General features: G+C 42.7%; 3 protein-coding genes, 1 non-coding gene and 1 pseudogene across 8 annotated transcripts; 3 read left to right on the top strand and 2 right to left on the bottom strand.

Moving 5' to 3' along the window:
• The first annotated feature begins 15418 nt into the window (after positions 1–15418).
• Positions 15419–20425, top strand: LOC127316758 (ranBP2-type zinc finger protein At1g67325). 4 transcript variants are annotated; one of them, XM_051347227.2, is made up of 10 exons: positions 15419–15681; positions 15803–15848; positions 15941–16053; positions 16172–16442; positions 16863–16933; positions 17067–17118; positions 17195–17304; positions 18030–18060; positions 18254–18405; positions 19920–20425. In XM_051347227.2, the coding sequence occupies exons 1-10, from the start codon at positions 15439–15441 to the stop codon at positions 20100–20102; spliced, it is 1272 nt and encodes a 423-aa protein (XP_051203187.1). In that variant the 5' UTR covers positions 15419–15438; the 3' UTR covers positions 20103–20425. The 4 variants fall into 4 exon arrangements, with proteins under 4 accessions (XP_051203187.1, XP_051203186.1, XP_051203188.1 ...); XM_051347226.2 differs by having other exon boundaries at positions 16863–16945; XM_051347228.2 differs by having other exon boundaries at positions 16863–16945; positions 19800–20062.
• A 4751-nt stretch (positions 20426–25176) lies between these two features.
• LOC127315861 (uncharacterized) lies at positions 25177–25916 on the top strand. The gene has a single exon (XM_051346305.1). It carries the CDS (start codon positions 25177–25179, stop codon positions 25840–25842), a length of 666 nt encoding a protein of 221 aa, XP_051202265.1. The 3' UTR covers positions 25843–25916.
• A 1410-nt stretch (positions 25917–27326) lies between these two features.
• TRNAE-CUC (transfer RNA glutamic acid (anticodon CUC)) lies at positions 27327–27399 on the top strand. The gene has a single exon. It is a non-coding gene; the product is annotated as a tRNA-Glu (tRNA).
• A 238-nt stretch (positions 27400–27637) lies between these two features.
• On the bottom strand, positions 27638–29699 carry LOC127316759 (uncharacterized). 2 transcript variants are annotated; one of them, XR_007860609.2, is made up of 5 exons: positions 29012–29699; positions 28874–28919; positions 28485–28573; positions 28111–28247; positions 27638–27948 (listed from the first exon to the last, which is right to left on the bottom strand). XR_007860609.2 is itself a non-coding variant. In XM_051347230.2 (5 exons), exons 1-5 carry the CDS (start codon positions 29561–29563, stop codon positions 27846–27848), a joined length of 849 nt encoding a protein of 282 aa, XP_051203190.1. In that variant the 5' UTR covers positions 29564–29698; the 3' UTR covers positions 27638–27845. The 2 variants fall into 2 exon arrangements, 1 of the variants encoding a protein (XP_051203190.1); XM_051347230.2 differs by having other exon boundaries at positions 28189–28247; positions 29012–29698.
• A 339-nt stretch (positions 29700–30038) lies between these two features.
• Positions 30039–35527, bottom strand: LOC127316760 (uncharacterized; annotated as a pseudogene).
• Between the last annotated feature and the right edge of the window lie 27929 nt (positions 35528–63456).

The raw sequence follows: 63456 nt of genomic DNA, 5'->3' as shown, positions 1-63456 counted from the left end.
TTGTATTTAAGATTTATGTCTTTGACGGTAATTTACAATTGATTTAAAAGTATTAATCATTGTGATTCACACAAAGTACAACAATTCAAAGTAAAATGATTTTACTTGATGGTTACCTTAGTCATTCCAAAATAATTTGAAATTATAGAGTGAACTCTATAGTTTTTGGAATAAAAAGGAGTATAGTATTTTTTTCTGGGAAAAATACCCTCTTTCAAAAGAAATGACTTGGATTAGTAGAATTTCATTTTGAAATGTTTGAAAATAAGTATTTGAACTTATTTGAGATTTTTCCTTGAATTTTAATTACAAGGAAATAATAATTCTAAATTCCAAGTTATTATTTAAATTCTGAAAATTCATAATTTTGAATTTGTTTCATAAATTCCATTTCATATTTTATTCTTGTTAAGATTTATTTTTCATTCATAAATCCAATTTTTATTGGATTTTTTAGAGTTGTTTATGATTTATTAAAATTTGGTAAAGTTTTGATCTTTTATTAAATGTAAAAAGACCAAAATACCCCTCTGGACCCCTATTGGGCCCAGCCCAATAACTTAACCCAGGGACGGCCCAATAAGGCTGGCCCCCTTTTGGGTTCGGTGGCGCCGAAGCGGCCCACCTCACTCTCCTCACTCGGCCCTCTCACTCGCTCGTCTAACCCTAACCGTCTGGCGACTCCCGTGGCGATGGCGTCGCCGCCATGGCCGCCGCCCTGCTCCGGCCATCGCCGGGCTCCCCCGCCGTAGCCACCTACCGAACCTGAACCGCCACGAGCAGATCTATCGATCTGTCCGTGCAATTTCTCCCTTCTCGTCCTCTCCTGGCGAATCGCCTCCGATCTGGATCCACTAGAGAATCGCCTCGGACGATTTGGTGGTCTCCGGTGAACTCTCGTCCTCGCCGTCGACGTACGCGCCCCCTGAGACCGACCTGGTGCGGTGCTGCTTGCGGTGCAGTCTGCCGTCGTCTCCGTGCCGTGTCTTCTTTGTGGTGATGTTCGTGCTCGTTGGTGTAACGCCGGCGCCTACCCTGGATTTGTAGCTGTTAGGGCCGCGCGAGCACTGCCTCGCCATGCCCTAGCCTCTGCTTCCAGGCGCAAGTAAGTGTTGTCTCTCCTCTACCTCTTCTGTGCGCCTCCCATGCTTCTGTTCTTCTACCTCCTCATGCTCTGCTGCTCTCTGGTGATCCCGTGATCACACGTAGCTATGCTATTCCTATGCAATTTGCCTGTGCTTCTGTTAATTGCAAGCTCATGGCCCAATTACCATTTACTGGTACTGGCACATGCTGCTTTGCTTGTTGTTCATGCTGTGCTTGCTTCTCTGCTACTCCTAGCATGCTCTACACTAGCCATGCTCTACTGTGCTTGCTCAATAGCTAACTATGCCATGCTATGCTTGGTTACGACTTGCTTATGCTTACTGGTCTATCATGCTTGCTTGTCTAGGTGTACTTGTGTTGCATCTGTGACACTTGTGTGTGTGCCAGAGGTGCCTGTGATATGATTCAGTACTACCTCTGCAAGCCAATGATCCATTGGATCATTCCTTGCTTGTTGGCTAACTTCCCTGTGTAGCTTGGCTTGCTATAATTGATCCATTTGATCAATTGATTGTCAGTGATTGCTTATCAAGCTAATCTGTGGCTATATGAGTTAATTATCCTGGTGATGCTGATGCTCAAGCATCACTGTGCTGTTGCTTACTTGTGCTGTTGCTTATCTTAGCTACCTAGACTTGTTCTAGTGGCTAGAGATTAACTGTGTTGCTTAACAGTGTGCTACTGTCATGCTTAGCATGGATCTGTGATAAATTCATGCTTGTATTACTTAAATTATGATGAACTGCTTAGGCAGTGATGATTTAAATGACTTGCTTGTATATGAATTTGCTGTCCATGATTCTTTTACAAGCAATTAGAGTCTGAATCCATTACTGGATCGTGATGTGATCTATTTGGCTTTCTTTTAATTGGTGCTAAGTGTGATGTGACCTCAGTAGCCATGCTACTGACTGGTTGCTCACATGATTGGTTGGATCTTGTTGGCTACTCAACTTTGCTTGCATATTTGGGGATCATACTAACTATGAATGCCAATATACTTGCCTGTGAAGAAATCTAGGGTTTTACTGATGGTTATGTGCCTAGGATTTTCTGTGTAGTCTATACTAGCTGCTATTTATTGCAATACATCTACTGGTGCTATCTGTGCATCAGATCTTGCTTCTGTGCACAAGATCTGTATCTGGATGGTTTCTATTTTGGTGGCTTTTTAGACTAGCAGTGATCCTTGGTGAAAACCAAGTGATGATTCACCCTGTTGAGCATCTGCTCAACCCCATGACTATGTCATGCATATGATGGATTAGATCCATTGGATCTTTTCCAGGAACTAGGTATACCTTGTTCCAGCTCCTAGAAAGAAATGTTTTGTTGATGCAGACTTGGGTTTGTTCACAGCCCTTCACCTCCAGATCTTGGATGATCTTCTAGGTCACCATGATTTCTGGTGGCTTAAGTGGTTGTGTGTGTTGGTTCTGTTCTTGCTCAAGAACTGGATGAACTGAGCTTGTTCTTGCTTCACCCTTACCTGGTGAATCTTATCTGGTCGACTGGTTATGATTTCTAGGGTTTGTGCTCCTTTTATATGAACCCTGCTTCTATCCTTGCTTTGACACACAAGCCTGGCTTGCTTTGGTGACTAAGCTGATGCATGGCTTTGCTGTTGCTGCCTAGCACACTTGAGCTGTGTGCTCTCATATTCTGAAACTTGAGCCCCCTGGTGTGCTCAGGTTTGGTCTGCTGCTGCCCTTATCTTGTGCTGTCCTTGGTTTTGGACAAGCACAAGTGTGCTGTGACAGTTTGCACTGTCCAAACTGAATCTTGTGTTATTTGCTAACTGTCCAAACTGAATCTTTGGCTAACACTAACATTCTGGCTAGTGTTGATTCTTTGTTTTGCAGGTTTGAAGATGGACATGACCATGAAGAAATACTTCAAGTCATTTAGTCTAAGTTTTTAGTTTAGGAATAATATTGTAATCTTCATTTTTATTTCTGTTTATTATTCATCCATTCTTGTATCAAGAATATTGTAAAAACAATGTAATTTGTGTTGTGATATCAATAAAGTCCAAGTTTTTGTTTATGAGCTTTTGTTTTATATTCTGGAATAAATATTGTATTTATTATTCACTTTGAAATTCAAAGTTGTTTGATTTCATAAGTTGTGTTAAAATTATGAATTCCATTTTTATATTGTTCAATGCTTATTGTCAAATGTATTAGCACTTGTCAAATGAAATCAATTCCCCAAATCAACAAGATACAAAAGAGATCATGTCGAAATTGCCCTAACTCACATTGCCTAACCCTAAGTGCAAAATGAGAGAGAACCTCGATCCCTCTTAGGTTTAGTTGCAATAAGGCGCGAAAATTTCCCCCATTTTGCGATGAAATGCACATCCCATTTCTAAATCTACCCTTCGTTGTTCCTATGTTCTGGGTTATTACACCGGTCCATTCTTTTACATCTGAAATATAACCTAATGCAATCATTGTTCTCTGTTGTTCTTTGTAAACAAACATCATTCTCCACACCATACGTTTAATCCTTTGTTTACAGCAAGCCGGTGAGATTGACAACCTCACTGTTAAGTTGGGGCAAAGTATTTTGATTGTGTTGTGCAGGTTCCACGTTGGCGTCGGAATCCCTGGTGTTGCGCCGCACTACACTCCTTCACCAACAACCTTCACGTGGCCTTCATCTCAAACTGGTTCGACAACCTTGGTTTCTTACTGAGGAAAAACTTGCTGCTGTACGCATCACACCTTCCTCTTGGGGTTCCCAACGGACGTGTGCTTCACGCGTCATCAAGCATATTTTCTGGCGCCGTTGTCGGGGAGATCAAGACACGCTGCAAGGGGAGTCTCTCACATCCAACCTCTTTACTTTGTTTATTGTCTTGCTTTATTTTATTTTCTATTTTGTTTGCTTTCTTTATATCAAAAACACAAAAAATTAGTTACTTGCATTTAATTTATTTATTAGTTTACCTTTGTTTATTTCATCATGCTTCTCCCTAAGTTTACTTTGAAAGATATATCGGTAGGGCATGGGTCTATCATTGGAAGAGATAATATAGAAGAATTTTTCACTCATGTTAGTACGGTTGAAGATTTTGAAGATAGATCCTTGGTGGAACTTGCTCCTAATTATGAAATTGCTACCGCCTCTTTAGTGCATATGTTGGAAGCTAGATTTGTTAATCTTAATCCTATAATGCAACATATGTTTCTTACACTCTGTGATATGGAAGAAGGAGAAAAGAAAGATTTTGTTTTAGAAACCCTTCTTAGAGAATTTGGTGATGTAGCTAGAGAAGCTAGGAAAGTCTTTATTAAACATAAGATGCTTGGCTTTTATACCAATTTTGCAAATACCCTTGAAAAGATGGAAAAAGATAGGCTAAAATACTAATAAAGCCAATTGTGAGGGGGAGATTAAAATATCAATACCTTATAAACTCATAGGAATGCATGAGGCACTAGAAAAGAATTTTGATTGGATTGTTCCTGAAAATTTGTTTGAGGAGGATAGTAAGCCTAAGAGTAAAGAAAGAGGAGTTTCTTACATAGATAAGATACAACGCATAGTTGAGAAAACTCCAAACTCCTTTGTTGATGCTTCTTCTCTTGATAATACTTGATTTGCACTTTCTGCGCCTAGCTGAAAGACGTTAAAGAAAAGCTCTTATGGGAGACAATCCATTATTTTATTTCTGCAATTTTTGTTTTATATTTGAGTCAAGGTGCTTGTTACTGCTATAGCAATACCTTTGTATCTTTATTTTATTGCATTGTTGTGCCAAGTAAAATCTTTGATAGTAAAGTTGATACTAGATTTGGATTCCTGCGCCGAAACAGATTTTTAGCTGTCACGAATTTGAGTTGATCTCTCTTTAGGAAGCTCGTAAAATCCTGAAAAAATTCATGCGTGATCCTCAGATATGTACACAACTTTCATTCAATTTGAGCTTTTTCATCTGAGCCTGTTAAGTGCCTCGAAAAAATTCGTCTTTACGGACTGTTCTGTTTTGACAGATTCTGCCTTTTATTTCGCATTGCCTCTTTTACTGTGTTGAGTGGATTTCTATGTTCCATTAACTTTCAGTAGCATTGGGTAATGTCCAGAAGTGTTGGGAATGATTGTGTCCTCGCTGAACATGTGAATTTTTGATTATGCACTAACCCTCTAATGAGATTGTTTTGAGTTTGGTGTGAAGGAAGTTTTCAAGGATCAAGAGAGGAGGATGATATGATATGATCAAGAGGAGTGAAAAGTCTAAGCTTGGGGATGCCCCCGTGGTTCATCCCTGCATATTTCAAGAAGACTCAAGCATCTAAGCTTGGGGATGCCCAAGGCATCCCCTTCTTCATCAACAACTTATCAGGTCACCTCTAGTGAAACTATATTTTTATTCCGTCACATCTTATGTGCTTTACTTGGAGCGTCTGTTTTTTTTTATGTTTGAATAAAATCAGATCCTAGCATTCATTGTGTGGGAGAAAGACACGCTCCGCTTTTTCATATTGAACACTGGTGTTCTTAGCTTTACTTTTAATGTTCATGGCGAAAGTTGAAAGTCGCTTCATTTATTGCTATTTGGTTGGAAACAGAAAATGCTTCATGTGGTAATTGGTATATTGTCTTGAATAATTTGATACTTGGCAATTGTTTTGAGCTCTCAAGTAGATCATGTTTAAGCTTTTGCATCATGTAGTTTAAATCTATTAGTGGAGAACTACTGTAGACCTTGTTGAAATTTGGTTTGCATGATTGGTCTCTCTAAAGTCTAGATATTTTCTGGTAAAGTGTTTGAGCAACAAGGAAGACAGTGTAGAGTCTTATAATGCTTGCAATATGTTCTTATGTAAGTTTTGTCAGTCTGGTTCATACTTGTGTTTGCTTCAAACAACCTTGCTAGCCAAAGCCTTGTACTGAGAGGGAATGCTTCTCGTGCATCCAAAATCTTGAGCCAAAACTTATGCCATTTGTGTCCACCATAACTACCTACTATGTGGTATTTCTCTGCCATTCCAAAGTAAAATGCTTGCGTGCTACCTTTAAAAATTTCATTCCTTGTCTTTGCAATACATAGCTCATGGGAAAGTAGCCTAAAAACTATTGTGGTAATGAATATGTCGCTTATGTATCTTAGTTCTTATAAGTTGCTTGTTGAGCGGTAACCATGTTTCTGGGGACGCCATCAACCTGTCACACCTTTGTTGAATATCATGTGAGTTGCTATGCATGTTCGTCTTGTCTGAAGTAAGGGAGATTTCTCATGATTAAATGGTTTGAGTATGCATATTGTTAGAGAAGAACATTCGGCCGTCAACCAAAGCCATGTATCATGGTGGAAGTTTCAGCTTGGACATTAATCCTCAAATCTCTTATGAGAATATTATCTGTTGTTGAATGCTTAAAGCATAAAAGAGGAGTCCATTATCTGTTTTCTATGTTGTCCCGGTATGGATGTCCTCAAGTTGAGATCTATCAAAATTGAGAAATCAAATGCGATCTATCCCCTTGGACCTTTGTACAGGTGGCATAGAGGTACCCCTTTGTGACACTTGGTTGAAACATATGTAATGCAATGATAATCCATGGAAGTCCGAGCTAATTAGGACAAGGAGCGGGCACTATTGGTATTCGATGCATGAGGCTTGCAACTTATAGGAGGTTTTATGCATAACACATATGAATTATTACTACCGTTGACAAAATTGTTTCCATGTTTTCAAAATAAAAGGCTCTAGCACATGAGTAATCCCTGCTTCCCTCTGTGAAGGGCCTTTGTTTTACTTTATGTTGAGTCAGTTTACCTACTTCTTTCTATCTTAGAAGCAAACACTTGTGTCAACTATGTGCACTGATTCTTACATGTTTACTTATTGCACTTGTTATATTACTTTGTGTTGACAACTATCCATGAGATATACATGTTACAAGTTGAAAGAAATTGCTGAAACTTAAATCAACCTTTGTGTTGCTTCAAAACCTTCTATTAAGAATCTATTGCTTTATGAGTTAACTCTTATGCAAGACTTGTTGATGCTTGTCTTGAAAGTACTATTCATGAAAAGTCTTTGCTATATGATTCAGTTGTTTAGTCATTACCTATTTGTTAACAAACTATAGACCATTGCTTCGAATCACTTCATTCATCTCATATGCTTTACAATAGTATTGATCAAGATTATGATAGTAGCATGTCACTTCAGAAATTATCATTGTTATCGTTTACCTACTCAAGGGCGAGTAGGAACTAAGCTTGGGGATGCTTGATACGTCTCAAACGTATCTATAATTTCTTATGTTCCATGCTAGTTTTATGACAATACTCACATGTTTTATATACACTTTACATCATTTTGATGCATTTTCCGGTACTAACCTATTAACAAGATGCCGAAGCGCCAGTTCCTGTTTTCTGCTGTTTTTGGTTTCAGAAATCCTACACAGGAAATATTCTCGGAATTGGACGAAACAAAAGCCCACGGTCTTATTTTCCACGGAGCCTTCCAGAACACCGAAGAGGAGACGAAGAGGGGCCACGAGACGGCCACCCCACAAGACGGCGCGGTGGGGCCCCTGGCCGGGCCGGTCTATGGGGTGGGCCCCTCGGGCGCCCCCCGACTCTGCCCCTTCGCCTATTTATTCCTTCCGTCGCGAAAACCCTAGTATCGAGAGCCACGATATGAGAAAAGTTCCAGAGACGCCGCCGCCGTCAACCCTACCTCGGGGGTTTCTGAAGATCGCCTTCGGCACCCTGCCGGAGAGGGGAATCATCACCGGAGGGCTCTACATCACCATGCCCGCCTCCGGACTGATGCGTGAGTAGTTCATCCTTGGACTATGGGTCTATAGCAGTAGCTAGATGGTTGTCTTCTCCTCTTGTGCTATCATGTTTAGATCTTGTGAGCTGCCTATCATGATCAAGATCATCTATTTGTAATGCTACATGTTGTGTTTGTTGGGATCCGATGAATATGGAATACTATGTCAAGTTGATTATCGATCTATCATATATGTGTTGTTTATGATCTTGCATGCTCTCCGTTCCTAGTAGAGGCTCTGGCCAAGTTGATACTTGTGACTCCAAGAGGGAGTATTTATGCTCGATAGTGGGTTCATGCCTCCATTGAATCTGGGACAGTGACAGAAAGTTCTAAGGTTGTGGATGTGTTGTTGCCACTAGGGGTAAAACATCAATGCTTTGTCTAATGATATTTATATTGTTTACATTACGCACAGTACTTAATGCAATTGTCGGTTGTTTGCAACTTAATACTGGAAGGGGTGCGGATGCTAACCCGAAGGTGGACTTTTTAGGCATAGATGCATGCTGGATAGCGGTCTATGTTCTTTGTCGTAATGCCCTAAGTAAATCTCATAGTAGTCATCATGATATGTATGTGCATTGTTATGCCCTCTCTATTTGTCAATTGCCCAACTGTAATTTGTTCACCCAACATGCTATTTATCTTATTGGAGAGACACCACTAGTGAACTGTGGAGCCCGGTCCATTCTTTTACATCTGAAATACAACCTACTGCAATCATTGTTCTTTGTTGTTCTTGGCAAACAAACATCATTCTCCACACCATACGTTTAATCCTTTATTTACAGCAAGCCGGTGAGATTGACAACCTCACTGTTAAGTTGGGGCAAAATATTTTCATTGTGTTGTGCAGGTTCCACGTTGGCGCCGGAATCCCTGGTGTTGCGCCGCACTACACTCCTTCACCAACAACCTTCACGTGACCTTCATCTACTACTGGTTCGATAACCTTGGTTTCTTACTGAGGGAAAACTTGCTGCTGTACGCATCACACCTTTCTCTTGGGGTTCCCAACGGACGTGTGCTTCACGCGTCATCACACAACATGTAGCATTACATAAGGATGACCTTGATCATGTAGGGCAGCTCACAAAATATAAACATGAGGCACAAATTAGAGAAGACAACCATCTAGCAACTGCTATGGACTCATAGTCCAGTGATGAACTACTCACGCATCACTTCGAAGGTGGGTATGACGATGTAGAGGCCTCCGGCGATGATCTACCCCTCCGGCAGGATGCCGGGAAGAGCTTCAGAACCCTCCCGAGCTAGGGTATGCGATGGCGACCGCGACGAAACTTTTCGTGGATGGAGGCTCGTGTGTTTAGGTTTTTCCAAGGATCGTGAATAAATAGGCAGAAGGGCGAGGTCGGTGGAGGCCAGGGGGCCCACACCACCCCTTGGCGCGGGCCCAAGCCAGGCCGCGCCAAGGCATGGTCTGGCCGCCCTGCGCCTCCTCTCCGTCCCTCCCTCTGGAGTCTGTCTTCATTACGGATTGACTTCAACTTTTGTTTCGTCCAATTCCAAGAATATTTCATGTACAACTTTCCTGAAATATAAAACAGCAGAAAACAGGGAACTGACACTGTGGCATCTTGTTAATAGGTTAGTGCCGGAAAATGTATAAAAGTGCAATGAAGTGTAAGTAAAACATATACTAATTGGTGTAAAACAAGCACGAACATAAAAAATTATAGATACATTTGCGACGTAGCAATTGGCTGAGGCATCCGATGTGGATTGAAAATTCTAATTATCTAAAAATTATATTTGGATTGACAAATTCGTTGTTACTAGATTATTTGATCGCTCTTAAAGGTGATAGATTTTTTTTCGTCGAGAGAGAACATAGTTCATCTAAGACATAGCACATCAAAAATAAATCATAGAATGAAAATGCATTGCATGCCAAATAAATCAATATTTAGTACTCAGGGTGAGGTCGTTCACGGCATGTGGGGTTAGAGAACTTATGGGAGTTACTTAGTGGGCAAGGCCCTTAGTTTTTTCTTCTATGAGTTACAATCTGTATGACGTACAATGATATGGACTACAACACATAGATGCGTATCTATGATAAAATTTTGCAACGAAAGTTTAGAGGGTTGCCAAGTATGTGTTGTTGTAGAGGGTTTCTTCTTGTAGTGATCGAAAACTGACATGTCCCATGATGGCAACAACTAGCGAAGCTTTGTGTCACTCCCTTCTAAAGCCGCATGACGAGAAATATGGATGCACACGACCTAATCTCGTCTTATCTAGCAATGTACAAGCATCACGAGCTCAATTGAGATCACCGGTGGAGACTTTCAAAACTTGTGCCCGACCAGATCTGAGGGGCGACATCAAACAGAATACCGTCTTGGCACGAGAAGTACCTAAGGACCGCCTACTTCATTAAGTTGATCGGCGCACATAGGCCGGTCGAGGATGAAGAGCATTTCTCCCACAACGGTATTTTGTGTATTTGTTAACAAATCACTGATATTCTAACCATGTGATGATGTGTTTAGAGTTTAATATGTTAAGCATGTCATGGTGATCGACCCCTCAAAAGTGAAAAGACAAAGACGACGCCCGATGATTTTTGGTTGTGTCTCTGTTGGTGCTTAGTTTTCTTGTAGGGGTGTTCAGAATAATTTTGGAGGGTGTCTCGAGAATTGTTGCTATTGTGGAGATCCTTCCCGGATACTCCGGTGAAAGATTATGGTCCCCCATTTTTGAGCGAGCGCGATGTGTGCCTTGCTCTCCGTATATGGGTTCGGAGACTTTTTAGGTAGGCCAGATTCTTTGGCTCGAGACTCCGGTGTGGGATATTTCTTGGCTTTCTACGGCAGGAGACTCCGACCTAAGTAGCTCAAAAATTTCACACACGAGAGACTCTAGTGTTCACGCACTGGAGACTCCGGTCCAAGTGAACCACCAACGGCTCTAAATCTTGAGGAGGTATAAATATCACACCCTTCTTCTCCAAATGAAGCATTATTTCAAAGCACAAAACTCATAGATCACTCTCCCTAGCCACTCAATCTTGTTGACCTCTTGGGAATCAAGGGAGAAACCCTAGATCTACAGTTCCACCAAAGGGATTTGACTCTCCCACCGATTTCAAGAAGAATCAAGTTGTGAAACCCTAGCTTTGTGAGAAGTCGCCCTCGAAGCTTGCTTTGGGTTGTAAAAGCTTCGTGGTCGGTTGTTGGGAGCCTTCGATTAAGTTGTGGAGGTGTACCCCAACCTTTGTGTAAAAGTGTCGGTTTCCACCCTGAAGGCTACCACTTAGTAGAGCGTGAGCGGACCTTTGTGATTTGCTCACCGGAGAATAGGGTGAGGCCTTTTCTGGCGTTGGTTGTCCTTTGTGCGACCACACCCCTCCAACGTAATCAGAGGACATCGACATTCGCATGACCCAGTATGAATCCTACAAGTACATCACCACATTGATGAGAATCAACATGTCCTTATGCGCCAAGTTGTCCAGCTTCTCCCTCTAGTAGAGCGCCCACCTCCTTCCCAAGAGCGTACCATTGAGTTAGAGGGCACTTTGTCTTTCAATGCATGGAACCAAGATGGCCTTGTCAATTGGAAGGACCTTGAGGAGATCACTTTCGGACCATCCACCTCAAGGAACACTCACAAGCAACCCATGGAAGATGATGAGGACAAGGAGTCTGACTCCGACTGAGCTCCTACGGGTTGCGTAACAGCGCTCTTTTCCCCTTTTGGTATCTCGATGCCAAAGGGGGAGAAGTAATTCTATTTAGGATTGTCGCTGGATTTGCTTAGGTTGGGCACAAGCTTCGTTGACTACGTTTGCTTCTTATGCTTGTGCCCTTTATCTAATCTTAGCGTTGATTTTTTTTGGATTTATTTCCTTTATGTTGAACTTCGTTCGATATGGTGTGCTATGAGACATAATAGCTATCTATGTGGTAAAGACTTAGTTATTCATATGTGTGGTATGATACCTATATCATGCTAGTCTTTACTCTTTTATTTCTATGTCTCGTTTTTGTGCAAGCTGTATATGCTATTGCTTATCTTGTTTATCTTGCACATAGCGCTGGTGAATAAAACTGAGGGGGGGGGTATTGATCCTAGTTGTTGTGTACGTGTATTCAAATGAAAATTTAAGTGTGCACACATCTAGGGGAGCCTGTCTCTATTTTATTTACCTAGTTGCTATATCATAATATATTTGCAAATCCTTGTGTCGTCATCAAACACCAACAATAGGGAGATTGAAAGAGCATTTCTCACATAACGGTGTTTTGTGTGTTTGTTAACAACACAATGATATTCTAACTGTGTGCTCACGTGTTTGGAGTTTATGTTAAGCATATCACGGTGATCGGCCCCTCAAAAGTGAAAAGACAGAGATGGACCCGTAGATTTTAGGTTGTGTGTCTCTTGGTGCTTAATTATTGTTCTTCTAGGGGTGCTCGAAATAATTTGTAGAGTCTCTCAGGAATTGTTGCTATTGTGGAGCTCATGTCCAGAGACTCCGGTGTGCCCAGATCGGAGACTCCGGCCCTCAAGGTCGGAGCCTCTAGTGAAAGATTCTGGTCCTTTGTTTTTGAGCGAGCGTGTCGTGTGCCTTTCTCTTAGTATAGGGGCATGAAGAGTTTTTGGGCAGGCCAGATTGTTTGGCCGGAGACTCCGGTGTGGGATATTTCCTGACTTTCTAGGGTGAGAGACTCCAGTCCTGCCAGGCCAGAGACTCCAGCCTAAGTGTCTAAAAAATTTCACACACCGGAGACTCCGGTCCAACAACTGTAAATCTTGAGGAGGTATAAATAGCACCCTTCTCCAAATGAAGGTTGCGGTTTCTACTCTCTCTCCTCCATTGTTCCAAAGCTCAAAACTCTAGATTTCCCTTCCTAACCACTGAATCTTGTTGCCCTCTTAGGAATCAAGGTAGGAACCCTAGATCTATACTTCCACCAAAGGGATTTGACTATCCCACCTGTTTCAAGAAGAATCAAGTTGTGAAACCCTAGCTTTGTGAGAAGTCACCCTCGATGCTTGATTTGTGTTGTAAAAGCTCTATGGTCGGTTGTTGGGATCCTCCGATTGAAATGCGGATGCATGCCCCAACCTTTGTGTAAAGGTGTCAGTTGCCACCTTGAAGGCTACCGCTTAGTGGAGCGTGAGCTAACCTTTATGGTTTGCTCACCGGAGAATAGGGTCAGACCTTTGTGGCGTTGGTTAGTCTTCGTGGCACCAAACCCCTCCAACATAGATGTACTTCTCCTTAAAAAGAAAGGATCTACGAGAATCATACCCTTGTGTCTCCGCGTGCTTCACCTTGGTTACTTCTATCCTTTACCGTAATTTACTACTTGTATCCTGTGTAGTTTGCTTGCACCTTGTCATATAGGTAAATTCACCTAGTTGCATATCTAGAGAATTTACCTTTTATGTCAAGTCTAAATTGGAAAATAATTAAAATTTTGTTAGCACCTATTCACCCCCCTCTAGGTGCCCATACGATCCTTTCGAGGAGAAGCGGCTGCAACAACCAACTCGAACTAGAAGGGATCCATGGCGGGAACATCTCCTCTTCAACAAGCTCTACCCCCTCCCCTGACTACATATGCACCACCGTACGTTCGAGTTCCGTTTACTCGTAGTTAGCCCACGTCATTGTACACTAATGTAGCAGAACATAACCCATCCTTTGTGCTATGTAAGGGCACACAAGGGGATGTGTATTCTAAATATGTTGGTCCTCGCAACGATTATGTTTATCGTTGGTATTCAATTTGGGTTATTTGTTGCTGTGTTGGGTGTATTTAAAATTCGAAGGGAAGAGGTTGCAAGGATATTGCACAAGTACAAAAAATATGGTGTAGTTGTGGGAGATATATATATCACAATTGTTGGAAAGTCTAGGTCTCACAACCTTTTTTGCGTCTGTGCTGCAGAAATTGAGATATAGGAGTGTTTTTTTAGGGAAGCAACAAGACTCTACTGCGGGATTTTATTAATTGGCAATAATAGTTACATCCTTCAAGAGTTTAGCTAGAATAAAACTAGGAGGTTCATCGACCCAATTACAAGAATTATTATCAAAAAAAAACTTTAGCTAGTTCATGGGCTACTTCATTTGCTTTTCTCGAACAATGTTTAAAAGAGACCGTGCCAACCAGAGTTGCCAAATCCACACAATCTGCATAAGTTGTCGATGATTCATTCCACCATCTAGTCACACCTGTGCATCCTTCAATAGTTTCCATAGAATCAGATTCTGCCACTATATTGTTGCAACCCACACGAACATCAAGGGAGAGCCGCTCTCGCATAGCAATCACCTCGGTTGTTGATGTTGATGAAACGTTCGGAAGAACAAGGGTAGATGCACAAGTTTAGACCGACATGCTGTCAATTATCTCTCCCATGAGATTATATTAATAATCCGGTGTGGAAGAGTTTATGGCACCTAATATTCTAAGCAAGGTTAAAATATTCGCTTGGTGTTCCCTATATGGAATAATACCTCTAAAATCCATCTTGGTGAACCGTCATATAGTCTTATATAGTCTTGAGTAGTCAATGCCCCATATGCACTCAAGGTCTCAACATATCGGCCATTTATTGTTTCAATGTCCACCAGCACAAGAATTGTGCTGATCTTTGGGCCTTGCAACAATGATATAGGAAGGCTCTACCTATTGACCTTTCTTACGGTGCAGTTCTAGAACACCTTCTACGACAGGAAAGCAATGTGATGCCAGGCTTGTAGGATATTACTCTAAAGGGAGCTATTTCTGTAGCATGCTGGTACTTGCGGTGGATCTGGCGACGTCGAACTCATGATGAGAATGTACCACCGATGTTCAAGTGTTTGATGTCAATCCTTGCGATCACAACAGATTCATCATATTCTGTAGTGGCTAAATGGAATAGACCAAATCCTCGACAGGTAAAACTTAATGTCGATGGTTCCTTTAATGCCGAAAATAATGCTAGGTTTGTAGGTACTATGAAAATTTTATAGGAGTTATTTTTTTAACTGGGAGAAATTTGAGACGAACACGAGACCGGATAAACACCGCGTCCCCGCCGCGTCTATCTATATAAGCTAATCCCTCGACCTCAACCGACTCCCAAATCTCAATTGCTTTGGCTCTCTCCCCCCCCCCCCTTTCGTCGCGTGCACCCTCCAATCCAAACCAATCCCAATTCCCAATTCGTGTGTTCCCCACCCGCTCTCGGCGAGCAAAATGATTTCCCCGGCCGCGGCCCGCAACGTCGTCGGCAATGTCAGCTCCTTCGGCCTCTTCCTCTTCCCTGTGTAAGCCGCCGCCGCCACCCCCCTCGTCCGCTTGTCTAGTCTACTCTCTACGGAAGATGGTTGGTAATTAGGGTTTGATTCTGATGACGGGATGTGGAGGAGTTAAGTACGGCATCCTATTCGGCTCGGCAATCTGATTGAGGTACCACGCGTACCATTATAGTTTTCCTTTCTTGACCGTGAGAAGTGATTGGGCCGGAATATTTGCCACGTGAGGCAGAAGGGCCCATGCCAGCGATCCGGTACATTATACAGCGGCCGACGACGCGGAGGGCAGAGCCACCAAAGTCCAAACCAGCGTATACGAAGGAAAGGGGAACCAACCGCAAAACCCTAGACCGGCGCCCCCCTCTATCGCCGCCGGATTCCCCTCCTCCTCCTCATCCTCCGCCCGCCCGTCTCGCCGCCGTCTCCGCTCCTCCCCGCTCGCCGCTTCCTGTCCCCGCTTCACCGCCAGCAATGTCTTCTCAGGTACGCCCACTTCGTCTTCCCAGATCGAATTGGGACCCTCCAATCGCTCCACCCGTCGCGGGCATGGCACGGCATGAAATTGTTCGCTCTGCTCATCACATCCCCTTCCCTGCGTTTGTAGATGGATAACCGCAGCCAGTCCGCCGGGAAGCGCGCGCGCACCGACGGTTCGTTGCTCCCTCCCCTCGTTCCCCTTCACATGTTCCTACCCGCACCCCGTAACCTGGCATCTCACATGATTTGCTTGTTTCTGGCACAGGTAGCCGCCGCGAGGACGACTGGGTCTGCCCGAGCTGCCGGAACATCAACTTCGCGTTCCGCACCACCTGCAACATGCGCAATTGCGACCAACCCAGGCCCGCCGAGTACACGGTACTCTCAACTCCTTATTGTTTCTTGCTGCTCTCTTGACTGTCTCTGTACCTGTCATGTGTATTACTTGCTGGGCGTTTGCATTGACCTAGCGGTCCTGTTGCTTCTCCCCTTGAAGGCTATGCAGACACCGCCCCACTACTCGGTGCCCGCGCGGTACATGGCCCCAGGGACGCCGCCGTCCATGTACCTCGGCGCCGCGCCGCCCCAGTACGCCCCCTCCCTCTATAACGGGCACGCCATGCCGCGCTACGGCATTCCTCAGCTCTCCCCGGGTTCTGGGTATCAATACGGCTACGGCGCTCGGCTCCCGATGGGGAGCCCCTACGGGCCGCCCGTGCATATGACTGGGCCACCTCAGTATTCTGCTGGTCCTATGATTGGTGGAGGTAAGATGACTGATGTGCCTGCTATCTTTTGGTAGCTACTATACTGTGTTACTTTTTTTTTTTGCGATAATACTATACTGTGTTACAACACATTAGCTTGTAAAATGTAATAAGCAGATTCTGATATGTCAAGCTAAATGCAATTCTTGCCGTGCACATCCTTTATTTATCACAACTTCCTTGCCAGGAATGCTAGCATCTCAATATATTTCTACACAAGCTATTTACTGTTCCACTCTGCAAATGGAGCTTTAATGGATAAATTACTTTTTGGTTTCTCGCTGTGTGCTTTGATTGATGTTGGAAATTAGCAGTTCTTGTTTCTGATGCTTGTGAAATAGAAGGTGTTTTTAAATCTAAACCTGAATGCCGTGACGCTGTTTCTCATGATCCTTTCCAATTTCCATGTCCCCTAAATAGGTGGAATGTACAGCATCAGCATGCCCATTGACAGATATGGCTTGGGCTCACCTGGTGGTCCTGGTGCAATGGTAATCACTCCTGTACGTGTTAGCAAGAGTTACACCTCAATTGGCCATGTCTCTATGCTCTCTATATTTATGTTGTGTGAGATCTTGGGGAGGATTAAATTCTCTGATATCATTGTTTATTTATTTACTGTAGGTCACAAGGGCTGGTTCCTATTCTGAGGAAGGCTCACAGAAGAAATCTGCAGGTATAAAGTGTGTTTCCTTTTCTCTGTTGCATCGATTTTGTTGGCATTTCATTGATCCTTGAAATATTTTTTTTAGGAGCTGGGCGTGATAATGATTGGAAGTGCCCTAATTGCAACAACGTCAACTTCGCCTTTCGGGCAGTCTGTAACATGAGGAAATGCAACACTCCAAGACCTGATAACCAGGTTCAGTTCCTTCAAATCATTTTTCAGTTCATATATTAAATTACTAAGGAGGGCCATGTCGCCATGGAATATATATGTTTCTTTCAAAGTTCAGTCTATTCACAGATACTGATAATCGGTAGTTGTGTTATTGGAAAGAACATGCTGGAAGTTGGCATTGCTGCTGCAGCCCGTAAGCTTAGTCATTCTTTCTGAATGTATATGCGGTGTCCTAAAACTGTTTTAAACTGTTAAGTGAGACAGTATGCTATGTGATTCCACCAAATAGCATATGTGGTATGTGTCTGTTGATCATTCTATGCTTATACTTGGACATTTCTTGTGCATCAGGACCGCAGCACTTTCTGGGAATTTTTCTTTTTGCCATAAAAAATATTTATTGACTTCTTGTGGTTCTGTAAGCCTGAAATCCCTATGCACTACAGTACAGCTTAACCTGCTGTCTTGAACCAAATCGAGAACAGTTGTTCTTCTACTTGACCATAGGTGCCAAGTGAGTGTCGTGCAGTTGCATCCTTAGATTGCGCAATAATGCTTATGTAGAAGTGCAATAATGCTTATGTAGAAAATGTGATAAATTATTTTGAAGCTATTAGTGGGTAGACTGTTGATATATTTGGTTTACTTGTTTGACAATTTATCTTCCTTTAGCTTCTTTACCATTGTATATAGAGTTACACACTATGATTACTGTACTGATGACCTCATATCAACTCTTTATGCAGGGACCCAAACCTGACGGTTCACGAGGTTCAAGTAAGTTTTCAGTGTTTAACATTATACATACGAGTGTACACCTTGAAATTACATATATTTACGTTTCTTTTGCATGAAATTTGGGAAAACTCTTATCATGTTATGCACCTAAGCTTTGCGCCAAGTTTATTAGATACAATTTTTTTTGAAATGAAACTCTATTGAGCTATACATTTAACTTTTGACGTGACAGAACCGAAGACGCCAGAGGGTAGTTGGAAGTGTGATAAGTGCAATAACATAAACTATCCTTTCCGGACGAAATGCAACCGCCCAACTTGTGGGGAAGAAAAGCCATTGCAGGCAAACAGCCCTGATGATTTGGCTACAGATCAGGACAATCAGGTATGTGATTCAGACCATATATTATGGTCGTTAATATTTACCATGCCTTATAGAAAACTGTTAGCTGTGTGCCTTAAGTTTTCTATTCAATAGTTGCTTTTATTATTTGCTTTTCCATGTTTCTTTTTGCATGGCTTATATATCGTGTCCTTACTGTTACAGTGAGTCCTAGAACAGTTATGAGGGTCAAGATGGTTCAGCGTCGTCGTCAAGTTTCAGTCTGAATGTCTGGGGTCCATCTGTGTCAGTAGTCACTGCTGTCGTTTCAAGTTTCTTCCCCTCGGGGCCATAGTTGAGTCAGCTACCTAATGGTAAACGTTTTGAAGTTGGCAACTGGAGTCATGGCTTTTCGTATCACTACAGATTTTGATCAAGATCATCCATCTGTTAATATCCTCCTGAAATTTGGTTGCTTGTTGTGTATACTGTACTCAGGGGAAATGGCTATTTGTTATAATGGATTACAGTTATGTACGTGTCTTAGATGTCTTTCATCTCCTATGAAGTATTACCTAGACTCTGTATGATTTTGTCTCAGTTGGTTCTGTCTAGTCATGTTTGCGGTCTTCAATTTGAAGTCATGGATAGCTGGGCATTTTATTGGTGCTGTTCGTGTCTGTTGGCTTGATAATGAGTCTTGTTCATCAAGGAAACGTCTAAGAGATGTTTGCTTGGTAGATTCTTTCAACATGACATCTTCTCTTCCAAGTTAGTCTGCATACTTAGCAGTCTCAGGGAACAGTTTAAAAAAATATTTAGGTTTGAGAAGAGGCTCAGTTATGGGGATAGCAAAGGACCACACATTGTTACTTGTCTGTCAGTCTTGCATCAATTTTTTTTATCTTTCCAAATCACAAATACGACCTATCAGACTGGACATATCTACTTCCTCTACATCTCCCGGTTATCTGTGTGAAATGTCAACCTTCCCTTATGTTGTATTGACAAGCAGACTTAGCTAAACATTTTGTAGGCAGAACCAGTTTAATTGGTAACATGGTCTGTTACCATGATTTCCATCATTCTGTTGGTACATTCTTTCGTATGAGGAAAAACTGCTATCACTGTAGACTCAACTGATAACCTGATTTGTCCAAGTACTTGTTGACAGTTCATCATTAATTGATACGCACATTCTGCCATATTTCTAGTTAAAACTTTATCCAAACTGCCTGCCTACTTGTTGACAGTTCATAATGATTGATACACACGATCTGCCATATAGCCTGATATAAAAGTTAAATTTTATCCATTGCCGCCTGCCTTTGGAACATAGTGTAAATCTAAGAGACTCCCTAGAGTTCCCCAATATCCTGTTATTTGCATATTTTACTATGTTTTCTGAAGAGTAGCTCATACAAGTTTTTTACCGTTCTGATGTGTTTGGTTCAAAGAGAGGATCCATGACGGAAGAGTGAGTATGTGCATCATCGCATTGTGGAGTGGTAGACTCATGAGCTTGCGTGCTTGGTTCAGTTGCTGCTGCTTGACTGACTGGGTGCCATTGAAATTAGTTTTTGTCATGTAATATTGCGATGCTTTTGTCAAAGCTGCAACTTTCACATGACTTTGAAGACAGCAGTGTTCTAACCAAGAAGGATCTTCCTCGCCACGCCGATGGACTACCGCTACCGACAAGTTCATATGCCCTGCGAATGGCAGCTCTGAGTGAGTTGCGTGGCAGTTTTATGAGCTGATGAGCAACCATTTCATTTTGCTCAAACAGTGAGAAATATGTGGACATATAGGGGCAGAGTGAGGAATAGACATACTCTAGCTTGCAACGGATGGTAATTGCTTGCAATGATATTGGTAGGGTCCTAGTTGGAAGACATCAGATTGTGGTTTAGCCCCATCGTGATTTGTCAGAGTATATTTACTTCTGTTCTCATTCATCGTTCGTAGTAGGATTGTTTTGTTTCTTTATCAATTAAGTGGTACTTTCGTGTAAATCTGATGTAAAATCGATCTTGGTTATATTCTATCGTCAACACATGTTACAACGCTGCTTGGTTCTTTCCCTCGTTTGTTGTGTGGCCTGCTCAGGTCTGCAATGTCCATTTGCCAACTTGTTGGAATTAAGAGCTTATATAACAGTGAGCACAGTATGAAGACGTACATACAACATTCAATTAGGACACATCGAATGAATAGATTTGTTTGTTTGCAATATTCGTACACATAATTTTTACCATAAATAGTTATGGCATTACCGAAGAAACAAAAATCTTAACGCAAAGGCTACAACAACGCTGAAATGTATAAAGCTGTTCTGGCATTACCGAAGAAACTAACAACGTTGAAATGTATAAAGCTGTTGAGAGGTGAAATGTACCAGTACATTCCTTTTATTTTGGGTTATGTGTACTTTAAGAAGAAGTACTTACTCCCTTTATACCAGTATATTAATGTATTACACACTGAGAGTGGATTTTGTACACCCACCCACACCCATGCGTGGGTGTACAAAAGTATTACCAATTACACACTTCAAGAAAATACTTTAATCATTTGTTTGATCTAAAAAAAGATCTAAAAATGTGATATATGACACAAAAAAGTATGACATTAGATTCATATTTAAAAGATTTTTTTTGAAAGAAATACGATAGGTAGATCCCAACAGTAACTTCAAAAAATGAAAACATAAATCTGCGCCTTTGAGGATTTAAATCTAGGTGGCTGGATCCTACATCCACTTTTCTAATCTTCTAACAAAGAATATATTTTTTGTTAATATATGTCTTATATTTTATTGATTAAAATAATATTTTTCCTTAGAATACTGCGTATTCTAATAAACTGATATGGAGAAAATATTATTTCATGGCATACAATTCATATTTAATTATTCTCTTCGATTCATATTACTTAATGGCAAAATGGATGTATCTACAACTAATCTAGCTACATCTATATTAACGTCAAGTAATATATATTAGAGAAACTAAGCTAAATTTATGGTCAATCTTTTTTAAACTAAGTACTTCTCTGCTCCGTGAAACTTTTATACTCCCTCCATTCCTCTATATAAGTCGTATAGTGTTTTAGCACGGAGATTAACGCAAGGTCAATTGAGGCAATTTTTGTTGGTATTAGATATATTTGCCTCCAGATAACTGAGTTGAATGGAAAGAAACATTAGGCAAGTTAGGATCTCTCTCCCGATTGGAAACATGGTTGGGTATGTCAACAAATCCCACAAATCCCCCCTCTCCGATCGGGGCGATCGCCAATCTCATCGTTGAACTCGCCGCTAGTTTCTCGCGAGACAGGCCGCGCGCCACTTTCCTTTCTCCCGCGCGGCATGGTCGCAAAACCTTTGACCAAACTTTTCAGCAGTGGAGGGAATCACCATGGCGGCACAAAGTGAAGATTTTCGTTTTGAAATTGGAGATGATAGAGCTATAAATTCTTCCCTCCGCCCTGCCATCTCAAGCGACGCCTCACCTCTCGATCGCCATCTCATTCTCGTCACTCGCCATATCTCTCCCTCCTAGTCCTCGTCACCAATGGCTTGTCGCCGGTCAAAGTGGATCAACTAGGATGACCTTGGCTAGGACATCATTATTTTACATTGTTTGCTAAAATAGATCATCTGATTGTGTCTTTGCTAGGTATCACTACAATTTTGTGGCATATTTGACACAATACACGGTACACCACCTGCAAAAAAAAAAAATGAAAAATTGCACTTTTGGCTAGGTTGGCCATGGTATCACCGGCTTTAAAGAAGAAGTGCAAAATTTTCCATTTTTAAACAGGTAGTGTGTTCTTTGAAATGTGCCACAAATTATAATGGTACATGACAAAGACACAACCGAACATTGTGTTTTGACAAACGCTAGATAATAACGGTACCACGTAACAAATTTCCCCATCTTAAATACATGCATAATAATACGCCAATAATCTTCACCACAAAAAGAAAGAATTTTCATATGCTTCGAGAATCCGGAGTAGTTGGCCGCCTACGGAGGAGGCCAGAGTCTAATAGATGCAATATATTGTGCCTAAATAAATGAAAAAAAAAACCGATGGGATATAGCGCCGCGCGGTGCAGTGCAGCGTAGGCTCGTCGCTCGCTCGCAACGTCGCGGGTCTGACGTGGTGCGCGGGACGCGCGGGCGTAGCGGCGAGGAAGCGGCCAAGTCGGCACGCCAGGTGGACGCCGCCACCGAGCGCACATGCCCTCAAAAAAGAAAAAAGAAAATGCGAGGTCTGACTGTCCTTGTACTCGGCGCGTGCATGGTACGCAGCTACGCATACGTGTGTATAGGTAGGTAGATCCGTGTATGGGCCTACACTTCAGCATCTCTGGTATATATGCTCGTGCACCGCATGGCTACAAATGAGAACATGGTGAGAATTAGTTTACAGATGAACATAGCCTCCTGTAATTTCGTGTATGAAAATTTAAACAGATCTAAGATTTTTTTTATGCATGGAGAAAGTAGGATTTTGCAATACTCTTTCCAAGTTTGGTGTTTCCCTGTAATGGCTGAGAATAGAGCCATACAAAATACTTCCATTTTGTTCTTTTTTTGAAATAGAGACCATCTCAATTACACCATCGATAAACTTGAGATCTAATGTATGTAGGTATATCTATGCCAGCATACCAATTGTTGTTAGCCCCGATATACACTTCTACGAGTTATTTAGACATATGAAGGATAGTCCCTCATATCGGTTATGTAAATTCAAAGGTATCATAGAGATTTTTTCACAATCAACTGATAATTTGGAGACGAGTTGCTTTAAAGTAAATTCAAGGAAATGGAGACTTCGTAAAAAAATGCTCTAGCAAATAAACTAGGGGAACTCGACAACATGTTGTGATATATTAAAATGGAGTGAGCCCCCTTTTATAGAGATATTATATATAAGCGAAGTTATCATGCCTTAGTTAGATCCATTTTCTAAAAAAAAATGGGTGGCTTACTAGTGGTGTGCTAGGCAGCCCCAAATTCGAACCTCATCATTCTTGTAATTAAATACCACCGTGGTTACTCTCCCCGTTGGTCTAGTTTTGTTTCGTCATCATGCCTTAGTGCAAAAAGTAGAATAGATGTCTATGACAAATGGCGCGAGTGTACATGAAAGAGGTGGGTCGCACTATATAGGTTTTGAATTGAGAGGGTGTACAACTACGTCATGTTCACGCGTCTTTGCATCATAGTTGCAACCACGACCAATTAATCGAGAGGGTGTACAACTACGTCATGTCCAGGCGTCTTTGCGTCATTGTTGCAACCACGACGAACTAATCAGAGGGCAGAGGGCGTACAACTACGTCACGTTTAGGCCCATTTACGTCACAATTCTGTAACCACGACAAATTAATCAAACCATATCTGGAAAACATTTGTCAAGTCTTTAGTGGCCACATCTTGCACATTTGGCTCATGCAATTGCAAATTTGGCTTACTAGTGTTGTGCTAGGCAGCCCAAGTTCGACCTCACCATTCTTGTAATTAAATACCACCGTGGTTACTCTCACCATTGGTCTAGTTTGATTTCGGCACCATGCCCTAGTGCAAAAGGAAGAATATGTATCTATGACAAATGGCGCGAGTATACATGGAACGATATAGGTAAATCGAGAGGGTGTACAACACTACAACTACGTCATGTACGTCCGGGAGTCTTTGCGTCATAGTTGCAACCATGACAAATTTATCAAGAGGGTGTATAACTACTTCATGTTCCAACGTCTTTGTTGCGTTATAGTAGGAACCACGACCAGCTAATCAGAGGGCGTACAACTATGTCACGTTTAGGAACATTTGCGTCATAGTTCTGTAACCACAACAAATTCATCATAGCGTACTTGGAAAACATTTTTCAAGACTTCAATGGCCGCCCCTTTCTCATTTCACTCATGCAAATGCCATGATGTGGCCCTAACACAAGCAACAAGTAACAAGGGCATGAATATGTTCATGTTAGCGCCAGTGTCGTGTTGGGGATAAAAAAATCATTCCTAGATATATTTATGTCTTCTCATGTATGGCAAAATAAGCATAAATAAAGGCTTAAATTTAATTTTACAAAACTTAGGGTCAATGACTCTGCTTGCACGTGATGACGTGAATATCCTCCGTATATAATTTTTTGTGCAGAATTGCCTGCCTATCTATTAGCTTCATAAAAATCATATAAATTGATCTTTACATATATTTGTCACTTCAATGTATATGTAAAAATCATATAAATTGATTTTTATGTAAAGATCTTTACATATATAAAACTAGTTTGATTTGTCAAGTTTTAAAATCCATGGATCAAATTCACACTTCTTGTACAATTGGAGAGAGAAATATGTACTTCCTCCATCAATTTTCAAATTAATATACAAGTCTGGATTAACTTCGTTGATAGTTTTTGAAGTTCAGGTTCCATTCTGTTCGGGTAAAAAAAAAAAAAAAACTAAACTTTCACTTCTCGTATAGTTGGGGGTTCGAAATATTCAATTTTCTCTATAATTTTTTATATACAAAAATATGGATTGACTTCATAAAAAAAAGGTGGGTGTAAGGGGCAACCTTACAATGTAAACCTACCAAGGTCGACGCACAGATAGAAGGCACGTCCCCCTCATGAATGAGTAGTGCATGCGAGCGGCGCGCGGCGTACGTGTCCGCTCGTCGGCGTCGTCGCTCCGCTTTAAAAACCGTACGTACTGCCCCTCCCCTTGCACATCACACACCACAGTGTGCTCTCTCCTTCCTCACCGCGCACGAGTGTCTTTCTTGCAGGTGCTCCTGCATGGAGTTGAACTGGGCTGCGATGATGAGGGAGGAAGCCGGCAGCCGCGGTGCGCGCTCGAACCCGCCGGCGCCAGTGCCGGTGCCGGTGGGGGCGCCCAAGAACCTGGGGCTTCGGGGCGTGCGGCAGCGGCCGTGGGGCCGTTGGGCGGCGGAGATCCGCGTGCCGTACACCCGCGCCAGGCTGTGGCTGGGCACGTTCAACCACCCCGAGGAGGCGGCGCTCGCCTACGACGCCACGCTCTTCTGCTTCTACGGCCACACCCCGCCGCCGACGCGCTACTACAACTTCCCCGCCGCGCCGCGCCCCGACATATCCGAGGAGAGGCGCGCCAGGCTCACCGGCGCCAACATCAAGGCCATCGCCGAGACGCACGCCCTCCAGCTCTACGCCCTCGTCGCTCAGCACCACGTGCCCGCGCCAGCATCAGCTGCTGGACATGTCGCATACCAGGCTATGGTGAACACTGACGCCGCAGGTGGTGGTGGCGCCGCTGATTATTATCATCAACAAGGTGGCAGCAGCGACGACATGTATGACCTTCTTGCTCCAATCGACCTGCTAACCGTCGAACAGATCGCTGAGGTGATGGCCATTCTCATGCAGGATGACGAGCAGTGGATGAAGACATTGGCGGCCATGGCGGCTACACCTCCAAAGGTGTAGCTGTTCGGTTTACTATATGTGTGATCATGGCGTGCCGTCCTATATTGCAGTGCACTAATTAGCCATGGATGTGTAGGGTCCGAATAAAGACCAGACTGATCTGGTCATGCGTGTGTTCTTGTTCTGTAACTGTAAATTATTATATGTACATCAATAAATCAGTTCTTGAAAAGGGAACTGTGCTATATATGTGATGAACTGTCCTCGTGAATTTTCAGCTCCATAAAAAATTCTACCGGTGATCGATCCGATTCCGTTGCGGAAAGTAGAAACAAAAGAAGAGAGAAGCAAGAAAAGGCGCGAAATCGCAAGAAGGCGCGAATTGTTCAAATTTTTGATATTTTGGTCTTTTGACTAGAAATGTTAAAACTTCATAGGCAACTTCCTTAGCCTCAATCTTGAGGCTTACAAGCATGATATTGCTAGGAAGATATTATCGCTAATCATGGGTTTGTGGCAGGGCGGAGCGTCCCTTTGATTCAAGGGATTTCCGGAAGTTTTAGTCCTTGGGATTTTTTGTACTATCGTGCAGGTTGTTCGATTTGTAGGATCCTATATCTCCATATAATATTTTTATTTTGGAAAAAAAATGAAACTACATTTTAAAGGAAAATCTTCATTGACTCCGATATTTTGGAAAGATACATATGTTCGCACAAGCAATCTAACGTTCTTTTTATTCACGCAATAAGCAACATAGAGTGACATTATGGTACTACATTTTTCGTATTCATCATCTGATCAGTGAGGCTCTGAATATGAATGTGCTGATTATCATTTTTCATGCTTGGCGCTGTTATGAAAGATCGTGTAAGGCCAATATTACAAGACATATGTATGATGAATTCAAACAGGGTTTACATATATATTTTTTATTAAGAAATCTTGTATTTGGGTTACTAACTAGATGGTAAAAGTAGACAAGAACAACAACCAACATGTTACCACTAATTCACAACCAAATTTGAGTCTTTGCCGAATTTGCATACACAAAAACTTTCTCAACTTGACCATTTAGAAAGAAAGGAGTACTAGATTTTGTGAGGCAACATGCTTGCAATAATTTGAAGGTCAATGCAATATCTTGAAGCCATTTTCGGTGCAACATGACATACGTTTTTTTTTTTCATGGGAGAAAGTAGTTGATATACGTCCAAGATCTGTACGATTGGAGATGTGGTGAGGCCATGGAGAGTGCGGCCATCTCCTTGCCGATCGCACATGTACATTAACATATATTAAGCTGCAAGCAATTTTGGTGCATGCGAAGTGTCAACGCAAAAACCATTCGGCTACCTACATATCTCTTATGCAAGGATGCGCATGTCATCCTCATACGTGTACATATACGTGGCAACGTTGTGGGTGAGTGCATTCAGTAATTAGTGTTACATCTCTCGTATGCAAGGATGCGCATGTCATGTACATGTTTGTGGTAAGTACGTACAATAATTAGATGTTTTCTGACCACCAAATAACACAAATCCGTCGTAGTCTAGGTGGTTAGGATACTCGGCTCTCACCCGAGAGACCCGGGTTCAAGTCCCGGCGACGGAATTTTATACATTTGTGGCGGGATGGCACACTGTTTTTTTTTTTTTTTTTTTTTGTATTTTTTTTGATGAATTAGCTTTCCCGTTTAGTGCTCTAGGATGATTTCAAGGCAAATCGAGCTTTCATTGTTGCCCCTGAATCTGATATACTGATACTGGTGAAAACGTGATGATCAATGTTAGTATTGCTCATTCGGATTCAGGAAGACATGAACCCTCATAGATTCAGGAAGACATCACCGTTCCTGATCAACAAGTATATTGTATTGTGTAACATCAATCCAGGTACACCAATTAATTACCCACGGCCACAAATTTAATATGGTGCTTATGAATGCACGAATGTTTCCTCATCATTCTTGATGCTGCCGCCGGCTGAATTTCTGAATCCATCCAGCCATGAACCCAGGAATCTCCTAGTACTGTTAGCTTGAGGCTTTCGGTGATCATTCATGAGGAAGATCGAGGCTGCTGCTGAACCCAGGAATGGTAGTCCTTGAGAAGTTGCTCACCCAGCAAAGGCACAAGCCTGTCAAGCAGGCCTTGCATCAGCCTGCCAAAAGTTCAGTGCATGCCAATGTTAGTGAAATCCAGTGACGATGATAAAATTCAGTTCCACAACATGTGGAATCAAATGGCGTCAACTGAGGTGTTCATTATGCGCTTAAGCATCCTGATGGGTGTACCGATCTTTTCAAAAGCTAGGAGTTCTTACAACTTTATAAGCATCAGGACTTCAGGAGAGCCCTTGTGTTCTTAATTTCAGAAAGTTGCAAGGAATACAGGGCCTTACAGGTTGCCTGGCTTCTCCACAGCTGACAACGGGAGCAAGCTGAATGGCTTCGTGTACACCTGAAAATCAATATATGAAGAACTTGAGGGTTCGACTTGTAGAAATTCCTGTCTTCAACTCATTGCTCGGATCATATTTTGCAGCTAAGAATCTCTTAGTAGTTCATTATCGAAAAATCTCTTAATAGTTGGTGTCATGCATCAAGGTGAAATTTTACAGTACAAAACTGGTGAGATTGTCATCCCATTCTCATTTGTGTACTTCACTGTATTACTGAATTGAATCTGAATGCACACCTCCAGAGTGACCTCCAAAATGACATCGATGTCCAAGCATGGCTCCTGTTCACCGTTGTCTCCCCATGTTATGTGGTTTCTCATAACCGCTGCCAACATCCAAAGCTCCAACTTAGATAAATTTTACTTGCGATACACTTGTTCATAGCTAAGAGATTTTTGTTTTTGACAGACAAGTAACTGATCATGGTGATGGCACTATTGGGTAGAGACATCTAGCATAAACTATCTCGCAAAATGCGAACGTACATAATAACTAATTGATGAAACCAGTGTACCACTAAAAGAGATAAATTGGCTTTGGAGAATATCAATTAGCTCTCTAGCACAAAAGAGAGAATTTGTTTTCTAGAATACACAAAAGAGATAATCAAGTATGGAAGAAGAACCTGAAAAGAGTTCATTCTGCTGCTCGATCGAGTCTGAACCCTCAAACTGTCACCAACCACAAACTGAAAACAGTTTAGCGACCGTTAATTTGCATTGGCAAACGATCCATGAAAATAATCAAACATAGTACATCGTACCCTGCAGGAGAGCATCTCGACGGTGCAGTCGTCGCGGGTCGGGGCGACGCGGAGGTCGAGGACGGGGGCGACCTGGAACCCCAAGAACCCCATGGGTTGCAGCGTGCACCTGAACGTGCCAGCCGGGCCAGACTCCGGCTCCACCGGAGCGAAGCTCTGCAGCGCCCTGGTGTTGAGCAGGGACTCCACGCCGGCGGGGTGCCGCAGGAACTCGCCGATGCCGATGCCGTCCGCCGCGCCGCCCTGGTCCGGCAGCACGTCCAGGAGCCTGATGCTCTCCCGCCGCCTCGCCGACAGACGCGCCCGCCTCCTTCCCGGTGTCGCTGCCACCGTCGACACGGACTTTCCGGCGCCGTACTCATCGCCGCCGCCGTTGCTGCTGCCTGCCGAGGCGGCTCGCCATGACCGGACGGTGCGCTTCTGCCTGTTCTTGATTTGCTTGCATGGATCGACTGCTGCTACTGCTCCTGCTGCTGCCCTTGACGACGTTGGGATCGGTGGTTGGTGTCTCGCGAGGAAGACGGAAGGTCTGGTTGCCGCCGTGGGCCTCATTCCATCGTCTGCTTCTTCTTGGCCCTGGCTGCAGCAGCTCTAGCTGTGCATGGACGGCGGACGGGGAGAGAGGAGCAGCCACTGATCGAGCTTATCGTTTGGTTTCTGCCTACATCGATCTTATTTTTTTTTTCACTCTGCTAATCATTTGAAGCCGTCGGTACACATGGACGCCAGTGTGTGGTTCATGACATGCTTCGCTGTCATCTCTGTATCGGCTCGTGTCATTTGTGTGGGCTAGACTCGGTCAGACACTGAACATTTTCTAGGTGAATTTGAAGTGTTCTTGTGAACTTTTTTACGGGATTTTTGGTGCAATTTTGTACACATTCTGAACATAACCTTAAGCATTTCATTTCTCTTGACGTTGACTCACTAAGGACATTCTTTGGTACGAGAATAGCTCAAGTTTATCTGTGTAAACAAATACTAACAACAGCACTGTATGTAGTACCACAATTGTGCGTGCAGCGCGAGAGACAAAATTTAGTTTGCTGTAAATTTCCTAAGCTCCAGACGAGCCGCATCAATATACAACGCAGATGTAAAGAATGCGCAAGCAGATGCTGCGAGCAAAGTTTTACAGACTTGGTAATTTCACAGTTTTGTGCATCAACAGATGCAGAGGTCGGAATGGCACCTAAATTTCGACAAAAAGAGGACTTGCTAATTCGAACTAAGCCGTTCTCCACGAGGCTCCGCTATTTACAAGCTTGGTGTATGCATCCCTGAAGTCGGCGAAAAATTTATCCTGGTCCTCCGCATAGATATTGACCCATCTGCAAGTCCAGTTTAGAATCTCCGATGTCAGTGAGCTGATCACTGCTGTAAATATGCAGAGAAAATTGCTAAAGGTCCATCTGGCCTAGATTGTTTAACTTGACACTAAGTCTAACAGCAAGTTTGTTAATTGCCAGGTACTTGTATTATAAAAATTAAACCCTCGGTCAAGATAAACCGAAGGGCAAGTGAATGGTGTTTCGAAGAGTGTGAATGATCTACACCATATTATAAGCTAGGACTACCCCGAACTTCTCTGCCATTTCTTCATACAAACCAAATAATTCGGTTCTAAGATAGTCATGAACCTTAAAAAAGATATAGCAAAACCGGATTTTTTTTCTTTATCGAAAGAAGTCGGCTGTCTGGTTCAAGAGAATACCTTAAGCATTCATCATCTTTAGTGAGTGCCCAATCCGTGGGCAGCCCTATAGGCATGCCAGCTTCACAAAAGAACACCACACATAAGCACATTGCATCAGGATGGTTTACAAAGGGAGTTAGAGGCATGGTGGTAATATCACAATCACTTACATGAAGTGGGCTGTGGCTTCTCGAGGAGTATTTTGAAATAGGTGTTATCAAAACCATTTGGATTCCCGAATCCTTTACCCCCAATTGTGTGTGCTCCAGATAAAACGACCATCTCCTGTACCCTGCCAAGTATCGATTTGCTTAGACACGGATGTGCACGATCTGCTTTATGGAATAATTGGCAAAAACTTGGGGAGAATTATACTTTGGCCAGCAGAGCCATGTTTCATTAGGAACTATACAAAAAATAACAGAAATTCACAGAAGTTGTTGGACAAAAGCGGGACTCACGAAAAGCCCTTTTTGCTGAATGATCTTTTCAAGGCAACTATATCCAATGTTTCCTCAGGGAGTTTACCAGCAGGATCAGCAGTGCTACATGAGGAACGTGTTATTTCAGAAGAATATATAAATACCAAACAGAAACGCCTCTGGAATACGTGAAAGTTTTGTAATACTGTGGGGAAGCTATAAAAATGAGCAAGCCACTATGTTGCACCTGGAATCTAATCGACCTAGCCTTACTGGAATTTCAGGTCCTCCGCAAAGTGCAACTGCCTCGGCACCAGCCACTGCAATCAAGTCCGCCCATGACACTATACGGAACGATAATAGGTTTGACTTCAGGATAGAGAAAAGGTTAAGTTAAATACAGATAACACATGCGTGGAGTACATACCTTGCTGAACCTGGTCGATTCCTTCTTTTGCTTTTCGTAGTATCTGTTCAGTTTTAAAGCAATGCAACAGATACGTCAAGGTAGGTGTTCTAGTAGGAAATGGCACTATCTATGACAGCAAGCAAAGAAGAAAGATGTGCTGTAAAGGTACTTTCTGAAGAACAAAAAAACCTTTAAAGGTTTACTTAGTCCAGTGTTTTCAGGCCTGTCAACTTCATAGATTATGGAGCCATTCATGCCACCTGCAAGTCACCAGTACTTTTATCTATTATCTTCTACTTTGCAAGAATACATATTTTAGATATCATGAACCATACTCTTTAAGCACATGTACTCCATGCTCAGAAACTATTAAACTTTGATAACAGACGAAAAAGATTTTAACCTGATTTGTCACCAACATCAAAAGTCCCTGCGTCATGGAAAACTAAACGAAGCACACCAGCAGCTTTGACCTTGGTTAAAACATTCCTCACGCCGTTTTGAATAACTGATCTATCATATAGCTCAGCCCTGTAAAGTAAAACCGTAATTAGGGAACTTCTCTAAGTTGTCATAGTGATGTTTAAAGTGCAAGAAACAACTACCTCAAAGTTCATAGTTATGTTTATAGAATAAACAACTACCTCAAAGTTTATAGTTATGTTTAAAGAGTGATAAACAACTTTGAGTAGGTTACTCTCTCTGCAAATCGCTATTGCAGGTACATTTGAGTGGTCTATGATCCATTTTATATTTTGATCCTAGTCTATGCTTGAACATATTGACCATGAAAAAAAGCAGAAATAATCATCGGTTAATAGCATTTGCTTGTTAGGAACTCACAGCTATGGAAATTAAGTGCAACATAGGAGTGTAATAGTGGCTGAAGACTTACGCACTCGCCATATCAACATTAGGAAGTAGAAAAGGGAGCAGAGCAACAGCAGCAAAGTCTCTCCTTCTATAACAGTGGGTATTTGCAGGACCTGAGGCCACTATTATAAACAAGGAAAAAATTAATTGGCCAGCATTGTATTAACACGAACTAGAAGAATTTTCATAATTCTCACTATTTCATTGTGAGAGAAAATAGAGGCGAGGAATAATGTCCAACTGTAGCAACTAGGCAACCATCAAAACTAGTCTAAATCCTGAGAACTCCTTCGTGGAAGTATATTACTCTCAATCAGCAACAATGTTCATGGTGCAGATATCCCAAAGAAACAAGGAATTGTGACAGATTGCGTCATTGCTCTTGACATGAAACAGCGTCACTTACTCAGAAATTAGGAACTGCCACGTACCTGAAAGGGGGCCTACATTTTGCTGCTCAATGGGCTCCGAATATCCAGAATCAGCACTGCACCTACTACCAGCAGCAAACACAGTTATTACCCCCTTCCCAGTTCTTCTACCCCTGTAGCATAACAGTCTGTACATGTTATTAGCCTTCCATGTACTGTACACATGATTGCATGGTAGGTACGAGAGCATCAGAGTGGAAGCAAGAATTACCTGCAGGTGCAGTTGGAGAAGAAGAAGCTGGAGGAGGAGGAGGCAAGATGGGGGATATTGGTGAGCTTCATCCCCTTCCTGCTTGCCTTGTTTGAATGCCAGTTCTACTGCCCTGAAATGGAAGAGGAAAAAGACAGAACTCTCTAGTCAGTCTATCTGTACCTGGCTATCCAGGCCCATGTGTGGTGTCCAGAGGACGGTCCCCTTCCGGCACTTGGATAAGCTGTTTCAGTGGTAAATATCAACCCATCTATAGTTTTGCAAGAATATGCCACTGAACTCCCTACGCATATTATCTCAGTAAATTCACAATAGATTTTGAGTTTTTGTCTGTATGTTGGATATTTTCCACACATATGCTTCCATGTATGTTTACACTTCTACAACAAAGTCTGGTTTCACTGTTTGTGCCTTACAAAATTAACATCAAAATATTAATCCAAAATAGAGAAAATTTGAAGAAAAAACTGTGTAGCTGAAGGAATTCAGAAAACAAAGTAAGACAAGATCCCTCCACACAGTTCGATTAGAAGTTATCATTGTTACATGAATCATGTCCACATAACAAGAGAACGATGACAGATGTGTTGCTGACAACATATCCACGACAGTAACAAAGGCGTCACATGTTAGAATGTAATTTTTCTCCTGTAATATGCAGGGCAAGATCACATAGTGAGAGAAGATTACGAGATTACATAAGTAGATCACAAACTTCCAAGACGCAATAGTAGTCCTCAGAGCTACTAAATAATATACCTTATAGATTCGCATACAAGATTACTATAGTTTGGGAAGCAAGATGGATGTGCCTTAAAGGAAATATACATAGATCTGACAAGCAACTTGCTCATGAGTCTAGATTCTTTGATGACGGATTGAATGGAACTTGGTCGGCACAATCCAAGTTATCTCCAGACTGCTGATCACCAACTCCCATCAAATTAAGATAATGTTGATAGTGGGATACAATGACATTCATACGGTCAATGGTCCCTTTACCACATATGAGATCGCCATACAAGATGTTCATGGTAGCACCAAAGCCAGGATACCTCTTGGACAAGGTGTCTTTCTTGGTTGGTTTCCAGTTGCCAACAAAGACATCATGCGCTGATGGCTGCCTTCTCTTCATTGGAGTCATCCACCTCCAGATTGCCGCTTCAAATGCTAGGGTCGCATTCTGTTCCAATAACTCTGGGTGGTTCAACAGATCCTGCTTTATGCCCTTACCCACGATACCGTAGTTGTAGTTCCTGCAGATCGTTTACAAGTAGATACAAAATCAATAGCTTGGCCCAGCTAGTTCATAATAAACAACAACTGGGAGAAATAACATATCAGCCTGACCAGTAAACAGGAAGGGCGCCTCGACCATAGTACTCGACTCCTTCAGCACAACGGTACAATTCGTTGCTGTCGTCACAATAGCTCTGGCTTGGGCTCAATTCACGTTTGTAGCAAAGACCCCAAGCCAATGAACCATTGGTGGCGCCACTATGTCCACCTGCAGGAGTAGGCACTCCAGTATTTGTGAGATACTACTCTTGACTATCGTCTTTAGGTTTCTCATACATTTGACACTATGTTAAATAATTGTATGTGTTATATTCCAAGTGGCACGATTAGACTGAATCTACTGACGATATTCAATCACTTGTACAAAATTATACTGCACTAGTAAAACTTGATAGACAAGAACTGTACTAGTACTAACGATGCTCTATATGAATCCCTTATGGTTTTAAAATCAGATCGAAAAGCTTGCTTTCTTTAATTTTTCCCCATATTCAGGTGCAAAATTGCAGATGCCAAGTTTGAAATCTACACGAGGAACTGTTCTGACAAAAAAAAACTGAAATGGAGAGTAAACACCTAACCCACATCTGGTTCGGACCCGGCAGCCCAGCTTAGTGTTCATGAAGCGTATGACTAACTGTTACCGACAGATCTCCAATTCTTTCTTTAACTCTTTAAGACCCCGCGGCACATCAGGGTGAATAAGATTGAGAAGCGTACACGAGGTCTTGGCTCCGGCATGGCCGAGGAAGGCGGCGACCTCCTTCATGCCCATCTCCTTGCCGCCGGTGGTGCCGAACCCGCGAGGCTCGAAGAGGGCGGCGGCGGCGATGAAGGCCCGGTAGCTCCAGAAGCCGGCGGCGTGGGCGAGGGAGTCGTTGCGCTTGGGGAAGAGCTCCTCGAACTGGTAGGCCTTGAAGTAGTCGGTGATGGTCTCGTTGCAGCAGAAGCTGCTGCCGCTGCACTCCCACCCATTGTCGCACGCATTCTCGCCGTCCTTCTGCCTCCCCGCGTCCGCCGCCGCCAGCAGCGTCAGAAGCAGAAGAAACGACGCCACCCGAGCCATCCTCATTGCCGTCGCCGCCTGATTTGCCGGGGAGGTGAGGAGGAAGGGGAAGCTGGTTGGTAGCCGTCGACGCAGGCCGGTTCCCGGTGGCTGTTCCGGGGCATTTTCGTCATTTGTTGCAGGGCCTTCCCCTTCCGGACGCTGAAACCTGTTTGTGTGAATGCATTTCGGATTCCTTTTTTCGAGAGTAGTGCATTTCGGATTTCAAAATGGGAATTACCAACAACAGATGGGATTTAGAATGGGAACGTACCTAAACTAAAGTTTAGTGAAAGTTTAAAATTATTGGTTCAACATCAAATTGAACAAATACATTGCAATAACACGTTTTTCCAATAACTAGTTGTACCCGGTAGGTCATAACTCAACACTGCATGCAAATACATTGCAAACTTATTTTTTGTATAATTGTACATTTGTATACATGTATCACAACATAGATTCAGTTCCTAGCTATAAGAATGAGATATTTGCACAAATAGTTCATCTTGCAACGATGCATCTCCTCCACCCGTCTCTGTTGTCACTTTCTATTTGTTGTGTCTCTGCCATCTGGTGGAGGAAGAGATTGAGCGCAATACTCACACTCCACATCACCACCCCATATGCATGCATTCTCACACTCCTTGTTGCTAGATTCATGGTACAAGACCGACAAACAACAGAAAACAATCATTGGAATTAGACATAAGAATACAAAATTCAAAATTAAATAGATGCAACTTAAAATGATTTGTCTTTCTATTCATAGGTGATTGTGCAAAGCCGAGGATGTACAATTATTATGAAGTGACACCAAAATATCATTCATATTATAAAAACATAGCTCAATTTAATAACTTAAAACAAATAGAAAAGTAGTTATCTACGGATCTACCTAGCTTACATAATACTAGAACATATAGATCGAACAAAAGCTAAGATCCATTCTAGAGTAGATCTGTGCTATAAACAGGCAAGTGCCTAGAGTGGTAGATCTGTGATATGAACATCCAATTGTGCTTAGAGTAGATCGGTGGTACAAACATGGCTAACAATCTATAGATAGATCCATTCATATAGTAGAAGCATGCTATAAATATAAGTTAAATATGTCAAAAATAAGATCGTAAACCTTACGGAACCGGCCGAGGTGGAGCGTGAGGACGGGTTGGTCCGTGGAGGAGGGCAAGGACGAGCTGGCTTGACCGGTTTTGTCAGCGGCAGGCCCGGCCAACGTACCTTCCAGTAGGTCATCGGCATTCCGTCGAGGAAAATCTCCGGCCAGAAGATAGCTTCCGCCTCGCCGACCAGGTGAGTTTTCCGGGGACTAGAGGGAGGCGGTTGTGGAGTGGAATGAGATCGAATAAGGTTACCGGTCCTTATTGATACGAGAAGTTTTATAGGGTTTGTAGTTGTTGGGCCACTATAGGCCTGCAAAATGGCACAATACCAGTAACAGAGAAATCGTTTGCGTTTTGTACAACTCGCAAACGTTCTTTTTAATATTAACTGTGTGTGAACTATTTCCAAGTTTTTTCTCCAATTTTTTGGCCGCTACATTATTTTGAGTTTTGAGTTTTCATCCATCGGGATTGTTCAGAAATATATCCACTACTTGCACCTATATAAACCTGAAAGTGCTATTACAGCACCTATTAGGATTACAACGAATTCCAAAGCATAATGAAGCCTATTTTCCATGTCCCGAGCATATTTTTTAATATTCTTCATCTTCAACTTGTCTGATCATCTTCTGTTTGTGGACAATATCTATCAATTGTAGTTCCATCTTCATCCTTTCTCCTTCAAACATCTTCACTTTTTTCCCTTGCTTCCTTCTTCTCTCAACTGCGATGTTCAACCCTTCAACACATAGCTTTATCTCAGCATGCAGATCCTCGCAGTCGCAATGGGAAGCTAGAATGGAAAGGATCGTAATTAGAAAAACCAAATCCCAAACTAGAGTGTACCTCGGTCGAATCAGCGGTGTCATCGCTGCCGATAGGTCTAGCTAGCTGGTGCGATGACCATGGCGACAACCGACACTACTATCTCGCAGGGATTCGGCGACGGGCCCCCAAAGCATATGAGCCAAAGTAACGGTTAGAAATGATTGACAAGGCTGAATGTACCAAATGGGACCTTTTGGTGTGGTAAGCTTTTATCAAATATGCTTCATGAACTAACCCATTATATATGGTATTTGTGTTGTCTATGTGGTTTAGGTATCTTTCCATGAGCATGCATCAAAAGTAAAGATTTCATATTACCTGTGAGAGGATGGTATCAGTGGTGATCGTCATCAAGGTTGAGAAGGGAAAGTTCAAGATGAGTGAATGGGTATTAGACGCGACCAGAGGGGGGTGAATATGCGCTATGCAAATTTTATCCCTTTTTCAATTTTAATGCGGAAGGAAGCGGAATGTAAATGTGATTGCTTTTGAATGTAAAGTGTTCCTACAATGATACAATGCACACAAACAAGTGGAACGAATAAATAGCAATTGTAAAGGGAGCTAGACAACCGGGGGAACGGTAGCGGAGACGACGCACGATGTGTTTATGATACATGCATTTTACATCATTATTATTGCAACATACATGATTAGTTTTCATTGTTATTTGCCTTCATACATTGTTATTTATGCATTTTAGATGATTTCCGGGACTTTCCTACAACGTCCCCTTCATTGGTATTTAATTCCTGTGAGGCCGGCAGAAAACCTCCTTTTTCGTATTTTATTTGTTTCAGGACTTTCTGGATCGCAAAAAATCAATGGAAAAATACCTGATCAGTTTTTCACCCGAAGAAAGGTCGTGAGCGAAAGAACCACGCGAGAGGGGCCATGAGGTGCGAACGACACCTGGTGGCACGCCCAAACAGGGAGGGCGCGGCACCCATGCCCGTTTTCTCCTCGAGCGTCGCCTCGGGGCCCCTTTTATTCTAGAAGCTCCGTTTCACCCAAAAACCTAAGCCATATTTTTCCCGAGATTTATTGAGGCGGAGGCGAAGGCTAAAGTTCTCTCCTACTCCGGGAGAGGGAAGATCCTGCTGCACCGGTGCCTCCGGTGAAGGGGAAATCGACGCCATCGACATCCCCACTCCTCCTTGGCTTGGGAGGAGGCATCTACATCTACATCTCCAACAGCACCATCATCACCACCATCTCCATCTACGAGATCGACATCATCCCCTCATAGTTTGTGTTGAATTGAACCCCAGATATTGTTTTTAGTGTTATTGCATGTTCGTGATTGGTACTTTGTCATTATTTGGTGGGGAGATTATATATTCAGATTGTGTTGGAACCATTATGCCTCTGGTCCGTATCATGTTTGACACTTGTGAGTAGTTCCCCACGTTCCTGAGGGCATATGATGATCTGGCTATGATTCTATATGATATGCAATGAGTATTTGGTCAAGTTTTCTTCTTTTCTGTTGTTCTATGATGGTTTTATGCGAACGTCGACTGCTTATTGCTTCACCTATATGGGCTCATAGGGCTGCACTTTGATGTAATGCATTAGTGTTGGAGGGGTCGGAATGATAGAAACCGTCTTCCAACACTATGGGTTGCATTAGAGGGGTTTATGTCGGGGACCCTAAATCTTATGGCTATGATGGGACATTTATGTCTTAATGATTCCTATACTTTCACATGAAAATGGCTCTAGGACCCATGATAAGGGGTCTATTTTCACATGCCTATGGCTGCACCTAACTAAGGCTCTGCCCCTAATTGAATAAAGCTTCACAAGATATTTACCGCGTTGTTTAGAACTCGGATGCTAGTGAATCCATGCCGTCCTCGGAAACTTTAGTCTCATATAAGCACACACACACTTAGCTTGTCCTCTTTCTACATAGAGGATTGGGCTTTTCTCTCATCGAGAGCTTTTACTTATTTTCTATTTACTTTCCGCACTTTATTTTTATAGCAAACTATGTACCCAAAAACACCAAAAATGTACTTTACTATTATTGCTTTCTTGTCGTTTCTGCTAACCAATATGATGAGGGTGCTCCTCGGCAATGCCCACCTATTGGGGCTTAGGATTGACGGAATCCTGCAGGCTGACACGAGACATCAGATACCAAACAGATAGGGAGAGAGATTTACCCAGGTTCGGGGCCATCAATGAGGTAAAACCTTACTTCCTGCTTGTCTGGTCTTGATTATCGAATATATCGAGTTACAATGGGGTAGCCAAAGGCTATGACTAAGATCTCACCGAGAGGCTAAGATTCTAATGATCTAGCTCTAGACTTGTGATGAATCTATCTGTTATGATTGTGTGTCCCTCGGGGGACCCTTCCTGGCCCTTATATTGTAGGCTAGGTCTCGAGAGTTCTGTCCGGGTTCGACTAGGTTACAAAGAGTTCTATTTCTAATCTTTCCTTGTTTAATGTCTTCCTGCCTTATCCGTCAAGAATCCTTCATCGGAACCGACGTATTGGCCCACCATGGTCGGTAGGTGATCTTCATGGGCCCCTGGTTGGGCCATAGGAGGTAGCATAATACTAGTTACCCGAAGGGTAATGCCCACGTCAGTAGCCTCCGAGTGACTGGCCAAAGTAAAGCTTCAGATAGGGACTAAAATTGTCTTCTGCCGAATGTCCATAGTTGCCGAGAAGTCTTGATCCTTTCTCATCATTTTGTAATCAAGAGCATATTTTTATCGGGTGCGCGTCCAGCGCTCCCGATGGGAGTAGCCCCCGAGTTTAGGCACGGATGCTTGCAACTGTGGTTAGACTCAAGTTGTACTACTCGAATGTTCTGTTGCCGATGTTTTCTCCAAGTTGTCGTAATCATCCGATATCTTCTTATATATCGGGTCCTTCAAGACTTCGAGTGAAGCCATGTGAAAATGATACTCTCTCCGTTCCTTTCTATAGTGCCTATAGATTTTTGGCATTTGTTTCAGAATATAAGGTCGTAGCTTAACTTTTTTTCAATTACTCCCTCCCAGCTCAGCTCCCAAATCGTTCAGCTCCCATATTTGTTATGGTAAGTTAGGAAGATATGGATTTACCAAATTTTACGTTGATCTCAAATCGTTCAGCTAGAGGTCTTGTGTAAAAAATACTCTTGCGCTAATTTCCGTGCCAAAAAACAATAGGCACTATAGAATGGAGTAGTACGTAAGGGATTAGAATAACGTGCCCAATTTTACTCCATAATCGATGTGGGTTAACTGCCGATGACAAAACAACGTTACCCTACTCAGTATCAAGTCCCTGGGCTTGATTCTGGATCTTCTGAAATCTTCGGGTCCATTTTCTTTTGTCTTCAATAATTCCTATCAGGTGCGCGTCGAGCGCTCCCGATGGGAGTAGCCCCCGAGTATAGGGATGGATGCTTGCAACCGTGTGTAGACTCAAGTCGAGCAACTCAATGTTACAGTTTCCTTCGGATGCTATATGAGGAGTCGATACTTTTGATGACATCATCAATGATGCGGCCTTCACGACGGCTTGATTGACAGGACGAGACTTAGTGGGCCCACCCTACTTCTGCGTGGTTAGTTAGGAAATGACTGATCCTTGCGTGTTGACCGAGGCACCTCCTCGCTTTCCGCGCGTAGTGGGGGGAAATGTCATTTGACATGACGGATTTGATGACACGTGGTGACCTAATCGCTGGTTCCCCAGTTCAATCCCTTGATAACTTACCTTTTATAAAGGAGAAAAGCAGATTTTACTTCCCCCGTTCTTCTCTTTCACAGCTTTCTTCCTCCTTTGTTCTTCCTTCTCATAGCTACCGCGCCGCCACCGCCGTTCTTCAATCCGCCGTGTCACTCTTCAAACATATCCCAAGATGGTGAAGAAGAAAAGATCCGCCGCCACCGCCGGCGTTGACTCGAGCAGCGCCATTGCCAAGGCAACTACCGAGGCAACGAAAACGGTTGCGCCGGAGGTTCCACCGCGGCGCCCAAGGATTCCCCCGGTGACTGGCCCGCTTCGACAATGACGAAGCGTGACGAGAAGAAGGCACGCATCCTTGGCTTGATCTCCCCCGAAGAGGGGAATGTTATATTACCAAGTTTGGCCTCACGCCCCAATCCTCCTGCCGGTTTTGCCGTGATGTTTATATCGTTCTTGTATCGAGGATTATCTTTTCCTGCCCATCAGTTTCTCCGGCGTCTTCTGCATACGTACGGGATCTAGTTATGGCAGCTAACTCCTAACTCCATCCTTCACCTTGCTATCTTTATCACCCTTTGTGAGGCTTTTCTTGGCATTGATCCTCACTGGCGTCTGTGGAAGATCTTCTTTGTCAAACGCTACAACAGTAACAGTGGATCCTTTGTCACCGATGGATTTGGGTTTGTCATCCGTAAGGAGGCGAATTACTTCAATTTCTCAATGAGAGAGTCATTCCAGGGGTGGAGATTGAAGTGGTTCTACCTCAAAGATTCATCGGCAGCTAACATGTGTATGCCGAAGTTTGTCGATGTCCTTGAAGTTGTGCCAAAGAATTCTTGGAAGAATATATTGACATCCGAAGAAAAGCCTGTGGTTGACAAGTTGTTTGATAGAATTCTTCGGATTAAGGAGTCTGACGGCCAAACTATGATGGGCACTGAAATTGTGGATGTGTTCCTGAAATGCCGCATCCAACCAGTTATGTCTAGAGCTCACCAGATGTGGTTATATTCGGGTCCTAAGGACGATACTAGAATCAATGTTGCAGAATTGTCTCAGAAGGAACTACTAGATGAAGTTAGACGTTTGACTCATTTTAGTCAAGAGGACTCGATTCCACTTCTGGCCCTTCAGGAGCCTTACGACTTCGAGCATCAACCAACTGAGGTGAATCTCTTTCCTGTTCATGCTTATATTTGCACTCGATACTTTCTGTTCCTCTTTATTAAATCTTCATCTAATCTGATAGGTTCCGTCAACTGCCGAATGTTTTCCAACTGTGTCTGAAGAAAATCTCGAAGAAGGTAACTCTACTGTCAACATAGAATCTTGCGCTGAAGATAACGAAATTCTTGAAGAAGAAGACAATGATCCTGCCAATCCCGAAGCTTTTTCTGCAGATCATAGATCCTTTGCTGATGACTTAAGCGATACAACGGAGTCGAATCATGACAATGATGCTGATCGTGCTCCCTTTGTTGATGCTGCTCCGGAGAAAACGAGTGCGCAACCGCCGAAGAGACCTTCTGGCGGCTTTGCGGATGAAGACGATTTGCTTGACTTGTAAGTTTCTTCTGTTATTCTCAAAGTTGCTTTGTATTCTTCTACTTATTATGAATGATTTATATGCCTATAGAGATGAAGGCTTTATAGAGCCTCCTTCGAAGAAGGCGAAGGCGAGCCCCAGCAGGCCAACTCCCGCAGCCTCCGAGGCTTCTGCTCTGCCATCAGCTGCGGCTGCTCAACCTTTGACTGCCTCTTCTCTTTCAAAGGGGAAAGAAGTTCCTTCGACAGCTGCCGTCTCCCCTTCTTCAAGCGAGAAACATGTAAGTGTTTCGATTTTTGCTTTTCTTGATGATGGTTCTCCTTCTACCAGCCCCCGAGTCTACATTCGACTGCTTGCAATCAAGTGTGGACTTCAAAAGATGCATTGTTATTAAGGTGCTAACTTTAATTTGTCTTCTTTTTATAGGGCATTCAAATTGCCATCACTATTTTGAAAGGTTTCGCCTCCCAGTTCTCTTCACTCGAAGCTGATAAGGCTCGAGTTCAAGAGGAGGTGCAATCGACTTCCTCAAAGCTTGATCAAGCAATAAAAATGGATGTTGCTCCCCGTCAAAATGCAGATTCCTTGATAAAATGAAATTGATCAACTGAAGAAGAAGTTGAAGGAAGAGGAGAGGGAGAAGGCCGAAGCCCAAAGGAAGGAAAAGGAAGATTTTCTTCAGAAATCCACCTTGGATCTGCTTGGTAATTCTTACTGTCTTATCCTTGAATCTACTTTACTTAATTTCATTGTGTTTCAACTTCCATTACTTATCTTCTGCAGATGATGCCGATATTCCTGCTGGTTCTGTGGGCAAGCTCCCGGATGGTTCTTCTGCCGATGCTCTGTCTATGGAAATTGAATCTGGCGACCTCATCCGAGCTCTTCTCCGAAAGAACAAGGGAGTTATGTCGAGACTTCATGTCATGATCTTCCCAAAAGCCAATCAGGAGAAGTCATTGGGGCAGCTGACGTACACTTTCGCCGTCGACACCGAAGGCACCATCGAGGTATTCAAACGTACCTCGCGTACCTATGGCGCTCTCCTTGCTTTCTAGATTCTGATGGGGCACGACTTTAAAGCCAATATGGAGCTGATGACGAAAGAGCTGCCGAAGGATCGGGATGGGCAAGCAATCGACCTCATCCTTTTCAAAGTATCAGCGCGCAAATGCGCACTTTAGCTTATTGAATTGGTATCGGCTAATAAATCAACTGCCGGAAGAACTGGCCCAAGTTTATCGACGCAGACTCAAGCCCCTTGAATTTTTGTTTGTCAAGTTGTAATATTATCTTTTGGCTCAAACAATGCTTTTTCTAAGTACTTTTGATTGTAATAAACTCCATGCTGGCAATGTTGCCAATTTTTCCTTGTTTAATTGTGATGTTCCTGGCTTTTGAATGCATGCTCCCGATGGGAGTGAAATTAATTGACATTGTATATATTCCTTGACATACTCGATGATGTATTTTGCAGGTGGCTCCTGTACCTTCCTTTGTCGAAGGTTCTTCGGCTAATGATTCTGAAAGTGATCGGCTTCAACGCATGAAGGCCCGCATTTTTCAAATGGAAAAAGATATGTGTGGTATCCACGCCATGGCTGCTATTATAAAGAAGAAAGGCGAGCTAGCTATTGATACATAACGATATGTACTAAGTGAGCTGCAAAAAGCAATAGAAAGCTTGAACTGTAAGTGCCAGTCCCTTCCTTGTTTTCTTTGATTCTATCGATAATTTATTTCTGATTTCATCTTTGACATTGCTTTTGTCAGTCGTAGCTCTGAATTTATCAGAAGAGAACAAGCGAGTGCATGAACGTGTAGATGCTTTAACCAATCTGGCACATTTCAATGAAGTCTTCTGGACGAATAATTTGAAGGCCGCTACTGTCGCAAAAATTCAAGATCGGGAGCAACAAGCGCATCGGTTCTTTGACAAGTGCCATGCATGTATGAAGATGATCTGGAAAATGATGTTTCCCCTCAACCCAATTCCTCCGTCATTTTTGGCCTTGATAGTAAACTTCGAAAATGCTAAAAAGGTACGCGAATTGGTTCGCAATCAACTTCTTGCAGGAGCCGAATCAGCTTTTGCTTTTGTGCTGTCGCAACACCCTTCATTGGACTTGATGGCAATTGCAAATGTTGATGGTGATGTAAGCCAATTTTATCCTGCTGTAAAAGTCTTTGCTTCTATTGTAATTGATAGGCTAGAAGACAGCACGAAAGTAGATGACCTAGTAGGAATTCCGTAAAAATAACTTTGATGATGTTGTACTCCTATTGTAATGATAACTTTATGCATCCGATATTTTCTTGCACTTGAATATTCGGGTGCATTAGGTACAAGTTTGTTCATGTGTATGATGTAACTTTGCTTACCCAATCTTAAATAACTTGTTGGAGACGACACATTTGCCATTTTTGGCAAAATATCACTTCCTCACAACTTATCTTTAAATGCCGGTGGCAGATTTTCCGATGTATTTGTTGACTAAGATGCAATTCTTGATGCTCTTAGCCTTTTTTAGGCATCGGTATTGTGATGCTTTTTTTATGAAAGTTATCGACGGCAAATTCTTTGAGTGATCAGCTTATGTTGTGGGTTCGATGAACCCGTAGTAATCGCAATTTGCCTCAACCGATGATGTATGTTTTGACGGCAGCCCCCGAGTAAATCGAGGGAACTATGCCTGCCATCGACTCCGTCGCTCTTAGTACCTCCTTGTTCGATGTACCGGCATGGGCCTTTCATAAGTAGTTTTATCCTTGCCATCAGCAACACTCGCATGTTCCCTGAGGCTTCGGCAAAGGATAATTGTGTACTGTTATTTTGTAAGTCTCGTTGATTACCATCCATTGCAGCGCTCGTATTTTTCCCGAGGCTTTAGATGATAATTTCGGGTATAACCATTACAAGCGACCCTCGATCTTTTTTATCGGGTTCACTTGTTGAAGTCAATGTTCGCGGTATTATGCGAAATAGTCTTGAAAAAATTGTCCGGGTGTCCCGAATCAACTCAATACTCGAATAAACGAAACTTGGATCTTCATTAATAAGTATATGACGATAAGATAAGCTAATACTGCTATGGCTAAAAAAGCCTTATTGAAAGTAAAACTCTATGAAAATAAAGATGCATGCCACCGCTCGTCTTCTAAAGTAAGAGGGGGGCCCTTCTTATCTTGATCCACGCCTAAGGAGCCGGTAGCTCTCGAGGTGTCGATTATTTCTGGTGCGGTGTCGATGGTTTCCTTAGGAATACTTGCGATTATCGCCAGAGTATTAGCGCCTTCGACTGAGACCTTGTCATCAACTGCCGAAGGTGCAATAGCTGAAACTGCTATTGCAGAATCATATGGTTTCTTCTTCGACTTCTTAATGCTATCATCCTCCTTAAGCTTGGGATCTTTGTCATGAGAAGCTAGCTAACTGCTTAGAGGGGAAGTCGATAGTTTCATGTTTTACTCCAAACTTAGCAGCAATCTTCTAAAACTCGCGGTCGCAATTATCTGACCGAGAGAAACTTCCATGGACAGTGACATTGGTCCCATTGTTGCCTTGCATTTTGAGCTTTAGGTATGCATAATGTGGCACAACCATGAACTTGGCATAAGCTGGTCTCCCGAGTATAGCGTGGTACTGCGATTTCCATATCACTACCTCAAACTCGATCCTTTCTTTCCTGAAATTGTCGGGTTTCCCAAAGATGACATTCAAGGAAATTCTGCCAAGAGGGTATGCTGGCAAAGTACGGACAATGCCATGAAAACATGTATCAGACTCCTCCAACATATTGGTTGCAATGCCCATATTTTTGATTGTGCTTGCGAATATCAGATTTAATCCGCTTCCACCATCCATGAACACTTTGCTCATACGGAATCCTCCGATTTGTGCTTCGACTACCAAGGCAGCATGACCTGGTCTTGGGATAGACATCGGATGGTCGACCCTACTAAACATGATGCTCTGTGATGACCAATCGACATATTCCGGAATGTTCGCCATGGTACTTTCCGCGAGGTTGATTTCTTGCGTAAGCTTCTTCATCTCTCTTCTAGAAACACCAGTTTTGTGAATCATGCTCATATGTCCCCGTGGTGGGGGAAAAGCTTCATTAGAATTACGAGTTTGAACTTGATGAACTTGGTGCTGAGCGGCGGAGGTGGTGGCGGGTTCGGCTGTCCCCTGCCTGTTTCGTATAACTTCTGAATATCAATAAACTGCCGATAATCTCTGAGCAAATGACTCGACTTTTTGGTGTTATCCTTGGGATCAATGTACGCGTGTATGTAACAAGGAGTATTTAGCTGTTCAGCAAAGGGTAACACTGGGACCCTGATAACCCACAAGTATAGGGGATCGCGGCAGTCTTCGAGGGAAGTAAAACCCAAATTTATTGATTCGACACAAGGGGAGGTAAAGAATACTTATAAGCCTTAACAACTGAGTTGTCAATTCAGTTGCACCTGGAAAAGCACTAGTAACAGGGGTGATGTGAAAGCAGCAGTAATATGTGAGCAGTAGTAACAGTAACACAGCAGCAGTAATAGTAATATGAGAGCAATGGCACCAGAAAATAGTTGATACTACTTCCAATGTCATGTAGAACGAGTATATGATGATGAGAGATGGACCGGGGTTCCCAGCTATCTACACTAGTAGTAACTCTCCAATAACAAGTGTTGGGTGAACAAATTACAGTTGGGCAATTGATAGGATTGAAATAGCATTAAGACAGAACATCAAGATTATTAATCATGTAGGCATGTTTCCCATATATAGTCATACGTGCTCGCAATGAGAAACTTGTACAACATCTTTTGTCCTACCAGCCGGTGGCAGCCGGGCCTCTAGGGAATCTACTGGAAATTAAGGTACTCCTTTTAATAGAGCACCGGAGCAAAGCATTAACACTCTGTGAAAACATGTGATCCTCATATCTAAGCCTTTCCCTCCAGTTGTCCCAATTTCTGTCACTTTGGGGCCTTTGGTTCCGGACATAGACATGTGCATACAACTTGTAGATACAATCTAAGCAATAAGTATAGAGCTTAAATCTAAGATCATGCCACTCGGGCCCTAGTGACAAGCATTAAACACAACAAGATTGCAGCAACAATAACTTCATAAACTTTGTAGATAGACAATCATAACGTAACAATCCATCGGATCCCAACAAACACAACACCGATTACATCAGATGAATCTCAATCATGTAAGGCAGCTCATGAGATCATTGTATTGAAGTACATAGGGGAGATGATACCAACTAGCTACAGCTAGAACCCGTAGTCCATGGGGGAACTACTCACGGAGCATGATGGAGGCGGTGGCGTCGATGGAGATGGCTTCCGGGGGCACTTCCCCGTCCCGGCAGGGTGCCGGAACAGAGACTTCTGTCCCCCGAAACGGAGTTTCATGATGGTGGCGGCGCCCCTGGAGTCTTTCTGGAGTTTCGTCAATCGGTCTCGCGTTTTTAGGTCGAAAGGGCTTATATAGGCGAAGAGGCGGCGCAGGAGGGGCAACAGGGTGCCCTCCCCATAGGCCGGCGCGGCCAGGGGCTGGCCCGCGCAGCCCTATGGTGTAGGGGCCCCAGGCCTCCCCTCTGACTCCCCTTCGGTGTCCTGGTCCGTCTCGGTGAATTATGATGTTTGGTCTTCGTTTCGTCGAATTCCGAGAATATTGCCCGAACAGCCTTTCTGGAACCAAAAACAGCAGAAAACAGGAACTGGCACTGTGGCATCTTGTTAATAGGTTAGTTCCGGAAAACGCATAAAATCATCATAAAGTGCAAGCAAAACATGTAAGTATTGTCATAAAACAAGCATGGAACATCAGAAATTATAGGTACGTTGGAGACGTATCAGCATCCCCAAGCTTAGTTCCTGCTCGCCCTCGAGTAGGTAAATGATAAAAAGAGTAATTTCTGTAGTGACATGCTACTTACATAATCTTGATCATCCTATTATAAAGCATATGAAATGAATGCAGTGACTCAAGGCAATGATCTATAGTTGCTAACAAATAGATAACATATAGCAAAACTTTTCATGAATAGTACTTTCAAGACAAGCATCAAAAGTCTTGCATAAGAGTTAACTCATAAAGCAATAAATTCAAAGTAAAGGCATTGAAGCAACACAGAGGAAGATTTAAGTTTCAGCAGTTGCTTTCAACTTTCAACATGTATATCTCATGGATAAAGGTCAACACAAAGTAGTATGATGAGTGCAAATAAGCAAATATGTAAGAATCAATGCACAGTTGACACAAGTGTTTGCTTCTAAGATGGAAGGAAGTAGGTAAACTGACTCAACATAAAGTAAAAGAATGGCCCTTCACAGAGGGAAGCAGGGATAAAATCATGTGCTAGAGCTTTTTAAGTTTTGAAATCATATAGAGAGTATAAAAGTAAAATTTTGAGAGGTGTTTATTGTTGTCAACGAATGATAATGGGCACTCTAACTACCTCATCAACCAGACTTTCAAGAGCGGCTCCCATGAAGGACGTTATCTCTACCAGCAAGGTAGATCATCCCTCTTCTCACTACAAGAAAAGTTGCCATGGCCGACGAAGTTGAAGTCGCGCCGTGGTTGCTGGTGACCATGGCCGACGATTTTTGGTCTCTCCGTTGTGCATGTCAAAACGTTTTTTTTCTCGTTTTTGAGGCCACCTAGCCCGACGAAAACGGCCAAAACGTGGTGTATGGTGTCCCGGGACGTGGTGCATCTCGAAATCTCGGGTTCGCCGGCCGAGTCAACGCAAATCCGCACCGCTGAGGGATGTAGGGTCCAGATGGCAGCCTCTCTGGCATTGTTTTTTTTCTCGATCGCGCCATCTCGTTCAACGCTCTCCGATCGAGCCGTTTACGATGCATGATCATGGGTCCCGCATGTCATCCTCTATGAACCAAAATTCTTTCTATTCTTGGATTTTTTTTTACCCCCTAATTTCTGGCTACTTCCTTTTTTCTTTTGATCCCTTGCCGCCTTGGAAACGTTGAGACCGCTGCTGCTAAATGGGACCCGCATGTCATCCTCTATGTGCAATCAACTTTCTTTTCTTGGAGTTTTTTTTGGCACCTCATATTTGGTCACTTGCCTTTTTCTTTCGATCCCCTGCCTCCTCTCAAACGGTGATACCGCTGCTGCTAAATGGGACCCGCATGTCATCCTCTATGTACTGTAAAACTTTTTTCTTGGATTTTTTTTGGCACCTCATATTTGGTCACTTGCCTTTTTCTTTCGATCCCGTGCAGCCTCTCAAACGGTGATACCGCTGCTGCTAAATGGGACCCGCATGTCATCCTCTATGTACTATAAAACTTTCTTTTCTTGAATTATTTTTGGCTCCTCATATTTGGTCACTTGCCTATTCTTTCGATCCCGTGCAGCCTCTCAAACGGTGATACCGCTGCTGCTAAATGGGACCCGCATGTCATCCTCTATGTACTATAAAACTTTCTTTTCTTGAATTATTTTTGGCTCCTCATATTTGGTCACTTGCCTTTTTCTTTCGATCTCATGCCACGTTTGAAACGTTGAGGAACCTGCTGGCTCATGGGACCCACATGTCATCCTCTATGTGCTATAAAAGTTTATTTTCTTGGATTTTTTTTCACCCTCTGATTTTTGGCTATTTCCTTTTTCTTTTGATCCCCTGCCGCCTTGGAAACGTTGAGTAAGCTGCTGACTCATGGGACCCGCATGTCATCCTCTATGTACTATAAAACTTTCTTTTCTTGAATTATTTTTGGATCCTGATATTTGGTCACTTGCCTTTTTCTTTCGATCTCATGCCACGTTTGAAACGTTGAGGAACCCGGCTCTTGGGACCCGCATGTCATACTCTTTGTACTATAAAAGTTCATTTTCTTTTTTTTTTTCACCCTCTGATTTTTGGCTATTTCCTTTTTCTTTTGATCCCCTGCCGCCTTTGAAACGTTGAGGACTCTGCTGGCTCATAGGTCCCACATGTCAGCCTCTATGTACAATCAAGTTTCTTTTCTTGAATTATTTTTGGATCCTGATATTTCGTCACTTGCCTTTTTCTTTCGGTCTCATGCCACGTTTGAAACGTTGAGGAACCTGCTGGCTCATGGGACCCGCATGTCATCCTCTATGTACAATAAAACTTTCTTTTCTTGGATTTTTTTTGGCACCTGATATTTGGTCACTTGCCTTTTTCTTTCGATCTCATGCCGCCTTTGAAACATTGACTAAGCTGCTGGCTCATGGGTCCCGCATGTCATCCTCTACGACAATAAAAGTTTTCTTTCTTGGAATTATTTTTGACCCCTAATTTTCTGGCTATTTGCCTTTTTCTTTTGATCTCCTGCCCCCTCTGAAACGATGAGGACGTTGTTGGCAGGTCGGTTCCACATGTCAACCTCTATGAACAATAAAAGTTTCCTTTGATGGATTTATTTTGAACCCCTAATCAATTTCTGGATATTTCCTTTTTTTCTTTTGATCCCCTGCCGCCTTGAAATCGCTGAGGATGCTGCTGCCTCATGGGTCCCGCATGTCATCCTCTCAGAATGGTAAATGTTTCTTTTCTTGGATTTTGTTGACCAAACGATTTTTGGCTTATTTTTTCTTTCGATCTCCTGCAACCTTTAAAACGTTGAGGACGCTCCTGGCTCACGGGTCCCACATGTCAGCCTCTATGAACAATAAACGCTGAGGATGCTGCTGCCTCATGGGTCCCGCATGTCATCCTCTTAGAACGAAAATGTTTCTTTTCTTGGATTTTTTACCAATAGATTTTTGGTTTATTTTTTCTTTCCATCCCCTGCCGCCTTTAAAACGTTGACGACGCTGCTGGCTCATGGGTCCCCGATGTCAGCCTCCCCGTACAACAAACATGTGATATCTTGATTATTTTGCAGACAATAAACAGTGTATTGCGCTCTGAGCTATTTCAAACGGATATATTAAATCTTTATTTTTACATAAACAAACTTATATGTTGAATCTCCTTGTTTTTTTGTTTTTGCGAAGCATAGGACTTTCCTGTTTTTTTTAGAAAATTCCGAACTTTCCTGTTTTGGAGTGGGCTGAAATTGTACGAGTCAAAAGGCCAAGCAGGATAGTTCGAAGGCCCAGATGTCCAGATGCAGCCCAATTGAAATCTTTCTTCTTGGATTTTTTTTCACCCCTGATTTCTGGCTACTTCATTTTTCTTTTGGTCCTGTGCCGCCTTGGAAACGTTGAGACCGCTGCTGCAAAATGGGACCCGCATGTCATCCTCTATGTACAATAAAATTTCTTTTCTTGGATTATTTTTGGCACTCATGGGTCCCGCATGTCATCCTCTATGAACCAAAATTCTTTCTATTCTTGGAATTTTATTTACCCCCTGATTTCTGGCTACTTCCTTTTTTGATCCCTTGCCGCCTTGGAAACGTTGAGACCGCTGCTGCTAAATGGGACCCGCATGTCATCCTCTATGTGCAATCAACTTTCTTTTCTTGGAGTTTTTTTTGCCACCTCATATTTGGTCACTTGCCTTTTTCTTTCGATCCCCTGCCGCCTCTCAAACGGTGATACCGCTGCTGCTAAATGGGACCCGCATGTCATCCTCTATGTACTGTAAAACTTTCTTTTCTTGGATTTTTTTGGCACCTCATATTTGGTCACTTGCCTTTTTCTTTCGATCCCGTGCAGCCTCTCAAACGGTGATACCGCTGCTGCTAAATGGGACCCGCATGTCATCCTCTATGTACTGTAAAACTTTCTTTTCTTGGATTTTTTTTGGCACCTCATATTTGGTCACTTGCCTTTTTCTTTCGATCCCGTGCAGCCTCTCAAACGGTGATACCGCTGCTGCTAAATGGGACCCACAATTTTTTGTATCATTATACTTTGCGAGATTTAGCGGATGCACCAATTTTAGAGATATGTCATGATCGTTGTAACAAATTTCAACGTGATGATGATTTGATCCTTCACTCGGCCTTGAACATAAGTATTAGTACAATCTCACAATTTTTTTATCATTATACTTTGCGAGATTTAGCGGATGCGCCAAATTCAGAGATAGATCATGATCATGGTAACACACTTTTCAATGTAATGATGATTTGATGTTGCACTCGACCTTGAACATAAGTACTAGTACGGTCTCACAATTTTGTATCATTATACTTTGCAAGTTTTAGCGGATGCGCGCATTTTCAGAGGTAGATCATGATCATGGTAACAAATTTTCAACGTGATGATGATTTGATGTTGCACTCGACCTTGAACAGAAGTACTACTACTGTCTCACAATTTCTTTATCATTAGCGGATGCGCCAAATTTAGAGATAGATCATGATCATGGTAACAAACTTTCAACGTGATGATGATTTCATGTTGCACTCGGGCTTGAACAGAAGTACCGTCTCACAAATTCTTTATCATTATACTTTGCAAGATATAGCGGATGCGCCAATTTCAGAGATAGATCATGATCATGGTAACAAATTTTCAACGTGATGATGATTTGCTGTTGCACTCGGCCTAGAAGAGAAGTACTAGTACGATCTCACAATTCTTTTTATCATTATACTTTGCAAGATCTAGCGGATACGCTAATTTCAGAGATAGATCATGATCATGGTAGTGACCGGTATTTAATGTGATGATGATTTGATTATGCACTCGGCCTTGAACAGAGGTACTAGTAAGGTGTCACAATTTTTTATCATTATACTTGGACGGTAGCCAAATTCAAAATCTCATAGCGGCAAAACTTCCCGCCCACAAAATACAAAAATTTCACACGCTTCCAAATTCCCATTCTACCCCTGTGGAGATGACAGCAAAGTTGGTTGGTGGGGGGGTATGCCCGTCATTTTTTGGATCACCACCTCCCTAGCCCGGAAACCCTGCCCAAAAAAATTCATTTCCCTCAGACCACCCACCGGAACTTCCCAAGTCCCTCTCTCCCACCTCCACGACCACCGCACCGGAACATCCCCGCCGGACTTCCCTGGCCTACCCGAGCCCTCGCGATCTTCGTCATCCGGCTGCCTGCCGGAGCCGCTTCATCGACGCCTTCATCAACCGGACCGGATCATCCCCGCCGAACCTCGAAACCATATACTCATCCAGCAGTCTACCGCAGTCGCTTCAGCTGCGGTATCGTCCACCCCACCGGAGCCGCTTCGCCGGATCCGTCTTCCACCGCATCGGATCTTGCTCACCGACACCGCTGTGCATGAACCGGATCTGCTTCACCGGCGCCGTGCATGATCTAAACTCTTCTACTGTCGCTTTTCTATTGATTGCCTGCAAGTTCTTCTTTAATCTTGGGGGAACCTGTTTGTGCTAACGACGCGCCGTTACGTTTTTGCAGATGAGATGAGTAACCATGAAGTGTAATGGCCGTCTCTCCAACCCCAAGTAGCACATGTAGCATACTTCATCACCGGATCTATCAACCCCAGGAAGATCTGATGTGACTCCCACAGAGTGCTTCTCCTAATGTAAGTCCCTTGTTTTAGCGCCATGTTCTGGGTTCAGATGCTTGTTTGTCTGAAGCTCTCTTAGTTCATTCCTAGCTATGACCGTAACACCTTGCTATTTTCTAGTTCATTGCTAACTTTAAGCGATTGAACATTTTGGTTTGCATTCCCTGCTCTGTAGATGTAGCCATCATAACTTCTATCTTGCTCAGTCGTTGTTACAAAAATTATAGGTATTATAGTAACATCCTGCTATTATTTAGTTCATGGCCAATTTTAAGTAATTGCACATGTTGGTTCGCATTCCCTGCTCTATAGCTTTTGGCATCGTAACTTCTATATTTGGTTTATATTGCCTGCTCTGTAGATCTAGCCATCATAACTTTATCTTGCTCAGTCGTTGTTACAAAAATTATGGCCTGCTACTATGTTGTTTGTGCCAATTTTTTACTCCATGAACATGTTGGCTTGCATTCCCTGTACTACAGGTGATGCCATTGTTTTGTATCTACTTCATTGTAAGCTAACAAAGTAAGAACTTAGTTTGGCATGCTATCACTCTGCTATCTAGCCTGTAGTACAAATAAACATGTCATACTACTAGATAATAATTTTGCGTGCCATCTTGTTCTTCAAAAGCTGCATTATTGACTTGTTTCTCTGACTTGGCATGACGCTCACATATGGAATGCTGAACATATTGGTTTGCATTCCCTCTTATACAAGTTCACAGGTGATCCCACTATATTCTGTATCTGGTCCATCCTAAGCTCCAGCATTAACTATCCTCTATGTGTTGCTCATTACAAGTTTATATCCCGAAACATCTTGATTTGCATCCCCTTCACTATAAGTTCAGGAGTATTATTTAGTTCACGGCCAAAATGAAGTAATTGCACTTGGCACATGTTGGTTCACATTCCCTCCTCTTTAGCTTTTGCCATCGTAACTTCTATTTTTGGTTTACATTCCCTGCTCTGTAGATGTAGCCATCATAACTTCATCTTGCTCAGTCGTTGTTACAAAATTTATAGCCTGCTACTATGTTGTTCATGCCAATTTTGTACTCCCTGAACATGTTGGTTTGCATGGGACTCGACAGTAGTAAGCCTGCTGTTTCATTCTAACATGCTCTGTTATATTGGTTGTTGGTATGCTGCATGCACTCTTTGTTTGCTTATTGTGCGCATTACAATCATCTTGTTTTAACGACGAAATGATGAGTTCCAAATTCTTTGGCAAACAATATTGTAGTGTCTTTGCCTTTCCATTGTTGCTGTCTTAACTTGTAATGTCTTTGTTTCAGATATAGGTGCTGCATGGACAACTTAAAAGATTGCCGGATCGCTTCATTGTATTGCTAGGTTTAATTACCATTCAATTTCTCTGGGTTCTGTAATATTTTTTCAAAGCCTTGCAGTTGATGTAAAATTTAGTTAGTTTTTATAGTTCTTTCGCGCATTTTTTCTTTGTTGCTTGTGTTAAGTGAGGCTATCCGACAGAAATCAATGCTGCTTAAATATTCTCAGTATCTAAATCACGAATTCCCATCCCTTAAACGGCCCAATTAAGCGAAATCACATATGTGCCGGCCCGCAAAATCCTAAAGCGCCTATTATGCCGGCATATAAACAGCAACTAAACGGGCTGGCCCACTTACTTATTGGGCCAGCCCACTTGATTTACGGTGGACCCCACACTCTAATTGGGCCGGCCCATTTGCTTTAAGGTGGACCCCACCCACTTGGGGCCGGCCCACTAACTAGCTGGGCCAGCCCAATTGCTTTTGTGGTGGACCCCACATACTAAATGGGCCGGCCCTTTAAGTGGAAAGTGGGACCCACCTGTGTTTTTGGCCCGGCCCACTTTTTTGGTGGGCCGGCCCACTTGCTATATGGTGGACCCCACATACTAAATGGGCCGGCCCTTTAACAGGAAAGTGGGACCCACCTGTGCTTTTGGCCCAGCCCACTATCTTGTTGGGCCGGCCCACTTGCTATATGGTGGACCCCACATACTAAATGGGCCGGCCGTTTAACAGGAAAGTGGGACCCACCTGTACTTTTGGCTCGGCCCACTATCTTGTTGGGCCGGCCCACTTGCTATATGGTGGACCCCACATACTAAATGGGCCGGCCCTTTAACTGGAAAGTGGGACCCACCTGTGGTTTTGGCCTGGCCCACTATCTTGTTGGGCCGGCCCACTTGCTATATGGTGGACCCCACATACTAAATGGGCCGGCCCTTTAACAGGAAAGTGGGACCCACCTGTGTTTTTGGCCCGGCCCACTATCTTGTTGGGCCAGCCCATTTGATCTATTGTGGACCCCACGTACTAAATGGGCCGGCCCGATAGCAGGAAAGTGGGACCCACATGCTAATTGGGCCGGCCCAATAACTTCTTGGGCCGGCCCAGTTGCTTTAAGGTGGACCCCACTAGTTAAATGGGTCGGCCCGATAACAGGAAAGTGGGTCCCACATGTCTTTGGGCCGGCCCTTTTGCCGGTTGACCGGTCAAACGAGTGCATTCGGCCTGGCCCCCATGCTTAGTGGGCCGGCCCATTAATGTTTTGACCAGTCAACCTTAGAGGTTAGGCCCGGCCCACGTAACTAATGGACCAGCCCAACTATATAGTTGACCGGTCAAACTAAGTCAGCTGGCCCGGCCCGCAAACTTAATGGGCCGGCCCGCTTAAGACGTGGCAGGCCTCGTGTGGGCCTACCATCTACCACGGGGTTTCAGCCAGTTAACGCCGTTAATCGCGCGATTAACGGCGTACGCCACGTGTCGGTTGCATGACGTCAGCAGTCAACGGGCTCCCGGAAACACTTGGGCAACGGTCCGATTTTCCGTGGCGGAAGGGCGCCCAAGCGCGACGGACCGAAAAAATCGTCGTAGGACTTTGCCTGACGCAGTTTCCACAACAGAACCCATATCGTCGGTTTAGGCCCATAGGCGACGAAAAATACCCCTTAGCGGACGATTTTGAGACGTTGTCTATCAGAACTTTTCTTGTAGTGTCTCTTTTGTTTACACATGTATTTTAGTTTTATTTATGGTTGACACTCCTCCCAACCTTTTGCTTACACAAGCCATGGCTAACCGAATTCTCGGGTGCCTTCCAACATTCACATACCATGAAGGAGTGTCTATTTGCAAAATTAAGTTGCTTACTGATGAATCAGAGCAAAACATGTGAAGAGAATTATTAATGAAAGTTGATTAATTGGGGGCTGGGAACCCCGCACCAGCTCTTTTTACAAAATTATTGGATAAGCGGATGAAGCCACTAGTCCATTGTGAAAGTCTGTCAAAAGTAAATGACAAGATCGAAAGATAAACACCACATACTTCCTCATGAGCTATAAAACATTGACACAAATAAGAGATAATAGCTTTTGAATTGTTTAAAGGTAGCACATGAAGTATTTGCTTGGAATGGCAGGAAATACCACATAGTAGGTAGATATGGTGGACACAAATGGCATAGGTTTTGGCTCAAGGTTTTGGATGCACGAGAAGTATTCCCTCTCAGTACAGGGCTTTGGCTAGCAAGGTTGTTTGAAGCAAACACAAGTATGAACCGGTACAGCAAAACTTACAAAATAACATATTGCAAGCATTATAATACTCTACACTGTCTTCCTTGTTGCTCAAACACTTTTACCAGAAAATATCTAGATCTTAAGAGAGACCAATCATGCAAACCAATTTCAACAAGCTCTACGGTAGTTCTCCACTAATAGGTTTAAACTACATGAAAAAAAACTTAATCATGATCTACTTGAGAGCTCAAAACAATTGCCAAGTGTCAAATTATTCAAGACAATATGAGGCATTTTCTGTTTCCAACCAAATAACCATAAGTGATGTAGCTTCCAACTTTTATCATTGAACATTAACAGTAAAACGAAGAACAAGTGTTCATATGAAAAAGCGGAGCGTGTATCTCTCCCACACAAGGATTGCTAGGATCCGAATTTATTCAAACATAAACAAAAATAAAAACACACAGACGCTCCAAGTAAAGCACATAAGATGTGACCGAATAAAAATATAGTTTCAATAGAAGAAACCTGATAAGTTGATGAAGAAGGGGATGCCTTGGGCATCCCCAAGCTTAGACGCTTGAGTCTTCTTGTAATATGCAGGGATGAACCACGGGGGCATCCCCAAGCTTAGACTTTTCACTCTTCTTGATCATATATCATCCTCCTCTCTTGATCCTTGAAAACTTCCTTCACACCAAACTTCTCATAAACTTCATTAGAGGGGTTAGTACTCAAAAAACTTGAATTCACATTGGTCCTGTAGTGACACATTGCAAGTACTCAATAAAACATTAGCTACAGCTCTCCACGTCTAGAAAGCCTTGCTTAAAGTCCACAAGAGACAATGCAAAAAACAGAGACAGAATCTGCCTAAACAGAACAGCCAGTAAAGACGAATTTTAAAGAGGTACTTCCGTTGCTCAAATCAGAAAACTCAAAACTAATGAAAGTTGCATACATATCTGAGGAACACGCACGTAAATTGGCATAATTTTCTGAGTTACCTACAGAGAAAACAGCCCAGATTCGTGACAGATAGAAATCTGTTTCTGCGCAGAAATCCAAATCTAGTATCAACCTTCGATTAGAGGCTTCTCTTGGCACAACATTGCAATAAAATAAAGATAAGGAGAGGTTGCTACAGTAGTAACAACTTCCAAGACACAACAAAACAGTAGCAAAATAAACACATGGGTTATCTCCCAAGAAGTGCTTTCTTTATAGCCATTAAGATGGGCTCAGCAATTTTAATGATGCACTCGCAAGAAATAAGAGTTGAAGCAAATAAAAGCATCAAGAAGCAAATTCAAAACAAATTTAAGTCTAACCCACTTCCTATGCATAGGAATCTTGTACACAAATAAATTAATGAAGAGCAAAGTGACAAGCATAGCAAGATAAAACAAGAGTAACTTCAAAAATTTCAGCATATAGAGAGGTGTTTTAGTACCATGCAAATTTCTACAACCTTATTTTCCTCTCCCATAATAATTTTCAGTAGCTTCATGAATAAACTCAACAATATAACTATCACATAAAGCATGCTTTTCATGATCCATAAACACATAATTTTTATCAAGCTCAAAAATAGTGGGACCAAAACTTTCAAACCCACTTTTATCAATAATATAACAAGATGATTGATCAATCTCAAAAGATATGGGACTCATAGATAAAGTCAAGAGCTCTCCAATACCATTTTCATTAGTAGTACACTTAATATTATCAAGTAACATAGGACCATCATCTAGAGATTTATCATAAACATTTGCTACGCAAAACTCTTTTGTACCATGCATTTCGACATCAGGCATAAACAAAGCATTATCATAAGATTTATCAAAGTAGCATGGATTATCATAGATAACAGTAGCATAATTATTCTCACAAGTTTTACTCATAGGGAATATTGCAAGAGAATCCATAGGAACATAACATTCAACCTCCTTTGGTAAGCATGGAGGACAATCAAATAGTGTAAGAGATAAAGAGTTACTCTCATTAGAAGGTTGGCATGGGTAGCTAATCCATTCTTCCTCCTTTTGTTCATCACTCTCCTCTTCTTTTTCATCCAATGAGCTTTCAGGTTCATCAATTTCCTCCTCTTTTTCATCCAATGAGCTTTCAGGTTCATCAATTTCTTCTTCCACGGGTTCCTGCAAATTGTGAGTGCATTCTTGTGCATTAATGAGTCTCTCTTTATAATCAATGATATAAGGATTATCAGTGTAACTTTCATAATCTTTAAGGTCCTTACAAACAACACAAGTTTCATAATTTTTAACCATGAAGGATTCTATCTCAGAGGCTCCCATAAATATGACAAATTGTTCTACCTCTTCAAACCCAAAATGAATATAGCTATTCCGATTATAGTTCTTAATTAAAAATTCCTCACTAAATCCACATTGAAATTTAAGATGTTTAGTGTCCTGTTGAGAGCAACAGTTTATATCATGGCGTTTAAGCAAGATTTTAGCAATTGTATTCAATTTTTCTATCACAGCACTCATCACTTTTCCCGCTCTTGATTCTCTATAATTATTATAATATTCTATAAGCTCCAAGTAGGTTATGGGTTCTCCCATAACAACAGTTTTTAATTTTTAGGTTTTTCAAATTTTTATGGATTTTTGGGTATATGAGGAAAGTAAAACAAGACAAAAAGAAACTAGACAAAAGTAAACTAAGAAAATAAAACAAGACAGAAATAAACTAAGCACAAATAAACTAGACAGAAGTAAACTAAGTAAAACAAAATAAAATAAAACAGAGAGAGAGGTAGAGTGTACTCCCCAGGTGAACTTATGAGTAGAGCTATGCCTCCCCGTCAACGGCGCCTGTCAACACCCGGATTTTTAAGTCCGAATGCCTATTATGTCATACATCGCAATCCCAGGAATATTGTTGTTGCGAGGCATAATAGTTAAGTATCACAGTCATCATTCCTTACAAACCATAAGTCTTACAAATTGGAATCACATGATCCATATTACACGAATAGTTGATCTATTGATCAACGAACCAACACAAGTTCATATTCAACATAGCGGAAGCGTAAGATACAAGGACTCTCTAGTCCACAGGCCAACGCTTGACGTCGGAAGGTGCTTAGTTGTCGTAGGCGTCCTGCTGGTCATCTCCTTGTTCATCTTCATACTCTGGCCATTTGAATAGCCAGGGACAAAGCCGTGAGTACGTTGAGTACTCGCAAACTCAAACTAATGTAAGTGCTAGACATTCTAGTAGGGTTTGCTAAGCTCTAGTTTATTTGCATAAAGCTAGTTTTAGTTCACAAAGTTTTGAGAAAAGCTTACTCAAGTGCTAACTAACTCAAGTGAGAACATTAGTGTCATCCCCACCATTCAAGTGGTGATTTCAATTCAATCCACCACAAATCATTTCACCATCACCTTTCAACATCATTTTCAAAGATATGACATTGGAAACTGTATGGCCTTTCCAACCGTCCGTAACCATGGACGCGGCTATTCGAATAGGTTTACACTCTGCAGAGGTTGCACACTTGTGCCACAACATTTGATTTCATCCGTCGGGATTTCCCCGAATGATCGTAACACAGTACGCGGATCATCAACCATAACCTTTCACTTACGAACCCTAGTATGAGCACCTCTCCCCATGAGCTTGGCCTCCCAGTGAAGACCAACTGTCAGCACAGGAATCGCACAGGGCTTGGGCCGGACATTCACCTCATTTCGCATCATATCGTATCGTTTCTTTTGTGGTAGAGGTAGCTTTCGGCATAACCCCGATGACGCTTGTTTAGAGGGAACCCATACTAAGACGCATAAACTTCCAGTTAAGCCCTACCCATAATCAGGTATTGTGGGGGTACTTGAGAATTGGAAAGGTATTGCATTCAAACCAACATCATGTTTTATCAAAAATCACCATCTTCTCTGGGTCATATTCACCTTCAAAAATCATTCAATGGAATGCATCTTCATTCCAAGGTTTCAAAATCCTTTCAAAAATCACAAGGCTCCCATCTAGAGTAGTCAAATTTTGTTTATTAGCACTAGCTCTAATTCATGAGGGGTGCTATCTTGCCTTGCTTGGAAGAGACTAACTCACTACTCTAGTACCCAACTTGTACTTTGACCAAAGTTAACTATAAAAGTAAATCATTTAGAAAACAAGTAAAAACTTGGGATGGGTTCACATAAGAAAAGATAAGAAACATGGTGCCATGCCCCAAGGGGCTTTGCACTTTGCAAGGGTAAAAGCTTGCATAGTAATTTAGCTTGCCTTGGTAGTTCTCAAACTGTTCCTCCTCCTCCTCCTGGTAGCAACCTTCTTCTTCGGCGTACTCTCCGGTGCTACCGTCTAAATTTGAATACGAGTATAATTACTCACTAATTCAATGGCTATTCCACACATCACAAATAAACACACAAACTACTCTATGCACACACATAAATAAACTAGGGTGCATGGGTGGTGGGATTTAAAATAGAATTTGAATTCTATCTGTAGATGATAGTTCCATAGGGTTCTTGAGAAATAATTTCCTCTCATTGAAATCTTCTTAAGATTTAATTTCTCCAACAGTCATGGATGAACTCATCTTGACCTAAGTCAAATGTTCATCATCATCATCATTTGGGAGAATGATTTAAATGAGGTGGAACACCTCATACCATTTAAATAACACTACATTTGATTTAAATCTCAAGAATTTCATATAAGAGAGTTTGGAACCAAGGGTCCAAACATCCCATGAATTCATGTGAGACAAGTTTAAATGAAGTATAAGACTTCACACAATTTAACTTTAATAGTTTTGGACAATATCAACTAGTTAAACTAGTCAAAATATCCATTCACTACACCATGGCATGATCATGCAAAGTGACCACACCATTTTATTGCATAAACAATTAGTGTAAGTCCAATGTGAGCTATTAGAGTTGGAAAAAACTTAATATATATTTTGGTTGATTTTTTAAAAATTATTTGAATAGGGAAAAGTCCCTGGCTTGTTATTTTTGTCACATTAATTCTACAAAGAAATTGACCAAGAGGCCAGTGGCATTTTGTAGAGAATTTCAGTGGCTTTCCAACAATATCAAATTCACTAAATTTAGTTTAGCCAATTTGAAACTATTTAATTTCAAAGTTTGTGCAGTATTGGATTGTTTGGAAAATGTTTAAAACGAATTTGAATTAAACAGGCCGGCGGGAAACCAACGTGGGCCGAAACGGTTTAAACAGAGAAAAACGGCCCAGCAGCGCATCCAGTGCGCGCGGGCCTGCTGACAGGGTGGGGACCACCCGTCAGTGGGCGTTTAAACCCGAAACGGTACGGGGTGACGTGGAGCGTAGGATTAGAAGGAGATCCAACGGCGCACGGTCGTCGTCTTCTCCGGCGAGATGCCGAGGTTCTGGCGGCGAGCCTAGGGGGTGGGAGAGCTAACCAGGGCTCCCGCGGTGGCTGGCAGTGTGCGTGATGTAGATGTGGACGACGGCGAAGCTCCTGGCACCGGCGGCGTCTCCTGGATCGGCTTCAATCGACGGCGATCTTCCGCGGCGTCCGGCGGCGGCGGTGAGGTGGCGATTGGGTGGCTGCGGTGGGGAATGTCGACGGTGGAGTGGCTCAGGCGGTCAAGTGAGAAGAGGGGAAGGCGATGGTGTGCTCAGATCGACGAGCGGAGCTCTCCTTTTATAGGCGAGCGAGCGACCGTGGGGGCTGCGGCGATTCCGGCGAGCGGTTGGGCTTGGCGAGGGTGCTGTCTGGTTCTCCTCTGCCAGGCGATGCGTTTGGCGGCGACAACGCGGTCGGGGGAGGCTGGGTTAGGTCGCATTGCTTCCGTGTCCGTCGCGTC

Source organism: Lolium perenne, chromosome 7, assembly GCF_019359855.2.
Source record: "Lolium perenne isolate Kyuss_39 chromosome 7, Kyuss_2.0, whole genome shotgun sequence".
NCBI lineage: Eukaryota > Viridiplantae > Streptophyta > Magnoliopsida > Poales > Poaceae > Lolium > Lolium perenne.
Note: the sequence above shows the minus strand (reverse complement) of the source record. Positions and strands in the feature narration are given on the sequence as shown.

Bases quoted from the DNA above. Each gene is read 5' to 3' on its own strand.
- LOC127316758 (XM_051347226.2), top strand. From the start codon at position 15,439: ATGCCAGCGATCCGGTACATTATACAGCGGCCGACGACGCGGAGGGCA. The intron at 16,054-16,171 runs GTACTCTCAACT...CTCCCCTTGAAG, and splicing joins CCAGGCCCGCCGAGTACACG to GCTATGCAGACACCGCCCCA. The intron at 16,946-17,066 runs GTACGTGTTAGC...TATTTACTGTAG, and splicing joins GTGCAATGGTAATCACTCCT to GTCACAAGGGCTGGTTCCTA.
- LOC127315861 (XM_051346305.1), top strand. From the start codon at position 25,177: ATGGAGTTGAACTGGGCTGCGATGATGAGGGAGGAAGCCGGCAGCCGC.
- LOC127316759 (XM_051347230.2), bottom strand. From the start codon at position 29,563: ATGAGGCCCACGGCGGCAACCAGACCTTCCGTCTTCCTCGCGAGACAC. The intron at 28,920-29,011 runs GTACGATGTACT...GGTTGGTGACAG, and splicing joins TCGAGATGCTCTCCTGCAGG to TTTGAGGGTTCAGACTCGAT. The intron at 28,574-28,873 runs GTTCTTCTTCCA...GGATGTTGGCAG, and splicing joins GCAGAATGAACTCTTTTCAG to CGGTTATGAGAAACCACATA.